Source organism: Borostomias antarcticus, assembly GCF_949987555.1.
Source record: "Borostomias antarcticus genome assembly, chromosome: 19".
Classification (NCBI taxonomy): Eukaryota; Metazoa; Chordata; class Actinopteri; order Stomiiformes; family Stomiidae; genus Borostomias; species Borostomias antarcticus.
In genome coordinates, this window is record NC_140252.1 from 6346747 (window position 1) to 6418835 (window position 72089).

The 72089-nt window shown below is 42.9% G+C and overlaps 2 protein-coding genes across 6 annotated transcripts; one reads left to right on the forward strand and one right to left on the reverse strand.

The window, feature by feature from the left end:
• Positions 1-13757: 13757 nt before the first annotated feature.
• acp1 (acid phosphatase 1) lies at positions 13758-34500 on the forward strand (the record flags this gene model as incomplete). 5 transcript variants are annotated; one of them, XM_084454182.1, is made up of 7 exons in its annotated part: positions 13770-13812; positions 14210-14312; positions 15294-15367; positions 16417-16530; positions 19814-19875; positions 21704-21809; positions 34093-34500. In XM_084454182.1, the coding sequence occupies 6 exons, from the start codon at positions 14297-14299 to the stop codon at positions 34168-34170; spliced, it is 450 nt and encodes a 149-aa protein (XP_084310308.1). In that variant the 3' UTR covers positions 34171-34500. The 5 variants fall into 5 exon arrangements, with proteins under 5 accessions (XP_084310309.1, XP_084310308.1, XP_084310306.1 ...); XM_084454180.1 differs by lacking the exon at positions 16417-16530 and adding an exon at positions 16595-16708; XM_084454181.1 differs by lacking the exon at positions 16417-16530 and adding an exon at positions 16595-16708 and having other exon boundaries at positions 13772-13812; positions 14214-14312.
• Positions 34501-41383: 6883 nt separating this feature from the next.
• On the reverse strand, positions 41384-42874 carry alkal2a (ALK and LTK ligand 2a; the record flags this gene model as incomplete). Its single annotated transcript, XM_084453942.1, has 4 exons — positions 41384-41668; positions 41838-41918; positions 42082-42170; positions 42567-42874. The coding sequence occupies 4 exons, from the start codon at positions 42872-42874 to the stop codon at positions 41604-41606; spliced, it is 543 nt and encodes a 180-aa protein (XP_084310068.1). The 3' UTR covers positions 41384-41603.
• Positions 42875-72089: the final 29215 nt, after the last annotated feature.

Here is a 72089-nt window from a genome sequence, read left to right on the forward strand (position 1 = left end):
TTTCTGCCTCTTTTTGGAGGAACTCCAAAATCCCCCCTGTTGCCTTTCTCCTCTTGGCAGGTGGTGGCAGGGTGTCAGGGGAAGGGCTTTCTGCGGGGTGGGATGTGGATGGTCCTCCTGGGCTGGGGGGTGTTCTGGGGGATGGGGAGTTCGAGGGGCTAGGGTGGCTGCCTTCTGTTTTGGAGTCAGGGAGAATGGTGGGGTTAGCCAGTGCAGAGGCAACAATTAGAACTGGGGGGGTAATGGATGGCTTAGACCCCAGTGCCTCATGCATGTCCATGAAATAGGGCCAGTTCTTTGGTGTGTCTTTCCCCTGGTCTGTTCCACTTCCTGTCACTGGCTTTTTCAGCTCCTGTGGATAATGGTGTGCAGTATGTTAGCTCTCAGCAGCAATAAAACTAGCCTTTAAACAGAGACAAAGTCATTCACCTTATATTTCTTTTGTAGGTTTTCCCACTTTTTAGATGCTTGTTTGTGGGATACACCTTGGAGCCCCATCTCTTTGATCACAAACCTATAGTTCAATATAGGAGGGGGATATTATGTTTTGTCTTTGGTGTGAGTGGGCTACTCAGCCCTCTTAAGGGAGCCTGGGATAATGTAATCCACAATTAACTTGATATTCATATTTGATATGAAAGGTTCATTTGTAAATACTGATAAATGCCATTCTTAAAATGAACAATACCTGTTTAGACTTCCTGGAGTGCACACACACTTTTTGGGTGATTAATGGGAAACATTTTTAATTATGATTTATAATAAAATATAAATTAATCTAATTAAATACAAATATATGAGAGATGATCACAAATCCAAAAGGAGATATGTGCAAATTAACTCTTTTGTGCACTGTTGACACAAATAAATCAATGAATACTAAATAACTTACTCCCATGCCTCTTTGGCAGCATTCCTTTTTTTAGTGAATAGGTTTGCGTTTGTATGTCGCAGCCTAATCAGCTCTTTTGTCTGTTCCATTGTCCCTGTAAATAGAGGAATATATGATGTCAATTTGACACAGTCCTAAGCCTATTTTGATTTATTTTTCTGTCACCTATGCATGAATACAGGCTTGTAATAGTTTGCTGTTGCCTATCTAAAATGATTGCCAGTGTAGGAAGACTGAACTTACATTTATGTGGTGTTTCCTCCGGCATCGCTTTGCCACGAGCACTTCCTGCTTCGGCTATCGGGAGCTTGCACCGATGCAGGCCCAATCCCAAACCACCCCCTACCCACTCCCACTCCGCCACCGAGTGTCCCTCCAAATGAAGTGTCACTTGCAGCTGTGGAGGGCACTCTCAATCGAGGGGGAGGGTATATAAATGGAAAGCTAAATGTGGGACGGACTCCCCACTCCACCGGAACCGACCGGGACAGGGCCGTCACCATGGCATGTTTAGTTGATTTATTGGAAAATGTTTATGACTTATAATACAAATATGAATCACTATAATTAAATCCATGTATGATGAGAGATGGTCAAAAATCCAAACACAAATATGTTTTTAACATTGTCCCGAGACAAATACATAAATAAATTAATAACTTACTCCCATGGCTCTTTGGCAGCATTCCTTCTTTTGTGAAGAGGCATTTGCATATCGCAGCCTAATCAGCTGCTTTGTCTGTTCCATTGTCCCTGTAAATAATGGAATATATGATGTACATTTGACGTAGACCTAGGCCTATTTAGATTTATTTTATGTCAGCTATGAATACAGGCTTTTAAGAGTTTGCTACAAGTCAAGTGATCTAGGGATAAAGTGATTTTGTATCTTTTGACACCATATTCTGCGATTTTGTTTGATGCAGTGAAATCGGTGTGAGAAAAACAAATGTTTGAATGCTGTAAAATAATCTAAAATAATTGACAGTGTAGGAAGACGGAACGTTTTTTATATGCGGTTTCCTGCAGCATCTCTTTGGCACGGGCACTTCCTGCTTCGGCTATCGGGAGCTGGCACCGATGCAGGCTTGCCATTTAAGGGGTTGACAGCACACTCGCACTCCAAGCGCACTCCGCGCTAATTGGTTTGGGACGGCCCTTAACATGGCGAAGCTCGGCGTGAACGCGCAAACGGAGGGGGAGTGGATAGGGCGAGGGCTTAGGGGGTGGTTTGAGATTGGGCCCAAGTGTCAGCCAAGTACGTTTATTACGGAAGTTCCTGCCCACGTGATCACGTGCGTTTTTAGCATGCGGCCTGTTATAGAATTTACATCTGGCCTCAAGACCTTTCTATTCCAAACACCTTAAACCTTTGTTCTCTCTCTCCTTTTGTAAATCACCACCTCCCTCAACCGTTCACATAGACAGGTTGTGAACGGCAGGGTGGCCTCCAGGAGGTCCACACACCTAGAAATGTCTACTCCAGAATAACCATCCTTTGTCCCTTTGTCTCCAAGAAATTGCCGCCTTTTCTGATGTCACATGTCTGTATTCTCGGCCACGCCTGCCATTTCATATGACGTACAATGGATTAGCCAATCACATCCTGGAAGCGCCGTACCTGTGTTTTACTTGAATATAAGGCAGCACAAGATCAGGAGGCTTCACTTCTTTGGATGAACCACTCATGTTGCGTTGTCCAGGAAGTCCTTGCGCTCGTATTGTTTTCTCAATAAACCAGACTTAACCTTTTGAGCGAATCTTGGTAAATCCTTTTTGACTAGATCAGTTAAAATCCATTACAGGCCGCGACTTATGAACGACGTGACGTTCTTACGTAGCGGCTACTAATCGGCAGATCTCGCGTTTCCGTAAATGGCTGCGTAATTTCCGCGCGTGGTGCAGATGAATCGTCACCTATAGCGGCCGTATGTAGAACGTTTGCGCAACCTGCGTGTGTTAGTAGGGTTAGAGCTTAAGAGAGAATGCTCTTTTTCGATAACCTGGACCTTATTTACGGCATATTATAAGACGTTTGACTCACTGTGATAACTTGTGTAATTCGGAGTCCTGTAGAAGAAATTTAAAATCCAGCGCAAGCCAAGTAATATCTATCTATTGCACTGCAGTAACTAGGCTATCTAAAAATTACTTTAGCCACAAAGATTAAATGACCACAGATAATCACAAATTATAATTGATGTGTAATGAAGGCTATATAGGCCTAATAGTTATTTGGACATGAATACTGTGGGTACTATTTACTCACTGTGGATAAAAGACCAAATGCGACGGTTGAATGGACAAAATACCGCCAGTTGTCTTGGAGACGGCAAGTCCTATCCCACAATTCTGTGCAGTCACGGACAGTGTCAAAATATAAATCCATTTATTATAAATTGTATTAAAGCCATTATTTCCCTGTGGTATCAGCTAACAGATGGAGATGAGAGCAAAGATAAAATAGGCTACCAAATATCAAAGTTCTTCCTTCATATAGGCCTATTGTTTTTCTAGAATCTTCTTTGTAGCCTACAATCTAGAATTGCATAGGCCTAATAGTCTCCTCATCCTGACAGTGGTCACATAAACAGGTTGCATGCTTTCATCCATCACCACCCCCACTGTAATATTACTGACATCAAACAGATATAAATAAGTGGAATTTATCATTGTTAATATCAAATTACTTTTTACTATGTAATTCTTTTAAGTTGTGCTTAAATTATGCTTTTAAGTTATGCTTAGTTAATACACAAATAGTTCAAGTCAATCCAAAATTATGAGTTTAATTTACTCAAAAAGGAAGAACATGTCACACAAACTCGACATTTTTAAGTTAATAGAACATTTTTAAAACATTAAGTATACACTACTTAATCTATTTAATTACTTTGAGCATTCGGGTTTACAGTGTATGATGTAGGCCTAAACCTAAAAATAACGTGTCTTTTAGCCATATCAACTGCCTTGAGCTTGGCCTAGCTGATTTGCACTTTATGCATGCTACACAATGTGTCATTTTGTTACCAGGCTATTCTATTCGATTCTATTATATTATGTTTAGCTATTCTATGTTATTATTATCATAATGTCCAGCGCACTCAAGTTGAGGCTAATTTAATTTCGTTGCACAATGACAATAGACATTCTATTCTAATACTTATGAGTATTATTATTTGATTGTTATTATTATTAGTAGTAGTATTGTTACTACTACTACTACTAATAATAATAATACAAATAATAATACATATATTATTGTTGTTATTATTATTGTTATTAAATGACTATGTTATTATAATATGCAGTAGGTCTCTATGCCTGCAATCAATAGGCTAGTCGTTCTAAATGTTATTGTAATGCCCAGATTATGGACAGCAATCGTTGTGCCCAGTGACCATTCCATGAATGAGCTTGACGGTCAATCTCACAGCGATAGGCCTACCGTTAGAGCAAGGAGGATGTGGGTACATGACACGATCCGTAGGAGATCCCGCGTTGCACTGAAAATGGTGACCCACCGAATTGTGTGACCGTAGAGATTTGTTATCGAGAACGGTCAGTAAAATCAACCAAATGTTAAGAGGTGGACATCATTGGATTCCTCTCAGCCTACAGAATCTAGCTATCTGCTTTTAGCATTTTTAAGTCGATTAGTGTTGTTATAAGCACAGAAAAAAGCACGGCATTTGTCCTTTTACGTATTAAAGCCATAAAAACTTATTTTTGTTATTTAGTACCTTTAGTGTCCCATTCTTTTAAGTTATTTGGTGTTTTATCCTTCATGTTGCGGCTCCTCAACCCTAGACTGAGACGAGCTACAGCTGGGTCGTAATACTGGCTCTGTTAAAGCAATAACAGTGGGATTTAGTGAGTCAGTCAAAAAGATGATTTGGTCCTCACGAATAGGTGGCGCCTCATATCACTGCATATCTTTTAAAACAGCATACACTATGTGGAAATAAGGTTGTAAACTTTATCAAGACTATTATAAATGATCAGCCCCTTAAAGAAAACACATCAAAACAGTGTGATGTACAAGAATAGGCACAGTAGATAAAGTATGGTTCTAGATAGAGCTCTGACAGAACAGTAGAATACTCACAATCCTTAAGTAGTACTTTAGATAGCCTACATATGGTACAGATGTGTCTTTAGACAGGCATCTCTCAGGTACAGTAGGGTTAGAGACAAGCACTTTTCGTGTACAGTAGGATTAGACAAGCACTCCTCGGGTACAGTAGGGGTGAATACAAGCACAGCAGTAGTGGAACGTAAAAAAGCTAACGCTAATGTTAGCCTAGCTACCTGGCTAAAGTATCGATATGGTTGATGTTAACATAAGCAAATGTGACATTAGCTAATGTTAGCTAAGTTATTCAACATTGTTCCACTTACCCTCTAGATCTTTTCCAACAATTTCCTAACGTAACATTTCGTGATCATTCATGGCAAGTTGGTTGCTTAAAACATGGCACTATTAACAAATAGTAAGCTGTTGTTAGCTTGTCACTGATACTCAATACATATATCACTTCCTGAATGTCGAATAAACTAGGGCTGCGTTCCGAATTGCATACTTCCCTACTATATAGTATGCCAAAACAGGATGTAGTATGTCCCAATACATAGAATGCCACATGCAGTATGGCAAAAATACCAGGATGTCCTACTACATCCGGTCGTATTTTGCAGTATGCAAGCCAGCAGGCTTTTCTGGCTATTCTGACCCACAATCCTGTGTGCAGCGGAAATGTGCGTCACATGTGCGAGTCGTGACCGCTGTAGACGAATGTCGTGTTATGGACAGCGACGGATGTGGGCAAATTGGTCACACTTTACAATAAGGGTCACAAAAAACATTAGCTAACTGTTAACTAATGCTTATTTAGGGTTAGGTTAGGTTACTAATGTTAATTAATACCTTAGTTAAGGTTAGGGTTAGGGTTAGGTGAGTTAACCTTAGTTAACATAAATAACATTAGTAAATGGTTAAACAAGACATTACTTAACTGTTACTTAATGCTTAATAATGCATTAACTAATTCTTATTAATGTACCCTTATTGTAAAGTGTTACCGGCAAATTTCAAGGCGCAATGTTGTGACAAGGTAGTATTTCCCAATTGGATGCCTACTGCTTGCAAAGTATGTGCTTTCTAAGGGCAGCTGTAGTAGGTACTGGTAGTAAGAAGTAGAAGTATGCAATTCGGAACGCAGCCCAGCTAATCAGAGGCAGAGTAGAGCGGGTCTTCCTATGGTGACGTGATTTCTGCCGAGTTCACTCGAGCCATGAACGCTCATATGAACTGAATCTGACGAGCCATGAACGAGCATAACATATTTAAAAATTGTCTCGATACAGGTATTACTGGCTTCTATCTAATTGGGTCAATAAGTTAAAACCTGATCATTTAAAGAGTGGTTTTTGACGTTGAATGATACCCAGAAAAATGTTGCCTTTCACTGCTAGCCCTATCTATTATACTCCATTTCTATGAGAAATAAGCTTTTTGGGCCTCATGCCGTCACGTGACTTGCAATACCAAGATTTTGCCACTACGTCAAATGGCTTCATGCGCCAGGGAGCAACTTTCATTGAAATTAATAGGCAGCCATTTCCAATGTCTTCTCCAGGTATATTATAGCTCCATGGGTGCAGTAGATCTGAATGCTGGAGCAGCGCATCAGCCCGGTGGTGGCGGTCGAGCAGCTTATTTGTTGGGCCACAGCACCCTCTGGTGGCTAGGCGGTGGTCGGCCCTACCCGGCCTATTCATTAAAGGAGTTCAGTAACAGTCTGAAGAGATAGATAAATAAAACGCTAAGAGAAATTAATTGAGAGAAAAATGCACAATTAAAATGCAGGGTTTATGTCAAGGAGCGAAAAGCCATGTAAAAATGTATGATATCATAAAGACATAAGACACTGCAATAAGAGGAGAATGTGTAAGTTCACTGCTTACTGAAACTTGACAGCCTCTGGCACGGGCAGGGGCCATGTCTTGTCCCCGATGGGCTGGGTGATGCGCAGCTTGGCTGGGTAGATGAGAGCTGGCCCGTACCCGTGCTTACACAGTTCGGCCATAGCACTTTTCCATTTGTCGTGTTGCTAACACATCAGAGAGCTGTAGTCATCATAGAAGTGGACTGTTGATCAGACTTGGAAGCAATGAAAGCATAAGATGACAGGTAGTGGCCTCCCTCCCGGTCCAGCAGGGTTATAGCTGAGCTATAGAGGATCTCTGTGGATCTGAGCTAAGTGAGGATCTCCGTGCCCCGGACATCAACGAGAAGTTGGGAGAAGAAAGCGGAAGGAACGAGGGCCTTCTGTTCAGATAAGCCAACGATCCGAATATTTTGCTGTGTGCTGCATCTCTCCAGGTCCGCCACTCTAGCTCCAGGGCACCATCGAAAATGAGGCCTTGGTCTCAATGGGTTCCCCTGGATCAATAAAGTTGAAATAATTTAAAAATAAATAAATAAATAAGTGACTCGTCTCCCTGCAAGGCTGTGGTTGTTGGAGTTGTTGGAGACGTTGGTCAAGTTCGGTGGTATTGGATTCCAGAGCTGATACACTGCCCATGATCTGTAACAGTGGAGTGCATGTTGTCCACTTTGGATGCCAGAGATTCGAATGATGATTTGAAATCTGCCACAAGAGCTGCTCTATGATTGTGCAGTAGCAAGCTAATCTCGGCTATAATTATGCTTAAGTTAGCAGTTGACGAAGATTCCTGGACTTTTTCAGAGTGTTTCCCTTTGCTTTGGACATTGCTTGGTAGTTACAGGTTATAAAGCTGTTGCAAGCCCTTTATACTGGAAATGGTGATGTCTAAAAGGTAAGTACGATAGTGGGAGCAAGATGAGCATGCGTCTCGTCCACACACCACATAACCGGAAGTCAAAAGAGTCAATTTTGACTTTGAGTGATACTCAAAAATGTTTTGTTTCTTTCCCCAGCTGTTTCATTCCCATGTCTATGGGAAAATATTTTTGCCCCCAAATGCTTCACGTAACTTCCTAATACTGAGCTTGGCCACTGCACTCAAAATGTTTCATAGCCCAGAGCTGTTCCTGGGGGGCTTGGGTGTATCCTATAATATGACGAAATTTACCCAGAATGCAATGCGCCATGACGTGATTGCCGGCAATGCTAAAATTGAATGCACTACATTTTGCATCATCCCATAATTGTGTTTTTTAGTGATTCATTCATGATAATTATCAACCCACCTTAAGACACCAGTCGCTCATTATAGTCATCTCACAAATTGTAAAATTGAATTGCCGCAGGCATCTCAGTTTACTGTCTAGCGTTACCAAACCCAACAATAATGAGTGATTATGCATACGGCACTAATTGGCAGATTTAAGGTGCCTACTCTATCAGCTGCAGGAGAAGCTGTTTATTTAACACGAACTTCATGATGATACTGCATCATGATGAGGGACTGTTCAAAATCTATGGGTGGGGGTCACTGGAGGACTTTTGAGTGCTCGGAAATAAAAATGCGTGACCCTCCCTCTGACAGAAATATATTTTTGACCCTCCCTGAGATATTGAAAAAAAAGATGGACCCTCCCCCACCAAATAGGCAATATTAATTTTGAAATGGGTTACTTGAAATAAGAAGAAAACAACATGTCTTCCGTTTTATAGATAGCACAGGTTAAAAGTGGCCCCTAGTTTTGCGTATTATACTGATTATGTTATAGGCTACATGTTACTGTAATGTCAGTAGCGAATGAAAGAAATGAAAAATGCAGCAATGACCATCAACAGCGACATGCACTGCACTGGCAGAAGGCTCACAACCTAAAGAGCTCAGCAATACGCCCTTCTCACAGCAGCCATTTTGACATGTCATTGCAGGGTAAACGCAGATGTGGTCAGGAGTAAAACACAACAAAAAATGGCATGGGGCATGGGGCAGAACCAGCGACTACATTAACATATTTCATCGGGAGCGAATGATACTGTAAACTCATCCAGCCCAGAAAAGGAGAAAAGTGTTGCTAGCCAACTTCATGAAGTGAGTTAACATGGAACAAAGTCCAAGCAGCCAAATCACACTTTGTGCCAGATATGCTACCGACAGTTCGACTCCTTAACAATAAAAGTGGAAAGCCGCGGTCAGTGGCCAATCAGTGGCCAAATCAGCCTCCCCACTATCTGCGTGGGATCCTTCTCGCACAAAATCCAAGAGTCTTCCCATTGGTGTCCACAAATATTAATTGTTTGTTCCCTCGCAGCGAGAGCTTCTAGAGCTTCTGGGTAATGATCAAATTAATTACAGTCCCGTTCTATTTAGTGTATCACAGCCATTCCAGTGAGTCAGAATGCACTTGAAGGGCCCTGGCCCACCTAAATCTTAAATGGAACAGGGCCATAATTAATGTTATTAATTACACTTGTGTTTACTCTGCTTTGACATGTCAAAATGGCTGCTGTGAAAAGGGCATATACCAAACCTGTCCTGTCCGCAGGCATATGCGCGCGCACAAAGCCAAAACATAACTGAGCGAAACTATTTCCCCTAGAGACACCGGGTTTTGACTGGGGGGTGCGGGGTGAACTCGGAGTGCACCGAACCCCCCCCCAGCTTCAACCCGAGGGGAGTGCCACAGAGCCACCCGAACACAGCCGCCCATTCACCTCCATTTATTTGGTCTTGGGCTCAGAAGTGAAAAATTCCCCCCATTCCTTGTCAAGATGAAGATCCTGTACTGTTGGCTGTTGGCTCCGCTGTGCTTGTGAAATAAGTATGATTTTGTTCTTATGTGAACCTGAAGAAGCCGTGAACCTGGAATTTGCAATGAGTGCCAAGCGGACCTCTAAAATACTAAAGTTACACATTGTACTTTTAGCCATTAGGACTATTTATTTGGTGGCTCTCATGGAGTAAAATCCCCTGAATTATTATGTATGAATCACAGATTACTCGTTTTCATAGCCTGTTTATAATGCGTAACATTGGCTGAGTCAACCTTGTACTGGTCAGTCTCTCCCTGAACAAAACTAACCAGCGGAAATGAGGCCCACAGAGACCTCCAACCAATCACATTGCCCAAGAGAGAGACCATTTATCTAATCCCACCTCATGACAACCAATTGGAGCGCCATTCTGTCAATTCTGAGGTCCAGAGAATACCTGTGACAGCAAATCCTGCCCAGCGCCAGTCTAGTTCCCCCATGGGGAGATCAGGGCACTCTGTGCTGCATTGCAACATCTGAAAACCTGTGCCCCGCTCCATGGCTTGGGAGATCAGTGGAAATTATTGAGAAAGGGGGAGAGAGAAGTAGAGAGAAAGACAGAGAGTGAGAAATAGAGAGAGACAGAGAGAGTGTGTCTGTGCCAGTTGTGGTGTTATGTATGTGTTGGCCTGCTCAGATTTGTCAAATAGACAGAGTGCAGAAAGAAAAGGGAGAGAGAGAGAGGTTGCACACGTCCTCCCTGAAAAATGTGATCCCTTTCATATGTGTGGATTCTGAAATTGAAACCCTTTGCTTTTCATTTGACAGCTAACAAGTGGGAAAATACAGACACTGTGGGCCAGAGCTTTTGTAAGCAAGCAATACATAAACTTCTGTACAGTAAGCAGGTTGTACAACAGGGAGAATATAATCTGTAAAATATAAACTCCTTATTCAGTATGGGCCTCTGGATTTCCTCATGACCTGCATATTGCAGTAGCGGGGCAAGTTAAAACTAGGCCCAGGGGTAGAACGCACAACCGGGCCCTTTAACCACTATATAAATGCAGTACGCATGTGGATAAGGTTCAGGAAAGTACTATACTATTTTGTTATGGTTCTAAATAACCAATTATACCTAGCTTGATGTTACATCGTTTAACAACAAACACATTAACATGGCCACATGCTTACTGTAACTGTGGCGCTTACAAGCCTCACTACGTTTTTTCTCACACAAATTCAAAGCATTTGAGGACACACGTACGCTATATAAGTTAACTAAATGCTATTTAGACCATTTGGTTCTCTTTATAGGTCTTATTTAATGTTGTTTGATGTTGTTGAATTAACACCCTTTGAATATGACTGCGTCACCGGCAAACATTTAAAAAAAAAACTTTTTTAAAAACACAACTTTTTTTTTAATCTACAAAATCTACTAAAGAAAATCCACTTAATATTCAGAATGTTGGCACTGTACTGACTGTACTAAAAGGGTTAAAACAAGGGAAATAAACACTACAATGTGTGCCTGCCTGCTCAGCACAAATTGTGCAAGAAAGGGCAGGTCCCTAGGCTACTGAAAATGATCAATCAGCTAGAATGTTTAGAAAAATTTGATCAGTTCACCAAGTACTACTAGTAGTACTAGAACCGGGCGAGATGTAATGTTTTCGGAGGCGTGTGTTTGTTTGTTTGTTCGTTTATTTATTGGTTCGTTTGTTAGCAGGCAAAAACTGCCTTACCAATTTTCATGAAACAAATGCAGCAATACCAAAATGTCCTACTCACATGCATGTGTGCACACACAGCGCCACAAAATGTATTCATGGGTGGAGGTCTATGCTCTCCGTTGCCTCTCAGCAAGAAGTTCCTGGGTTCGATACCTGCATGGGCTATCTACCGCGCCTTTCTGTGTGGAGTTTGCATGTTCTCCCTGTGCTCACTCCTCCACATAGATCCCCAATATGAAAAACATGCCCCTGTTCCTGACCAGGACTTGGAATGAGCACTTGGATCATGGGCACCACTGATGAGGCTGCCCATTTCTCCTGGCTGACCCTGGATGAAAGAAATGCAGTGGATAAATTCCACCGGCGACTGCTAATGCATGTGATTGTGTCTTGTGTGTCCTGTGTCGCCGCTCACCCACACGTGTGTGCAATTGTCGTGTGGCTAATAAACGACCTTCAAGGTCCAGTAATTACATTATAGGTAAAAAAGCTAGCTAGAGTAGCTAACGTTACTTTATCCTAGCTCTGTACACAAGCTGTCTAATTGAGCTAACTCTCGGCTAACAGAAAGCATTTAATACAATTTAAACACTTTTGTGAATGTTGAATATAACCCAACATTTGTCTGGGGCCATTCGCTTTGCATTTTTAGATCCGGTCTAAGGTGGGTCTAGGGCGAGGTTGTATCCACCGGATAGTTTTGGAGTAGGCGGAATCTAGATAGGATCTGAATCTGATAGTGAATGGAAACCAAGGGTGAGTTCAGCTCTGATAAAACACTGCAAAACATTTATTGAAACGGAAACGGTGGTGCATTGAACACCCTGTGTGTTACGCAAGCATTGCACCTACAGTATGGCAGCTGAGAAGAGAAGGCCAGTGTGGGGGATCAAATATTGACATTGCCGTTGTCTAACTCAAATATAGATTTTTTGGAATGAGTTGCGTGGTGATTTTCTTTCCTGCTTCCCTGTGAACTTTTGCGCACAACAGACATGGATCTGTCTGTGCTTTAGCAGTCTATAAAGACTTCTTGTCAGCCGAGTTTCCTTACCAGATCATGCTCCTCCGAAATGTTCTAAGGCCTACTATACAGGCAGGTGAGCATGGCACAATCAAAGCCTGTACAAACCCTGCTCATTCACAACTAATAAAGACATACTGTATTTGAGGAGCACAATGTCGCAAATCTGGGTTATCAACCCTTTAATATTGAGTGCCAACGCACACAGTCTAGATTTAAAGAGTGTTACTGCACAGAAGAATGCCAGGAGACATACTAATATAAAACAATACAACATATGTAGAAAGCAGCTCCTGAAAGCAATAGCCTCTACTACCTGCAGGATAATGTTGTTGTTTTTTGGTATTTATGGCATTTTATACAGAAGGTTATGTTGTATGAACCATTCCGCTCCGGGTGAACTTTTCAAATGATAGCCTATAAGACTAATGTTCTACAAAGCTGCAAATTTCTCAATGATGCCTGTTGCTAATCTAAAAATAAACATTTTTTGAAAAGCATGAAGTGAACGCGTTGTATCGAATATCCTATAATTACTTTAGATAGGACTGTGGGAGGGGCTCCATGGTTCGACCCTGCGGGAAGCCCCGCAAAATTGTGCAACGTCACTGGATACGGCAGTTTATTTATCAGTCTGTTGATTGGTTAACACCTCTGACACACCCACCAAATGAGAGAAAACCGACCTCAAAGCCTGTTTCACTCCGTTTCAAGGAAGGATCTCGTTCAACCTGGAAACCATAGCAAAATGTTGCACACCGTTTTCAGATTGAACTCACCCCAGGCTCTCCTTCCAGCATTATGGACCAAAAGGGGACAGTTTATCCTGTAGGCCCTAATGTTAGCTGTTAGCTACTGTATACAATGTTTGAATGGGGAGACATCTACATATAGCTAAATATATAATCACACAGCTCATTATAAAATTGTCCAAATTAACCACAAAAAAGATATTGAACACTGCTGTGTCCTCAACCCAATTCAATCCTTACTGCCATCACTATATTTGATTGTGTCGTATTGGGGTAGTTTGAACATTTTCTTTTCAAGTAATTTTTGTCAGCTTTAGGCTTCAAAGGTCAATTTATTTTACACAAGGTTTCTCACCTTTTCACTGATTCTGCGCAGTTGTTTGTAAAGCAGCAAATAATGTATCAATTAAAGGATATGAAAGCACTATTCTCTGACTAAATCATTCCTTAATTCCTAAATCACTCAGTGCAGCAACCTAAACAAACAAATCAAGGCAATGAATGAAAGAGATGATGGCCATTCTGGAACTGAAATTAATCCAGGATTGTTTTCTTGGGATTGGGATTGCGTTTATTACATCAATTAAAAAAAAAAAAAAGTTTAATTTTTAACAGGCAAAAAGTCGGTCATCCACGTTGATGTGACACAGGACCTCTCAGACCAACATGGCAGCCAGCAGTAGAAAGTCTGTTCTGTTCGTGTGCCTGGGTAAGAAATGATCATTTACACCAAACACAGCCTCTGTTGAGATATGAATTCAGATATGTGGATGTATTTTGATAAGCATGCAACCAGAAACACTGGCTGCTAGCTATAACAAGCAGAAAGCTATAGGCTTTCATTAATGAATGACTAATTAGGCGGCTGCTAGCTCACATAATAGACTATGCTAGTCTAGCTAACTGACGTTAGCTACACTTAGGTAGCAAATCTATAGAAAAGCAGTAGCCTGGTATCTAATTAAGATGATTCTGACCGCATAGCCTGCACTATATTGTGCTTTGTGAACATTTGCAACGTGGGTATTACGTTTCTTATGGCGCGTTCCAGGCAACTCGTAACTCGTGTTTTTCCAACCTTCTACATGTGAAAATGCACTGGAAAGGCAGTGAAACCCGTAACTTCCCACCCGTGAACTCGTACAGATCGATGTACTCCCAGTTGGCTTTCTGACGTCAGCCCTCTAAGCAAGATGGCAGCCCACATGGGTATGGCGACAAAGATAACTTTAGGGCAACGTAAAGTACATGTGTACGTTGTAATCAAAATAATACAAACGATTATGCACTACAATCTGCTATGTGTATGTAATGATGCCCAAGTATGTTGACGACACGAGATAGCTAGTGCTAGCTAGCTAACGATAAGGTAAACCTGAACTTGACCATGCAAATGGCGAAATGTCGATGATGTCAACAAATACAATTATGTAACGTTTAGCTTGCCAGCTCTGACTGCCAGATCTCAAGCTTTTGCCATATTGGCTTGTTTACATTTCTCCAGAATTCCACACACTCAGACAGTTTGCCTGGAACGCTATGAAGGCGTGAGTCGTGACTTGAAGTCGTAACTTAGGAGCTCAAAATCCTATCTGCGGCATTAGTCTACAGTTACATTACCAGACAGCCATGGCTAGCAAACAGCCTCGACGCAAGAGTTGCTGCAGTTTTCCAAACCATAATTTGCAGTGCTTGAGAGACCTTTGCTCAGTCAGTGCTTTGGATACATTTGCCCATAGACGAGTTAAATGCAGCAATGTAATGATTTAATATGAACCACAAGTAGTCCGTGCCAGAGAAAATCTTGGTATATCTAACTTTCATTAATGCTCTCGCATGATCCACATTTTTTTAATACTGAATACGAAATGGAACAGTAAATGGATGCAGCTGCATATTGAATTGTACTTCATGGTGTACAGTAGTACCATATTGAAATAAATGCATTCTTGTATAAACAATGGCCAATTATTCTAGAATAGCTTTCCAGCATAAACAACACATTGCCTGCGAAAAAGCCATGCAAACATTGGAATGTTGTTCATTATAACTAGTGTTTACTATTCTACCACACTGTTTGGGAATGGATCCTAACAAATTAGGTCTAAATGGTTTATATCATTTTAGATTATATGGTTTATATCATTTTAGATTAAATGGTTTGATTTCATTTGTCATTCTTATTTACAGGGAACATCTGTAGATCCCCCATTGCTGAAGCTGTCTTCAGGAAGATGGCTACAGACAGTGGTGCTGTAGATGATGTGAGAGCTTCATCAGTCATAGTGTACTTTTACACTCAGCACGACCACAATGTTTTCTACAAGAGGGAGTCATTTGTCTATTTTTATTTTAGGCCTTGTCCACACGTACACTGGTATTTTTGAAACTGGGGTTTTTCCTCCTTCATTCTTCAAGAAATCACCATCCACATGAAAACACAAAGGCATGCTGCTTGCCATAGGCTGTCGCTGGCTCATTCTGTTCGATGGCGCCATGGTAATCAGGCTGTAACAAACACACATCAAATAGGCTGCTTGCTGTCACATTCACTTTCGGACTTCTGCTCCAAACCAACTTTGATTTTTAGCCCTTTATTCGCCTGGAGAAAATACAAGAGGAGCAGCATTTTGGTAACCGAGAGCTGCAGAGTTGTGTGGTTGAGTCCACAGGGTTCTCATTACGGCATTTTATGTAAACAGGAGGTCACAGCGACGTAAAAATAAACACAAAACTCTGTTTTTCTTGTCCACACGACAATACTGAAAGTGGAGTTTTTAAGAATGTTCACCATGGACGGAGTTTTAAAAAAAGTCTAGTTTCATTGACCTAGAACGTTGTTTGTGTGTGAACAGAAAGCCAAACCACATAGAAAAAGCCCAGTTTCAAAAATACCTGTGTTCGTGGGGACAGAATCTAATGTTTATCACTTTTTTTTTTTTTTACTGACTAGAAAGTCCATAGTGTAAGATGTGTTTATTTATTGAACTTTCTTGATCACTATCTAAAAGGTGTGCCCCCTAGTGCACATCCCCATACATGCACATACCTAGACTTTGTAAGTGTTGATTTTACGTCATACTTTTACATGTCCTCTTGAACAGTAATGCTGAATCAAGGTAATTTACGAGGAAGCACTGATTCAAAAGTTCACCCAGTTTATGCATGTTCTTAAATGGAGTTCCCCCTAATGTAAAAAATAAGAAGAAGCATACTACAGTTTATTTCCTTACCACTTAAACCCTTATGGAAAGTGTATGAATACATATTTTGCTTTGTTGCTATTGTTTTTCCCCTCTACTGTTCTGCGTAGTGGAGTATAGATAGTGGTGCCACCTCCAGCTACGAGATAGGCAACCCTCCAGACCACCGTGGGCAGGCCTGCATGAAGAGGCATGGGGTGCCCATGAGGCATGTAGCCAGGCAGGTATGGACCCCGCACACCTTCTGGTAGAGCTAGCCATTAGCCCTTGTGTTCTCTGTTGTTGCAGTGGGTCATAGACAGTGGCGCCACGTCTGACTGGAACACAGGCAGCTATCCAGACGGCCGTAGTCTGGCCTGCCTAAGGAAGCATGACATTGAGACCAGCCACTTGGCCCGACAGGTATAATGGAGCAGCCTAGGGTCCTCGCTCTGTGTGTTTGTGTGTGTGCATGTGCCTGCGTGTGTTCATACAGTTAGTCCTGTTCTGTATTTTTCTGATCCTCCTTTTTCCTCCCATCCATTTGTCATGCAACAGCCTCTCAGCTGTCAGTCTCACATTCTAGAAATCCCAGCTGTCAGTCTAACATTCTAGAACTCACAGCCGTCAGTCTCACATTCTAGAACTCACAGCCGCCAGTCTCACATTCTAGAACTCCCAGCCGCCAGTCTCACATTCTAGAACTCCCAGCCGTCAGTCTCACATTCTAGAACTCCCAGCCGCCAGTCTCACATTCTAGAACTCCCAGCCGTCAGTCTCAGATTCTAGAACTCCCAGCCGTCAGTCTCACATTCTAGAACTCACAGCCGCCAGTCTCACATTCTAGAACTCACAGCCGTCAGTCTCACATTCTAGAACTCCCAGCCGCCAGTCTCACATTCTAGAACTCCCAGCCGTCAGTCCCACATTCTAGAACTCCCAGCCGTCAGTCTCAGATTCTAGAACTCCCAGCCGTCAGTCTCACATTCTAGAAGTCTGTAGTAACCTTCAAGGGGGTTCAAATTGGGTTCTTAACATGAGATAGCCACAGGAGAAGACAAATATTGTATGTGTTTGTGCGTGCGTGTGTTTTGTTTGTGTGTTTATGTTTTGATGGGAAATGCAAACCCAACTTAAAACTTTGGCAATATAAACTTTGACAATATAAAGCACGCAAGAAAAATACCTACAGTGTATATGTAATATAAGTTTATGTTTATTTGTATGCTGTTACTATTAGATTCCTTTTAGATTTAATTGCTTTGGATCTCTCTCTCTCTCTCTCTCTCTCTCTCCTCTCTCTCTCTCCCCCCCCCCTCCCTCTCATATTCTTTACTGCCCTCTTGTACTTCACCACCATATGGTTCACCATTCCCCGACCTGAAAAACCCTTTAAAATATATTACAGGGGCCCTCTCTCTTTGGAGACATGGCTGCTGAGTAAGATCAGCCTATTGCTCAACACCCTCCACATACTTGCAGATGTGCAGCTTTGATCCCTTCCAGAACCCTGCATATAGAGGGATAGCGGGATGGAGGGGGGGGGGGGGGGAGCACTGTTGCACTTACACACACATCCTCAAAGTTCAGTTCTCTAACATTTTCTCTTTTTCCCTTTCCTCTTCCTTTCTTTTCTCTCTCTTTCTCACTTTTCTTCTCTCTCTCTCTCTCTCTCACACACACACACACACACACACACACACACAAACAGTGCTTGCCTCTCTTTCTTTTCATCGCTCTCTCTTTCTCTCTGGAATTTGTCTCCGAGTTTGGAATGGGTGTAATCTCCATAAATGTCTTTGACTCATCCATCAACTGGGAGAAGTCTTCATTGCTAGAACAGTATAACTCATTTACCTATCACCAGTTATCTCAAACATTGTGTTCTATCTCTAAGAAAGATTACATTTACCTGACACAACATCACCTATAACACTTTAGCTAAACAGAAGGCACCAGTCAATGTTATCTTGATAACTAGTTGGCTTGATGTCAAGAAAGTAGAGTTGGCTATCCAATCATATGCTGTTTGCACTCCACTAGTATATTATGTTAAAAGTAGCCATAACATAAATGTTCCTTTTGGTAAATTTTGGAGCTCCCATTCACAATCAGGTGTGTAAAAGGTTCTAAAATTCTCCAGCTATTGTCCGGTTGTGTGTTTGTTCCTCATTTGTTCAAAAGCAAGTTTCTTGCTTTCAGGGTCCTATAGTGCCTGCTCGGCACGGGTCAAAATGGCTGATATGTATAGATTTAGCCTTGTTACCTTAGCGCAATTTACTATTTGTATACTTACAATACACATTAATACCAAGTTCATGCTGCCGCTAGCTAGTTTAGCTACTTATGGTGTGTTCCATTTGTATCGGAGCTTGGGATTTGGTGCCCAGGAGTGTCACATCCCAGTTGAATGTGTTCCAGAAACAAAACGCGAAAACACCACTTTGGCCCCATCTTAGTAGTTCTAGGCAAGCTAGCCTAGAACTACTTAGCCATTGTTAGCAATAGTAGTTGTCACTGATAGACAGTATTGTGTGTACGACTGATTTAATGAGACACAAATAATACAAAAGCGCTAATAAACAGTCTTATTACAGCTTTCACTTATTGTTGATATGCAGAGAAGCCATCATGATTGACGTCAGCAGCTGACATTGATGAAGTTGGGTAGATTTTTTATCCCAAGTAAAATGGTGGAAATCCTGAGTTCAGGTGACTTATTTGATGACGAGTTTGACGTCGAACCCGGGAATCCTGACGTTTCTGATACAAATGGAACGCAGCATTATCTACCATTAAGCTAGCTAAGACTCCAGTTCCATCTCCTCGTTTACGACTTTAACAGGTTTATATAACCCCAGATGGCAGAATCATCTGTAATTGGTTGCATTGTTAACTAGCTAACGTTTAATATATTGTCTGATGTATATTTCCCCAGATAGCCTGTGTAGTAGTGGGTGTCAAGTAGCTTTTGATGTATCTAATGGGCTGGACATGATTTGGTGACCTAGCTGGCAACCGCAACAGACATCGGGTTGATATAACGCTTAGCTAAATGTTTTCAGATAAACCAATATCAAACTTTAGCTAGTGAACCTATTCATGAAAATACCTATTCCTACCAAATTAATATGATATCTAGCCTATATCATGTCTGCTTTGTTACCCAGGTTTCCCCACATAGCAAATACACACTGTTTAATTGGCGCTAGCTAGCTTAACTACTTTAGCTACTAGCTTAGCTACCATTAGCTAAAGCAGCTTTCTTGAGAACCACTCTTGGTCCTAGTGCCCATGTAAGAAACATGCTGAAATGAGCAGATTTTTTCCATCTTTCTTCAGAACAGCTGATCCAAACAACTTCACATGCAACGCATGCATGTTCTTGGGTCTTGAGCAACACACCTGCCACATATCAGCTTCTTACAGTGGCCGTCCGGCCGGTTGTCCGGTTGTCATCCAGATACAGACGCACATAGAGATTTGTGGCTTTATTGTATGACAATGTTCTGTGTTTGTCCTCCGTAGGTCACTAAGGACGACTTTTCAAACTTCCACTACATTCTCTGCATGGATGAAAGCAATTTGAGGTACATACTGTATATATTTTGATGCAACATTTGATTTGTGTGTGTGTTCTCCTTGTGCGCACGTGAATGTGTTCAGTCTGCTAGTATCACTTAAGAGGGTAGAGGAGACCCATTTTGCAACATCTGCCTGGACTCTCTACAGTACTGTTCTCTGTGCCATGACATCACAAGACCCATTCTGGGCTGCCATTCAAAATGATTTACTGCTCAATTTAAGAGAATGAAGTGTGCAAATGAACGTGACTGCAGTAAATACTTATCCCTGACCCATACTGCTTATATCACACACACACACACACACACACACCATGGTCCCTCACTCAGACAGCCCAGCTTATGCACAGAGCAGAGGGTGGTCATGGGATACAGAGACAGATCACAGTGCAATAAAACTACAATAGTAATGGTGATTGTCAGATCCAAAGTCAACATTTAGCCTTTAAGAAACATTTCCATGGCTGTCATCCATTCAGAGTGTTTGATAACATGGCAAAGTGTTGGGTCTGCATGGAAAATGTTTTGAGTTCTTTGGAAGGGTACATTGGTCAGGTAATTTGTTTTTGTGGTGACTGCATTGAAATACATAGGTGTTGTCTCCACACACTACCCACCTACGCACCTCGAGCTCTACACAATACGGTGGGTAAAGTCTGCCTTTAACAAGCTAGTCCTTACAGTACATCCTTAAGATCTTTCCAGGGGCAGAGGGAGGGAGGTTTTTTGCTACTTTGAACATCATTTTGCGATCACATGCCATTACAGATCTGGGCAGTAAGCAGCTTATTGAGTTCTTGGGATGCCTCCTCTTTGCTCTCTGGGGTAACTTTTTTTCCTTCTTTCTTCAGAGGAAAAGAGAGAGTCTGTCAAAAAGATTATCAAACTGCTGTTAACAAATTATTAGAGCTCATCATCGCTAATTAGGAGGATTTGACGGGTCTGGGCTTAGTCTGTATCCTGTTCCAAGTTTCCTGTTTTGAGTCTCAAACTTTATTGGAGGCTTGGCACCTATACCCATAATGTGGGGGAGTCCCAGTGCTGCTCCTGGTCAACAGCTGGATCCCATCTATAGATCATTAAACCTACGTAACTATAATGAATGACCTGGCAACAGCCAAGGTTACTCTTGCTGTTGTCAGCAACTCCTGATTCCTATTGGCATATCACTCCTGTCACCACTGTCACCGCTGTAACGTTACCTCATGTGGTGATTGCTTTAAATGCCTGCTGCCAGGCAAACATCATCCAGGTGAGTGCTGCTACAATACCCAGGATGAGGCGTCCACTCCACCACTACACTACAGCCCTTCGCCGTCAGGGGGAATGGTTCATCTGAGACGGATGAAAGCCGCTCCAATGCAGGCGTTGGGTCGCGTTCAATGGCAGCGTCCCAACGTCAACAATCGCAGAGTTTAAATTCTCGATTACTGGCACAAAAAATATTTAAAATGTAAGGCAATCCATGTGTAAGAGAACACATCATTATCACATAATAGCGATATTCAACTTGTTCTAGAGAAAGAAATTGTGTTCTCTTTGGAAAGTTTTCTCTTTATGACGACAAAGTTCTGGCATGATTTGTTGATCTCCTTCCTATACTGTCCCACACCCTACCTGTAGCCTACTGTAGCTCTCCCCCAGATAAAGTTCTTGTTATCAGTGCTCTTGTGTCAAATGACAATAAAGTAAACTGGAACTCTAAATAACACGCTCTGTGGAGCAGGTAGAACGTAAAGACGCAACGCTGTGCATCAGGAAAAACGGGTATATAACATGGCATATTAATACAATGTATACAGTAAATATTATGTTTTTTCTCTTTTCTGCACAGTGATCTGAATAGGAAGGCAAAGTCTGTGAAGAACGGCTCAGCCAAGATTGAGCTCCTGGGGTCATACGACCCGGACAAACAGCTAATCATCCAAGACCCTTATTATGTAAGTCTCCAGCTCTCACTTTTACATTTACACACACTTGCCCCTTATAGGAAGCTAACATTACTTAAAGGTGCAGTCACCGATGTGTCCTCTGATTTCAAATCAGCTCGAAATAAAGCCATTGATACTTTAGTACTCCACTAAAGGCAAAATGAAATCAATAGAAGCTGGGCTTTCTACATGTCGTGTAGAAACAATCATGTTGAAACGTGGCATTTTTGACGCCTCCTGTTCTTAACCAGCCTAACTCACATTTGAAAAGGCCAAGGCATACATTATGCAATTAAACCATAATTTTGGTCTCTGAAGGGAAGTATGGAGCTCCTGTTTAAACGAGCCCTGAGTCTACACTTTCTGTGAGTCTCCTGCTCTCTCGACCCGTGTCGGTTTATCATCCCAGGACGTGTTTAATGGCTTACTGAGCTCCTTGTGAAAGTGCTTCCGCTGCTCTCGGAAGTCCTGCCAAATTGCTGGGAAGTGGAGCCCGGTGGGTTTGCAGAATAAATTGGATTTCTACATGGATGTGATGATTGAGGAGGACGGCTAGTAAACGCGCGGGGGTGTTACTGCGATACTGGGGCATTAGCGGCGCCAGCCAGTAGCGTAATTTGCATAGGGTGCGTGGGTTCTGCAAACCCAAGGGCCCCTAGAGGATATATTGCGGCGGGGGAAAAAGGCAGGCGGGTTGAGTTGAACGATTGAAGCACATGAAAGCAGGGGGGTATTCCAGAAAGAGGGTTTAGTGCAAATCCTGAGTTCGCTAGGCCTCAAATAAGGGAACGCCTGGGTTTTCCATTCCAGGAAGGCAGTTAAGTCAAACTCGAGAAAGCAGGGCAAGTCAAACCTGTTCCAGGAAGAGAGTTCACTGACAGCGTGGGTCAGTTACCATGGTAACTCACTCTGGGAACCAAACCAGCAGGTTTACTCTAAAAACCCAGACTGTCTCCCCGTCTCTCCCTACCAGATGAGGAAGCGCATTACTTCGTGAAGTTTTAAATGCATGCATGTTTCACCGGGAGAGGATTGTATGTCCTATCATTCCCCGAGGATTATCTAATAACGTTACAGTTTTTCCGCAAACCCCAGTATGTATCTACTAAATAACATTTTCCGGCCTGAAATCGCTATTATTAGACTACACAATTCACATCGTGGCCGTGCTCTTACATCAGAGCAAATTATGTGGGCTGCCCTGCGTTTCTGCAAACGGGAGTTTTTTTTATATATCATTGGCAAAGCAGTACACATTGGGAAAGCTACTGTGTGTAGAGCCATAACTTAGGAAAGTGTCCCTTGCTCTGGACACACCTCTGACCATGAAGGAGGAATTCCACAGAATTCGCCTTATTCACTTCAGCTGCCATATTGGTCGCATGGGAGTGAATGCAGCTGACGGCCAACTATGGCTCATTCACCTCCATGTTTTTCCAAACGCGAAAACAACGGCAGTGAAAAACAATTAGAGTCTGGTAATGATGAGTTTGTAACCCCGATAGTGTATTCAGCCTGTTATTTTGACTATTTTGGTTCTTGAAGTGGTGTTTTTACAGCAAACTTTTAACATTGAAGTCAACGGGGACTTCCGCATCCGCACTCCCAATTACGTCAGACTGACCTGAGGTGAATAAGGCGAATAGCAGGTGACTATGTTGAAAGCCTTCAGTTGAAGTTAATGAAGATATTTTACATAATACTCTGGTAATGCTGCAACCTCATTGTGCCTACTGTAAATGAGTGAACAGGAAGTCGTTCCACAGCTTTAATGTGCAGGTCATCGGTGCAGGTAGCCTACATTGACTAGGCTACTGTCTGAAAATTACAAACACTATTCATTCATATACTGTATACAATATAGCCTACCTGACAACTGATTGTAGGGCTTATAGGCTACTGTACATAGACTACACGCACCTCCACACAAAATTTCACGCACAGTGATGACGAGGACCTTCTTTATATCAGATCTATCTCACTATTCCCATAAGCGGTGCACAGGCAGAGCGCACTTTCAGTCATCTTAAATTAATTAAAACATATCTGCGGTCTTCAATGAGTGAGAATCGTCTCTCAAATCTGGCAATGCGTTTTATTGAGAGAGAAATGACTGAGAGGGTGGACTTCAGCAATGTAGGCCTTATTGAGACATTTGCGAGGATGAAGAAAAGAACACAGTTATGATAGTCTACACATTCCAACAGTAGCCTACTTTTAAATATTTTTAGTCTTTTTTCATGTGTTAAACCTTTTTTTTTGAGTATCCTACATTGGATTATTAGGCTTATAGCCTTGACCATGACATGTTGCCTCTGAGCGAATTGAGTGAAAATAACGTATAGCCTATTGAGCCTAGTGATTTGTCTCACATTAGTATGGCTGTACTATTTGTTGTGGAGTTCTGGAAGTGCTGTGTCATGTTTAGTCTGGTCTGGTCTTTATAATAAAGAACACATCTTTTGTTGTCCTCGTTCTTATGTAAATAAGTTTATATAGCTCCAGTATATCACAGCTATATGTTTCAGCTGGTACAAATTAAGATAAATTCAATAGGCTATTTTAATGAATATATTATTAGAAACATATTTTTGATTGACAGACAGGCTAGGGGTAGCCTGGTATGACCATCCCAATCTAGTGAGCTCACTGCTTTGCTCCGCAATATCGGTCTGGCCTTCGCCCCATAGAGAGCGATTATGTGGGCGGGGGTACTTGCCTTGACAGACAAACACCTTCAGCCAATCAGCGTTCAGCAAACTTTTGCCAAATCCAGTCGGAAGAAAGGCAAAAACATATTTTCCCCCAAGAAACTCCGCTAGTGCATACTCTTGTTTTTGTTTAAGTGTTGTGATTTTGTCTATTTCTGCAATAACTGCACTTATAGCTGCGTTTATTCTTCTAACGTTAACGTTGCCACTCGTTGCTTCGGGAGCCACCATGTTTGTTAAGCGAGCGGCAGGAACACGAACCAATCGGGCTGCTTTCCACTGTTGGGCGGGACAGCAGTTAAAACACAGTCCCTGATTGGCCCGGTATGGTCTGGATTTTGGCATAATCGCTCTGGAGTAGGCGAAGGCCAGACCGTTCTGCGTTAGTGAAACAGAATGTGAGCTCGCGAGAACGGGATGGTCGTACCAGGCTAGGCTAGGGGCCCCTTTGAGGTGAAAAAAAACCATGGGAATAAAAGTGAATCTACGCCCCTGGCGCCAGCTAATTGTGATTGGGGGAGCTATGGGGGACTGGTTTGTTTTCTAGCAGGTGCTAATGAGTTTTGACGCAAACAATAACAAATAATACTACATAAAAACGAGATTCAATGATCCCAGGCTAATAGGCTACATAATTGAAATGCACGTAACACAAGCACAATTAATTCCATGAATTTAGAATGAACAAATCAAGTACATACAAAAAGTTAACAATCCAAATCATAGTCACCACAGAAAGTATCTATGGATTTACAAAATTCTGTAGCTGTGAGCAAAAGTGACTGAAGCACTGGCTAGAGTTGAATATGGTAATGTGGGGCCATCTTGCATTACCACGGAAACAGGAATACACCACCCTGTTAGCTACAGTAGCAGATGCCTGCCTGCAGCAGCCAGTGTAGAGGGTGCAGCTAATGCCCTCACTCGAGAGGGACAGTCTTAATGCCCAAACACTGCGACAAGACTGATTTCTGGGCTTGTGCTAGTGACATTTAAAACTGCAACAGAAAAGTAACTGACTATCCTACAATAACATATCATAGAGAGTTTACCTTCATTTTTTCAGCTTTTTATGTGCATATTTAGTTACATAAAGACTAACGTCTAAAGACGTTTCTAAAGATCATATTACAGAGGCATGTGACAACCATAACAAGCCCTCGCTCTATGTAAACACAACTAGCGATTCATAAAGACAGATTGATGAAAACAACCGTTTTGCGGCAGAAAATAGATTTTTTAGAAGCTGCATTCTCAGTGCCCCGTCCGCCGCCATTACATGGATATACTTGGCTCGGGCTGGATTTTAAATTTCTTCTACAGGCCTCCGAATTACACCAAAGTTCTCGGTATGTCAAACGTCTTATAATATGCTGTAAATAAGGTCCAGGTTGTCAAAGACGAACATTCTCCTTTAAAACTTAAAATATTAATGCTGCTCATTCAGACGGTTTCAAAAAGAAAACATTCGCTCACAAAACAAATTGTAACTACAGTAATGTTTCAGAAGAGATTTCCTGATTGGCTAAGAGAGTTAGCTACAGGCTGCATTGTGGAGTCGCTGGACAAAAAAATTGTCTATCGTGTCGCAAATAAGTTTTCTTTCTGTAGGCTACTCTTACAAAAAATAACCCATCCCCCTCCTCCAAATCTGCTGAACTCACACACACAGGCTAAATGCTGATGGTATGATTGACCTACGAAAATATGAATAAGTGATCTAGACCTGCATATCAACAGACTCCAGTCATAGAAGAATGAGGTGCCTGTTGTGATTTGCAGAGAAGCGGTCACTCACTTCACTGACGTCCAATTCTGTTGTAAAATGGTAAATGGACTGCACTTATATAGCACTTTTCCACCTTAGCGGCACTCAAAGCACTTTACAATGGCCTCTCATTCACCCATTCACACACACATTCACACACCAATGGCGGTAGCTGCCATGCAAGGCACTAATCTGCTCATTGGGAGCAATTTGGGGTTAGGTGTCTTGCTCAAGGACACTTTGACATGTGGACAGTCAGCTGGGATTCGAACCACTGACCCTTCGATCATTGAATGACCCGCTCTACCAACTGAGCTACAGCCGCCCCACCAGGTCCTTCTGGAAGTGATCTCCAGCACACCCAGGTTGCTGTTCGAGCGTCTCCACTTGTTCCATCCTCAGTCTTTAACCGGCATAAGCAAGAAAAGCTCCTCTCACACACAGTTGGCGTGACAGGCAGTGTAATGGAGATGGACACAAGTCCTTATATGGCCTCGTTAGCACCAGCATGTCATGAGTGGTGTTGACTATATTCCCATTTTGTTTCTTTTTCTTTTTCATTTCAATATACCGCTTTGCCTGGTGAAGGTCAGCAGAGAGGCTTTACTCCTTTACCCCATACTTTTTAGCTGCTGGTGCTCCTCTCAGAATGTGACAGCTATCAGACCAAAAACATCTGTTCACTAACCACTAGATTGATTTCTAATTCGGACCAATCGGAAAAAACTGTGGTTGCAAGAGTCGTCTGGAGTTTCCAATCACTCTCTTGACCCTGTTTGGCTGTTCACCATGAACTCCTGCAGGTGGCAAGGCTGTGCTTTTCTCCTCACCTGTCATCATCATCGGGTCGTCCACAGACGGACCTCCCATCTTTGTCTCCAGTTATCCTGATCCTCCATACACCTGGCGATCTCATCGGAGGACTCCTGCATCCATCTTAATTATGTCCCCAAGTGTTTTGGTAGGACGTCCTCACGACCTGCATCCACACCATGGAGATGGCTCCCACAACACCAGCTTGCTGGCTGGAAGCTCACAGCGTCTGTAGCAGTGCCCAGCCAGCCTCATTCTCCTTGCTGCTATTTTCCCTCTCACCCTTGGCCTCTCTCCATACAGATCATGCTCATGCCGTTTAGAGCTCTCCATGTGAGCGCCTTCCTCACTTTGAGGTCCTGCTCCGTTGAGTCGACCCAAGAGCCCAGGTACTTGAAGTCCTCAACCTCCTTCAAAGCAGTACCTTCAGCTGTCATTAGGGGCAGATGTTCTGGGGTATTATAGGTGATGACCTCAGATTTCTTGGCGTTCAGTCCAAGACTTGGCACATTCTTTTTCCAGTCTGGACAGGAGCTTTTGTGCTTGCCTCACGTGGTTAGATATCAGGCAGATGTCGTCGGCGTAGTCCAGGTCTGTTAGGACTACAGCAGGATACCTTCTCCACCTCCTAGGTGTTATAGTGAAACTATAACAGGGGGTCCCCTTGTAGCTCTCCTGCCAAAAGTCAAAAGTGATATTGAGGGCTAGTGAGCAGGGTGGGGGGATACAGGGATACTGAGGGCTAGTGAGCAGGGTGGGGGGGTACAGGGATACTGAGGGCTAGTTAGCAGGGTGGGGGGGTACAGGGATACTGAGGGCTAGTGAGCAGGTTGGGGGGGGTACAGGGATACTGAGGGCTAGTTAGCAGGGTGGGGGGGTACAGGGATACTGAGGGCTAGTGAGCAGGTTGGGGGGGGTACAGGGATACTGAGGGCTAGTGAGCAGGTTGGGGGGGGGGTACAGGGATACTGAGGGCTAGTGAGCAGGTTGGGGGGGGGGGTACAGGGATACTGAGGCCTAGTGAGCAGGGTGGGGGGGTACAGGGATACTGAGGGCTAATGAGCAGGTTGGGGGGGGGTACAGGGATACTGAGGGCTAGTGAGCAGGGTGGGGGGGTACAGGGATACTGAGGGCTAGTGAGCAGGTTGGGGGGGGGGTACAGGGATACTGAGGGCTAGTGAGCAGGTTGGGGGGGTACAGGGATACTGAGGGCTAGTGAGCAGGTTGGGGGGGGGGGTACAGGGATACTGAGGCCTAGTGAGCAGGGTGGGGGGGTACAGGGATACTGAGGGCTAATGAGCAGGGTGTGGGGGGTACAGGGATACTGAGGGCTAATGAGCAGGGTGGGTGGGTACAGGGATATTGGGGGCTAATGAGCAGGGTTAGGGCGGGCAGTGGGAGGGTTTGTATGACTGAAGTTGTTAAAAGAAAAAGGGAGAGTAAATGAATCAGGGAAATGTTTCAGGAATGTGTCGGCGCAGGAAATCAGGCAATCTGCATGTTTGGTTTCTGGAGCTCTCGATGAAGACTATAAATCATATCCCCCCATATCCCCCCATCCAGTTTTCTTGTAGTTTGAAATGGAGCAAAATTAATAATTTTCTTGTGGGGTCTGAAGTTAAGATATGCATGTTGCAGATAACCTTGATTGACCTAATGTCATGCGTGTACGTAACTGTGGCGTTGTATTAAAGTTTTCTAAGTAGAATCCATGCTAGCAATAGGACAGAGAAGTATTAATGTTAATGGATGGGAAGAAGGGGTTGAGGTTGACAACAAAATCCTATTTGTCTGTCCCTCTTTTTTTATTTTGCGTTCCTCTTAGCCTTAACTCTAGCTGTGCGTGTGTGCATGCATTGCGTGTGTGTGTGTGCGCGCGCACATGTTCATACATGTGATTCTGTGTGTGTGTGTGTTTCTCGGTCAGAAGAAGCGTATCTGTGTAAATAAACATTTGGGAGTCTTAACAACATTAGGCTATGGACCGCCTCCAGTGGTCACAGCACATGCAGAGTAGAATGGCCAAGGAGCAGAGCCAGGCAGCTCATGTGTGTCACGATGAATGGAGACATGTTCCTCAGGCTATCTGTGAAGACGATGACAGGCTCACAGGAAGGACCATCTGAGTGGAGTGTGGTGGAAACAGGATCCACTGTATCACCAAATCCTTGGCACAGGCCTTATATATGTATTGTTCTGTTTTTCTGTTTCTTATATTTTTCTGGCAAGGAAGAGACCTCAGACAGACCTCTGCCCCTGAATGCATTTTGTGGCCCTATGCATGCCAAAATTCCACTGAGTTTCATGAAAAGCAGTCTGTTAGTTTTGAGTAATCCTAGTCCAAAAAAATGAATGAAGGTGAATGGCCGGCCAGGGCCGTGTTAAGGCAGCTTGTGGACCCGCCCTGTGATTCGGATCCACTCCAGACTTTAATGGTTTGTTAGTTGACCCATGCTACAGCCCTCCACCGAGTTTCATGAAAATCAGTTTGTTCGTTTTAGCGTAAACCTGGTCTAAAAAAATTATAGAGATGAATGGCCGTGTTTGGGCGACTTGTGGACCATTTGGACCACTTGTGGAACATGATTCGGATCCACTTGAAAGTTGGCCCATGCTACACCCTTCCACCGAGTTTCATGAAAAAGAGTCAGGTAGTTTTCAGGTAATCCTGCTAACAAATAAACACACAAACAAACTTAAAGCAGCCCAACATAGGATGTGGTATTTTTGTGATTTGGCGCCCCCGACAGGTTCACTTTTGCACAACCGTCGTAAAATTTTCAGTACAGCTGCACGCCTGCATTAGTGAAACCAGTCCCCAAACACCCACATGAGACAACAGAAAACAGTTGATAGCTGGAATAAAAGGGCCTAGTTAGTATATATTTCTACAACGGGGAGTTTGGATACTTGATTCTGATTGGCTACAGAGTATTTTACCACGGCTGCGACCGCATAACAATTAGTATTAATGCGCCGTCAATCTCATTGACGAGGCCATTGATAAAATCAAGCGGTAGGCTATGTTTTGTGTAGCAACCACTCGCAGCAACCTCGCCTTTTTCGTATCCTATTACAATAACGCACTCATCAATTCGACTCCAACACTTCCACACCCCTACCAGCAAAAACGAGTGCTCTGGAGAACTGTTTTAATAACTGCACCATGGCTGGAAATATTCAAATAAACGTGAACCACCCGAATTATGCCTTATGGCTTATGTGAACAAGGCCAACCCAAATAGGCGAGATGGCCTATGATGCCTGGCAACCATTTAAAGGACAATGCTCGTTTTTGACAACCTGGACCTTATTTACGACATATTATAAGACGTTTGACTCACCGAGATCACTTTGGTGTAGTTCGGAGGCATGTAGAAGAAATGTAAAATCCAGCGCGAGCCAGTATATGCATGTAATGGCGGTGGTGGGGGCACCGAGAATGCAGTTTCTAAAAATCTATTTTCTGCCGCGAAACGGTTGTTTTCATCAATCTGTCAGTCTTTATGAATCGCTAGTTGTGCTTACATAGAGTGTAGGCCTGTTGTGGTTTTTCACATGCCTCTGTAATATGATCTTTAGAAACATCTTTAGACACGAAATAGCTTCCTCACTTGCTCCAGCACGCATGCGCACAGCAACGATTGCACGCTTGTGTCCGTTGGTGTTCTGACATCAAATTCGCCACAAAGTATGAATCCTGTAGGGTTTTATTGATCATTTTATGAAATCCATTGACTTGTATTGAAGCGACCGTTGTAGATGTGTAGATCAATCCGCAGAGGGGATTCAGGGAGCGGAACTACTTACGGTAGCTATTGTTATTGTTTATGTTGCTAGGCTACCTAGTTTGCGTAAGTTTACACAGGTATGTGCTGCTACTAAATAGTTCTATGCTAAATATTTAAAAAAGCCTTTCCAGATGAACTAGAATCTTAATTTATGGCGAATTATATGTCAGAACGCCAACTAACACCTCGGTGAGTTTCTTGTCTTTGAAATTGAGTTTAACATGTTTTTTGAATGATTTTTCACAGTGCCCACCCACATCTATTGTATGACCAAAACGGTGGTAGAGCAATTATCAGACTTTCTCAAAAGTGCTAATTTTGTCAACGTTTTCATCTGAACCATTGTATATGATCATAAGTAACCTTAAAACAGAGCTAAACATGCATTTTCCCTTAACTACTCCTTTAAATCTTTATTGAAAGTTCCACAATTGCAAAAACACATGCTTAAGAACACATTTCAATCAAAATCCCACAGAAAACTTACACCGCATCAAACAAGCATGTAACAAAAAGGAAAGGAAAGTCAAGCAAAGCTTGATGGAGATGAAATCACTCTAACTTTCCTCCCTTTATATGCATTTATCATGATTTCAATTACCCCACTTTGCTCATGGGTCTCAAATGCCATTATTTCCCTTGTATAATAATCCCTTGCCTGCAAGTATCTAAAATGGTCTCCTCCCTCCAAATCAAATCGATCTTTTAGACATTGAAAACTCTGCATCACCCCTTTTTCTACCATTGTACATATTGCTGTAATGCCCCTACGCTCGCATCTCTTAAAATTGTGGTAATTCTTCCCCGGCTGAAATCTACTATCTTTAGGTTAACCATCTCAAAATTCTTATTTCCTTACTACCAGGTACCAAATACAAGTGCCTGAATGTGATAACCCTCCCCCTTAATTTCGATATCTTTCCATTTGGCCACGCAGTCAGCATTACACCAACATGCCACTGCTTAAAGTATATTTTAAAGTATATTTTATATGAAGGTTAAAGCATATTTAAGCTACTTTTGGCATTTGAGGTTGGTCTCTCAAGTCTCAAAGGTGTATATTCACGTTGAGTATCGAAAACTAAATCAAAAACTCTGAACTAAATCTTCGGCCCTAGACAGACCAAGTAATTGTTTCTCGAAGGGGAAATGGTTTCATTATTTGTTTACATTCCTGACTGCGACCATTTGGTGTTCAGTGTTTCCCACAGGATTTTGGGCAGCTATGGGGGGTGGACCTCGGACCCTCTAGGGAATTTTTAACATTGTTAATTTAAATGCATCAATTTGGCACACTTTGAGAGCAAAATCAAGAAGCCATAGCAATTTAATCATTGGACCACATTTGGTTATGAAAGGGGATGGAAAAGAAGTAGTCATACACAAATCATGGTAAACGAGACAGGACTTTAATAAATAATAATCAATATTAAATAACATCCAGTGTCGTGCCCAGTCTTTTTCAATTAAAATACAGGTAACACCCTGACAACTCAATGTGCCAAAGACCACATTTCCATCTACTGTACAAAAGGCTATTTAATGCAACATACTGCGGACATTAGCCCTTCAAAATGTCAGTTCTGAAAAAGAAAAATCTGGGAGAAAATGTGCCAGTGGAAGCTGAAATGACTGCAGTTGCTAAAAAGAGTCAGCTGACCATCATCTAATAGAGATCCCTCAGATGGCAACCATGCAGTCTGAACGAGGCTTCCCCTCTGACACTAACAGCTGTCACACACCAGGGCAGAGGGCCTGGACATCTTACTGGATATCTCCCACTCTCTCTCCCTCCTTCCTACCATCTAATGAGCCTCTGACACTAACAGAGTGTGAGTGTGTGTGTGTGAGAGAGAGAGAGAGAGAGAGAGAGAGAGAGTGTGTGTGTGTGAGAGAGAGAATGATGAGTGAGGGAGCTACCTGCCCTGCTGCCTCTACCTGCCCTCCTGCCATCTGAGAGTCAGAGTCAAGTCCCTCTCTCTGTGTCCCTTTCTGAGAGACTGCTGGCTGCTGGTTTAGGCTGCTGGCTGGAGAGGAGGCTCTCCTGCCTGAGATTCAGAGTCAGTCCCTCTCTCTCTCTGTCCCTCTCCCGCCACTGGCTCTGCTGGCTGTGGCTGCTGGCTGGAGAGGAGTCTCTCCTGTTGTAAATAAACATTTCACTGTTAGTTAATCCACTTTATTTTTTGACAAAAGTGTATGAATAATAATTATTCATAGGCAATATGTTTGGCTATTGACTTGGCATCTATTGCTACGTTATCCTAGCTAGCAAGCCAACGTTACCTCAGGCTCCGCAGCAGTTTCTTCATCTGCTTCTACTCTCACTTTCTTCTTGAAGAATGTATATATTGGTCTGGTACTCATGACCTGAAAGTCAAGAGTACAAACATATTAGCTAAGCTTAAGACAGTCCCGTTTTTCAATGACATTGGCCTGACTAACGTTACATGCAAACCTATATAGCTAACGTTAGCTAGTGCTAGCCTAACTTTAGCTAGGTAACGCTGCTGGTAGCTAATTAACAGTCTAGCTTGCTAGCTGGAAAATTTGCGTTACATAGACTGGAAAATGAACATTGCAGCATAGCCCAAATTATGTTTGGACAAGTAGACAACTACAGTGGATATTCAATATGGATTGTATTGTATATATTGCAAGTAGCTAATGTTAACTTACCTCAAACATCCATATCTCAACTCCGTGTGGAATTCCAGCGTGAATCAATGCAGCTGTGTGCAATACACACTTCCAACAAGTGTGATTGGCACGCGACCTATTTCAATCCACGCGATTTGCGGGGGAGGGGGAGTAGCCCAGCAGAGTACCATGAATACAGCGCAAAACACAACAGCGTTTGAGTTTTGTTATTTATTTATGAGAAGTAAAAACTTTTGATAACCTACATTTTGCAGCTATGGCAGGACAAATTCATCCATGGCGGGCCGCCATAGATGAATTAACGTATGGGAAACACTGGTCTTTAATGGGTTTTTATAAACTGAATCAGAGAGCAAGCTGTAGAAACACCTGTACTCTACAAGATTGGGAAACGTGGGTAGCTAACCCGTTGCGTTGCTCGAAGAAGTCCAGAAACCACAATTCATTTTGATTTAAGGAAGCTATATTTTAGATATGGAGATAGGGATTTTTGTAGTTTTAGGGTTTGTGAATGCACATAATAAATTAAATGTTTTTTTTTTATTACCAAGGGGAGTGATGAAGACTTTGAAAAGGTGTATGAACAGTGTGTGAAATGCTGCAAAGCCTTTTTGGAATCCAGATCCTAACAACGCTCAAGCTCTGACTGATGAAGATATATACTCAAGTATATATACTAAAGACTTCCACAAAATCCAACTGAATTTAGGCTAGGTAAATTATCTAAAAGCTATTGAATAAACATGAATTATGTTTCAAAGGCTGTAATAACATTATGCTTTGACTAGATGACACCAGTTGACAACAGTTGTCCATATTTGATTAGCATTTATATCAATTTACCACTGTAACATCTGCATAGCAATGTGTAATAAATGTAAAACATTTATGTAAATGTTTTTTTGAGTTTGCTGACTGTACATTTTTGTGACGAAAAACAATAAAAGATTCAACATGGAGATTCATTTTTGTAATTTTTTTGTGCAATATAGTTTGTCAAAACGCCTTTTAGCCAATAAACATTTGGCTTAAGGATGGAATTGCTTGACTGGAGATTTGGGCATTAAAGGGTTAACTTCTTTGTGATCTATCCTAATGGCACTGGCACCAGCTCCCCATTAGCTATGAAACAGAAGTATTCTTAGTACGGTAGCCTATATACACCGAGTCCACTGTATTAGGTACACCTGTCAAAGTTGCTTAGATCATGCACCTTGCCCATTTCCGTGTTTGGTCGAACAACAACTAAACCTCTTCACCATATCTGCATGCTTTATATATTAACTTGCAGCCACATGATTTGCTGTTTGGAGGACCAGGCTGTTAACGTCAACTTGTAGATGTGACTAATAAAAGTGGAAATTTAGTGTATAAACTGCATTCCTTTCTCTAACACTGTGACAGCTCGTGTTACTTAATATTGAAGGTTTTACTGACGATGACTGGAATGTGCAGTTGGTTATCTTACTCTACATTAATCTACTTATTGTAAGTCTCTTTGTATGAAAGAGTCCGCTAAATGACAAAAACGTTATGTGAAATGAAAGCTCTCTTCTGGCGTCTCAACACTAGTAATTTCTCTCTGTCAAATGTTATCTATACGATCCCCAAACCGGGGTTGGGAGAGTAGAACATATATCCTAGAAAAAGAAAAAAAAAACTGTTAAATATTATTTTTTCAATTTTTGAGTTATTGTGGCTTTAGCTCAGTCTGTGATTGGCAGAATGTGGGATATGGTTCAAAGATAAGGATAAGCTGGAGGAGCAGAAAAGACAGATATTGATGTATTTTGTTTGAGTAGAACAACCATAGGAATTTTCTTCATCATTCAACATTGGTGTGGTCCAATATGTCCTTTGTTTCAAGCCTTAGGCCTACATTGTGGTTTCCCTCTACAAGATGTCTGTGCTGCTGTAGTCAAGTATTGCAGGACAGAAAATAGTTCTGACTATGAAGGCAAATTTAAATGAAGTGGGCTTTATCTAACATTGAAACCACTGCTTGGGGTCATTTGCTTTGCCTACTAGCTACAAACACATGTTGGTGCTATATGGAATAGTAGTGGACCCTTTCCTATCCACTAGTAGTGGATATTTTTGTGGAAATGTGTGCTAAAGCCCCCAATTTGGCACAGATGTAGCCTAGGGCTCTAATGATTGTGAGGGCGCCCGAGCCGCTAACCATAGCGGCCAAATCCAATATTTCTGACATCTGAAAAAGGTGTTTGACCATAACTTTTGACTCTTATTTAATAGTCTACATTTTTGTAGACAGTAGGCTATTGTAGGCTTTATTGTATTCTATCACTTTGACATTTTGCACTATTTTGCCTCGCTTTGTTTTTGCACCAAGGGAAAGTCCTCGTAGTAGGAAGCCTACTTGACTAAATTAAAATCTGATGTTGATTGCCCACGCTGGATTCGACCTGCAATCATCTGACTTGCCAACATGCCTAACAGAACCCCACATAAACCATTATGTTATTGAAAGGTTGGCGAGTCAAGGGTGCGGATGACCGGTAATCATTCAGAGAAGTGACATCTGCGCACGACCCTGCGTAGTAGCATCTGCTTAGTTGCATGTCCTTATATGGGGCTAGCGGGGAGTTTACTTATGCTAATTAGGGTGAGTGGCCACACGTTTTCAACTTGAGAAACCATGGGATTCACCATAAAGAGAAGGCATGTGCGAACTCATCCAGCGGCTTACGAACACGTTGTGAATCAGACAGAAGCTTTCTTTAGAAATGTTCTTAGGAAAAAAATTAAGAACAGAACTTGGGAGGATATTGGTGAATGAGGCCCAATATAGCTTTTTAATTGTACCATGACCATACACATATGTTTGTCAATTTAAAATTTAATTTTGTAAGTCAAGAAAGTTGCAATTTTTCGCAAGCCTGTGAAGCAGATATTCCAGAATAAGTTTAAAATTATTAAAGGAGGTGAAAATCACTATTAGTCTGGCGATGTTGAGAGCTGCAGGAATGCAAAAGGAGAGTTAGTCAGTTCTGTAAGAGCTGGCATGTGAGATCGGCTTTATGAGGTTTTGGTGAGTGTAATGTCAGCTAGCTAATATTAGCTAACTTGCAAGTTAACAGAGATTAGTAAAATGTATGTTTTAAATCGACAAACATAATTTGTGATGGTCATGGCACAATTCAGTCAGGATCCAGAAATTATTTTTCTCACACCATTCATTACCGTTCATATTTTTTCCGATTCACGGTTCCATCTGGGTTTTCTATTCCTGCTTCCACATAGGCACTCTATACCCATGATGGACAATCACAGGTAAAGGTATCACTCTGTAAACACTGTCAGCTGCGTTAAGTTGATACAGTATACAGTAGCAACGGTATTCAATGAAGAACTATTTCGGATTGTGGATGTCAGAAAGCAACGCAGTTTAGCGAAATTGAACACTACTAACCCATCGTTTTCCCAAAAATATTTAATGACAGTGCAGTGCTGTTGTATAAAAGCAATAACATACTCGAGGTCTACTCGAGCTGCGCTCTCATGCCTACGACCGCAGCACAGCCGTGCCAATAACTACAATAAAGACTCCATCTAGTGTGTTATTGCTTAAATAAATACTGCACAACACAATCGATAATAATAATTACTGGACCTTGAGGGGACTTTTTTTGCCACAGTGTGACACACACAAATAATGTGAGTGAGCAGCAATACAGCACACGACACAGTTTAAGCGGTCGCTGGTGGTATTTGTCCTCTGCATTTTCCCATCCAAGTTGTCGTCCAGGGGCAGCCAGGAGCATCCTTGTCAGTGGCGCCCACAGACCAAGTCCAAGTGCTCAGTCCGAGTCTGGTCAGGGACAGGGCTGAAGAGCATCTGTTTTTCTGCATGTTTTTCATATTAGGTTCTTGAGAGGAAATCCTTGCAAACACATGGAGAACATGCAAGCTCCATACAGAAAGGCCTAGGCCTTCTTGCTGCGAGGTGACAGTGCTAAGTACTGCGCCACCATGCCGCCCGTGAGCAATTTTGGGTTCAGTGTCTTGCTCAAGGACACTTCGGCACACTGTCGGGAGCTGGTATTGAACCAGGGACCTTCCGATAGCCGGCGACTCTACTTCCCGAGCTACGTGCCGTCCCAACACACTTATAGAATCATACCATTAGCACAAAACAACAATCCACATAAAAGTGCTAAGCCTATATGTGGAGGTGACTAGGGTTGCAAAGGGGAAGAACATTTCTGGAAACTTAATGGAAATTTACCATGGGAAATTAAGCTCAGGAATTTTGGAAATGTTGACATTTTTTGTAGGCTATAGCAGCATTTTTTCAACTAATTTTTGTTTTATTTTATAAAATTATTTTAGGATTTTATCCCATTTTCACCCACTTTGGTAGCCAATTGACCCTGAACTAGTGTCCAGTTACCCCCTACTTACTGTTGAGGAGGATTCGTCACACAGCCCGATCGGTCGGCAATAAAAAGGGGAGAGACAACTCCTTGGGAAGCTAACCTCCCTCTGGCAGCGGTGGCGCAATAGGCAGTTCCCTCTGGGATCCCGCCATACTTGGATCTGGTGAGACTGGCAGTCCCTGGTGGGCAGCTGCACCGGAACACAATGCATTAGACCGCTACACCACCGCAGACCCCTATAACAGGGAACTTAAATGTAGCCTAGTTGGGTAAAAAATGAATAAAATGCAATTCTAGATCTTGCTGCATGATCTTGGTTAAAACAACCTGATTTATTGCAAATTCAGTTGAATTTCAACTCTGCACTGTGCATTCCTCCATCACATGTGCAGTGCACTCTTCCATCACATGCACAGCTAATTCCTAGCATTCTGCACACTAAGAATATGGAATATGTAGAGGTGGGTCGTATGCCCACCTCCCTTGTTCTCTGTAAAGCGCATTGTGTGATTGAAGAGGGCTGTAGAAACCATTAAAGTACTACACACAGATTAAGTGAAAAATGTTTTCAAATTTGTATTAGAAATGTTTGCCTGCATGTCTGCTATAACAACACAAAATGTTTATATTTATATCTGTATATGAGAAGGTAAATACAGTTGGTAAAAATAATACCAAAATTCCCAGTTTATTCCCGTTAATTCCCATAAATTCCCATAAATTCCCATGGAAAGTTTCCAACTTTGAATATTCCCAGAATTTTGAAACTCTAGAAGTGACTAGTACTTATGTTGGGGGGGGGGGGGGGTAAATCAAATGGACTGAGCACATCCATCTTAAGATGGAAGCTGTTGAGGTGACGGGTGTTTTTTAATCACACAACCAGATTAGTCAAATGTCGTCGCCTTGATCCTCATTGTTGGTACAGGCACCCTGGCATCCATATATCGAGGTGCAACGGACTACAGAGCGCAGGCTTTACAGGAATCTGCCAGATGGGTCCAGTAAGGTTCAGTCTTGGTGGTGGAGTACCAGTACCAGCCCCATGTACTGAGCTCTGGGATATTTTGCTGGATGGAGGTCCCCCCCAGTACTTATATGTGGTATGTGATTGTTGTTTTGTCCTAATGTGGGGTATTGTGGAGTATTTATCAGTATTTATTGCTGTTCTGTCATATTGTTGCTGTTGCTTTAATGCCAAGACAAATTCCTAGCAACTAATTGTTGCCTGGCAATAAGCATGTCTGATTCTGATATAATTAGCTATATTGTTAACTATAATTCTAAACACCATTGGTTAGTATACAGTACATAACATTTAAATTGTATGCTGCGTACTGATGCATGTTCTGACTGTTAGCTGTAGGAATGGGCTCTACTCTTATATTTGTATATGTTTCAATAAAAATTACATGTCAAAGATACTTAGGTTATTTGTTTTCACCACTGTGATCTTAACTCCTTCCTAGCTCTTACAACTCTACACTCAATCTGGGTGAAAAAGTATGTTACATTACATTTTTGGGATATCGGTCATATTGGTAATATGCAAATTACAATGCTCTGGACATATTCAATCATAAAACTGAGTATTCCATTGTGTTTCTAATGCTTAAAAAGCATGAAATCGACAACATGTTTGCCAAAAGAGTCAAAAGTTATGGTCAAACTTATTTTCGGGGAGCCGCCGTCTTGGGAATATGCAAATTAGAATAGACAGTTTGCATTTGTAGCTCGTCTGGTACAATAGTTATAGTCAAAACCTTTTTCGGGTGGTGGCCATATTGGATTTGGCCACTATGGTTACCAGCTCGGGCGCCCTCACTACATGTAAATCATTAGATCCCTGGGCTACATCTGGGCCAAATTTGATGCTTTTTGCTCAGGGGTCTACACCACATAAATGCTGCAGGAAAACAAACATTAAGGTTCTGGTTACTTTACCACTTTAGCTCAAACAAAAAGACATTTTGAGACAAAGATTTTCTTCTTAGTGGTTAAGAGAACATATTGACAATGTGGTCATGGGAGGAAAGCAAACACATGCAAATGATCTTACAAAGAACACCCCCTACAGTCTGTCCCTGTTCCTTTCCCCAGGACAAATATGCAGTAGGACACACGTTGGACACAAGAAAGGCAACTCACATGTTAACCAATCTTATAATTTATTTAAATATATTTAATTTCAAATATTTTGTATTTCAACACACAGTTGATATAGGTCAGACACTTTAATTTATGGTCGTTATATGGATTCCTTTTATGCATTTTTTTCTTTACAATATACATATTGCACTCTGGTTAGAATGTTTATACATAATGTACAACTGAACAAGTGACAACTTGAATATATAAATATACTATGTACTACACTCAACCAAGTCTCACAGGAGGGCTTCAACTTACTTATTTGACCACAACCAGCACTTTACATACTTTTGAATGCATGTCTTGCAATGACAAAAAAAAGGCAAGAAAATGTTCATGCAGTTAATAATTTAATCATACTCTTCAGGGAGAGCTCAGGAGGGGTGAGAATGCAGTGACTGCAGGGTCTGAGAAAAGCACCTTTTGTCAAGGAATAAGTAGTGCTGCTTACAAGAGATGATGAACCATAACATAAATACAGCCCCCATGGGACACATGTCACACCCTACTACATCCATGGTCACACCCAACCCCCCATAGAAACATAATTTTTTTTCCCTCTGCATTCAGAAACAAACAAAGCAACAAAAACAGCAATCCCTTTTCTTTTGGTGAAAAACGAGAGCGAAAAAACAACTTCTTTATTGGCAGCCAGCAGGGGTACGGCCCCAAATTGGTTGTGGCTTTTGTCTGCCACTTTTTTCCCTGCAGTTACTTTTCTCTTCACCTTCAATATCTGTGTCTGTGTCTGGTAGCGTCCTCCTGAAGGGACAGGCAGGTGGACGGTAGCGTCCTCCTGAAGGGACAGGCAGGTGGACGGTAGCGTCCTCCTGAAGGGACAGGCAGGTGGACAGCAGGCAGGTCGGGCCCCGGAGGGCCTGTATGAGTGGGACTGTAATCCATGCCTTAGTAAGACAACTCGCTGGTGAGGGACGCTGTGCGTAATGGCGGACGTGACTATTTGGAGTTTGTTTGGTTTCCCTGTTATTGTCCAAGGCACTTTTTTATTTTTCTGGATAGCTCCGGTTTGGCTTCAACCTGCAAGGGAGAGGAAGTGAAATTTAGTGCTTTCTTGTACTTGGCAGCAATCGAAAAATTCTTTCCTGTCTGAAATCACCAGGAAAAATGGTTAGAGACAGACATGATTTGTTACAGATCTTCACTTTGTGCTGTGTTCAAATAACTGTGTGGACACAGCATGCATGGTGCGGATTTTAACAATTTGACTAAGAAGGTTTGGGTCTATAGTAAACTTGATACCTGTACATTAAATCATTTGCCATATATTTAGTTGAAATACAGACACAAGCATAATGTATATTCCCATGCCCATGGTAATTCACATCAGGAACATTTTGCCCACTTAGATCTATTGACCTTAAATCCATTTGATATGCATGTTTTAGGCCTATAACATACAATGCTTTACTGGAATAAAAATATCAAGCCTTTTAGCTATGGAACAAACATTTGTATGGTTTGTAATATTAATCTGTGCCTACCTGTTTGTGCTACCCCTCTGTACATCGTGGGCTGCCTGCTAATCGTGTGAGAAGACGTGCACATCTTTTGAAGTCTGGAAAGGAAAACAGACGATATGTAGTAAAGATGAATGCTTGCAAGACACCCCTGACCCTCCCCACAGCTAGTCATCCAGAACTTCATGTGCTGCGCATGTAAACGCTTCATGCAACTAATGGAAATGTAACTCATGGATGTCAAGGGGGTTGCAAAGTAGAACTTACATGCAGGTATTGTGCAGTCTCTTGTGTTATGATAGAGCCTGTATACATGCTTCCTGCACTTCGGACTGAAGTACAGAGGACCTGGAAGAAAGAAAGTCTGAATGAATACATACAGGATTATTCTCTGTCACTAGCACCACACACAACTGCCCCTATCCCTCTCACTGTTTCTCTCTCTCTCTCTCTCTCTCTCTCTTACACACACACCCATACACAAACCACATACAAGTAGGCTGCATCTCACCTGTTAAGTGTTTTAGAAACTTCTCTTTCTTTCTGAGATCTCTGGGGAAAATTTCTGTAAGAGACAGAGTAGATTTAGTTTTACACCAACTATTAGCAAGCCTGTTCTTTTAAGATATTTTATGCTTTTTTTTTCCCTCTACCTGTTAATGTAGGCTACCGCATGTGTTGTATTTCTTTTGTATGCTAAGTATGAAATTGTGTATGCTGCCTTCTTGGCCAGGGATCACTTGTAAATGAGATGTAAATGTGTCTCAATGTGTTTTTTCTCTGGTTAAATAAAGGATTAAAAAGTGATCCCCCTCAAACCTGAGTGACGTTAACGTTCTATACACTCCATAAGCTTAACATTCTCTCACTGTTTAACATTTGGATGATAGGCTACATTAATTCTAAGCGATTACGGTTTTATAGTGTTTTTATATATATTTTTATACTACACCACTTAGATATGTTATAGGCCTACAACATCTTAAGGGGGGCTACGCTTCCGCCCAGCTGTAAACGTGGAGCTCACCAATTATTTGATCCCCGCTATCTGATTTGAGGTTGCGGAAATCCTTTGGCTCCACCGGGGATTCTTTCCTCGAAGTCAACTGGGATATTGTTTCTGCGGCGCTCTCGCTCCGTCTCTCCTCCACGTGGTTCACGATGTCCGCTATCCGCCTGAGGCTCTCGTCATTCTTCGCCACCGTGGTGGACGCCGCGGCGCTCGCGCTCTCCGCGCAGTGGCCGGTAGTAGTGCAGATCAACAGCACGAGCCCCATAATTACAGGCTTGCGCAGTCCGCTCATCGCTACCGCAGGCTGAGAAAAATCACTCCTTCTCTGTCGCTGCCGAAACTTTCACGAGACACGAGTTTTCAAGACTTTGGTCACAACCGAAATGCCCTAAAACGCACAAAACCATTGCATTATTTGCTTATCTCCTGCCCCTCTAGATCATGTATCATTACACCGGGTCAGTTAGCCTACCTGCCTACATCCTGTCAGTGTCCATAAAGTCTAAATCCGAATATCAAATCTGTCTACAAGCAGTCAATAGCCTACTAATTAGTTACAAATTAATTATAGATTAACAAACGTTCCTGGTCCAATTTGTGACTACACCAAAAAACGTATCACTTGAAAGAAGTTGTAGCCTAATAGAATGCGTTCTTAATACAGGATATCCAATAACTTTTTTGGAGGGGGGTTATTATCTATAATCGGATTCTGTTCCCTGTGCCACAACCGATTGTGGTATAGAGGAGCATGCTGGAAAGTCAGAAAATAGACTGGTTAGTTACCTGTATTGCCTCTGCTGCAAATGTATAGCCTAGACTTGTAAATCCGATGATGTAAAATATCAGTTGAACCGCGTCAGATAAGAGTCAGTCCGTCTTGCCCCATATAATTCCTTGGTTTAGGTCTATTCGACCGCAGAAAAAGATTACATTAGCTATAGGTGTGTGTGGCCTGTAATTATGGTCATCTTACTATCACTGACCCACTTGAATGGTGATGTAAAAACAATTGCAAGGTCCGTTCGGCAACTCCTGTGCGCGTCTTTGAAGTGTCAGGTCTTATGCCAGGGTGCCGCTCACTTTTTATTCTCGCTCGCAGACGTAATGACCTGTCCCTCGAGGATTATCCGGCATGTCTTCAGTTAGAAACGCGTTATGAGCACTCCTCATGAATAGAAAAAGATAATTTATAGGCCTTTTTCCGATCATTAGCTCACTGCCCTGCAACGTTATCTGCGTTCCTTCCTTTCCGCCACTCCACTTATATCTGCAATACGCGCTTACAGGAAGCTTTTTTTCTTGTTCCCTTCATCTTAAATTCCAGTTGACCGTTAATGCTCTCATAACCTCCCGTTTGTGCCTCGATTAATGTTTCTCGTGCATGTCAAATCAATAACGGAGAATAACCGAAGGATGGTCTAATAGAATTACGCACGCTAAGCCTATTGTTTGAAACGGGCGATCAGATGGCACATCATCTGTCGTATCATCGTTCTATTAATTATGTCTCAAGAACTGAAATTGAAGAGATAGGTGCTCGAGCTTTGGCGTCGGTGTAGATTAGTTCTGCTTACATACTTCCTTACAGGGTTACTTACAACTCCATTTAAAGAGCCCTATGGTATAGGCTACTTGGCTTCGTTCCACTCACCTTCCCCCATCTCCAGACTCATAGTTGTGTGCGAATTTAGTATCGGCTATAAAAGCTGTGGCATATGGGAGATAAAATGCAGTAGGCTATCTCACAATGCACGTCAAACATAACCTACCTACTGTAGGCTATTATTGGAAACGTAGAGTCCGGCTCGAAGTTTTGATAATGTTTGACTTTCATATCGCTGTTCTTCGAGTTCATTAGAAATGTTGGCCTCGTGAACACACGTTGCTAAGACTCCTTATCTTATCGGATCCTCAAATTGCAGATGATAACGATATAGCTGTTTGGGTAAACATCCTGGCGCCACAGGTGTTGTGCGCACGTTGAACACCTCACGCGACGTGTGTAATGAGTGGTGCTGAAAGGACAGCACACCTGTGCGCCCCGCGCTACCTTCTATGCTTTAACACTGATCTCACAGACAGCGTGACTGTAGCCACGGAGAGAGAGGTATCAAGCCTGCTCTTAAATATTAGTCTTGCGGGAGAAGCAGAAAGGGGCATACTGTAAGAGTAACAAATGGTTCTGGACCGGTAGTACTGCAGCCGAGTGCAGTCCCCGCACTACCGGCGAACGCTCAATTATTCTGACGCATTTCAGTTCTCCTCCTCAAATATGCTACTTTTTATGGCTGCATTGAGCTTTTCACATAACCACTGTCACGTCTCTTAACGCATTCCGCTCGATCCTGTGGCCCAGCGACAGACCCATCACTACATGTCAAACAATGACACCTGCTGCTGAGTACCTCGGCGTCTGTCTTTCTTCTACCATCACGTCCCTTCAGATGATGCTATCTATGTTTTAGTAAATATACATTTTTACTCACCAGATCATATATGCTAATTTGAACTTGGGGATATGGACCCTTGCAGAGTGGAGGCTTGAATAAATTAGTTTTATTTCACATTTATTTAAGTATCTGGTAGGCCTATGTTTATTTTGTTAAAATATATTATGTATAATATAGGCCTACTTTATGCTTTTTAAGTTATGCACAACTACTCATGACCATGTTCATCAGGCAGGAGTGTGCAGTAGCGATGATGCCACCCTGGCATAACCACTCAGCCTCTGGTTGGCAAGGTCAAAGGTCAGATCATGACTTCATCTCATGATTCTCATCTGAGCAGTCATATTCAGATGACTCTGAGTCATCATAACCTCCACATCCGCAAACTTCCCCTTTCACAACTTTCTTGTGTGTGTACTAGTAGCACCGCAATAGCCTTGTGAGACCACCCTGATCTCGCGAGCTCGCAATCTGAATGAGATGAGGCTGGTCTCACCAGGCTACAGCAGCAGTGGAGCTCTGCCAAGAACATGGGTCCAAATATAGCTTCGATATAGAACCCTGCATGTAGAAGGTGCAGTTTGGAATCAAAAGGGGTTCTGTCTGACTTTAATGGCATCCGAGTGTCCCCTTAAATTATTCTACATGCTGTAGCACATCCAGTAGGTTAACCCCAGTTCTCATGTTGCTGTAGCACATCCAGTAGGTTAACCCCAGTTCTCATGTTGCTGTAGCACATCCAGTAGGTTAACCCCAGTTCTCATGTGGTCCACACGTCTCATGTGGTCATCTTTTGAACACACCGCCCACCTGTTAAAGTGTCAGATAGCAGCTTCATGGGAGTTCTCTCCAGGTTCCCCCCCCCCTTCACTCCTCTGCCGTATTTATCTTCTGGAAGATGAGGTGATACTTGTGAGGGTCCGCATTCCCGCGCTCACGCCAGTCATTCCAGTTCCCAGTCACAGCCTCTCACTTCCTCTAACTGGGGGATATTCTGTAACTGGAGGTGTTGAACAGAGAGAGAGAGATAGAGAGAAAGAGAGGGGGGGAGAGAGAGAGAAAGAGAGAGACATGGATGGAGAGACTGGTCTGGCCCTAGACACTGCAAAAGAACCACACGTTGAAATATTTTTCCAGATGAAGAGGTTTGCGAACTAATCTCTCTATCTTTTAAAAATGTTGGTACTGGCATACATTGTCTTGTACAAGAGCCCGAGCACACTTAATCCTTTTAGTACAGTGAGTAGCCCTATAGTGCCAACATTACGAATATTATTTGGTTTTTCCTACTACAAAGCGCAGTTTTCAGGAAGTGTTGGAAGCTTTCAGAAAGTGTTGCGATGTTAGATAGATAGTTTATTTAAAAAAATATATATACATTTTTTTAATCTTTTTTTTCTAGTTTGCCTGCGATGCAGTCGTATTCAAATGATTGAAAAGGTTCGAACTGACGGGTTCTCATACAGATTAGTGGAATGTGTAAAAACTGAAACTGACAATTCATTCATACAGTATAATGTTCACGCTAAAAACACTGACACTAAACACCAAATACCAGGCCAGAAACCAAGGTGTCATGTTTGGTCTAGATCTTGATTTTGAGGCCTATATTAAGAATGTGAGGAGGTTATCTTTTTATCACTTGAGAAACACTGCCAAGGTGAAACCTTTCCTCTCCCAGGCTCACACTGAAAGACTAATGCATGCTTTTATTATTAGCAGGTTGGATTACCGTAACACGGTCATGTCTGATCTACCAAAGAAAGCTATCAACTCCAAATCATACAAAACGCTGCAGACGTCTTTAAGACTACAATGAGGTCACACATCACACCAGTCTTAACATCACTGCACTGGCTACCTGTCAGTTTTATATATTTTAAGATTAGTTTATTCGTTTATAAATCTCCCATTAGTCACACACCTGAATACATGTCACGTATGCTTCTAAGATATACACAAAGATATATACCCTGAGGTCCTCTGAGGCACTGAACCTTTAACGGTTCCTAGGCCAAGAGACATGGGAGGCAGCCTTCAGTTTTTATGCCCCCAGCCTCTGGAATTCCCTGAAACTTGGACATTCTTAAGCAAGATACTTAATACATACATTTTTAAACTCTCATGAACCTTTATTTGTATTCTATTAAAATCTTTTATTTATTTATTTTGAACTGTTTTAACCTCATACTGTCTGTTTTTACAATGTACTGTTTTTTTTAAATTCCTTTATATTTTTTCATGTATTATCTGTTTGCTTGTTTTTTTTACTGCATAGGCCTATACGTATAGGCTACTGTAGGCTATTCTTCAAGTATTTTCTTTTCATTCTGTAAATCGCTGTTTGTTGCATTCCTTTCCTCTCGTCTCATTTCTTCTCTCCTCTCCGCTTTACACCTGTAATCTTGTAACATTAGCTCCATTTCCTGGACCAAATTACTAACTGTTGTCTGCACATTGTAACAAGCTTGGCTCTGCATGTGTTTCTGCTCAGCAGATACAATACAGACTCCTGTTGCTGTGTCTGGTTCTATCCCACTCGCTGTGCTTGGACTTCTCGCGCTCTCTTTCTCTGTCTCCCTGTTCCTCTCTCTACCTCTCTTTCTCCTATTTTTATTCATTCATAATTTACACACTATTGACCCCCTTCAGGAATCCCTCTGAAGCCCAGTTGTTTATTCTTCTTCCTATTTGTTGTTCCTTACGGTCCCTACTCGTCCCTCACGGTCTATCCAGGATCTCCCACTAATCCTGCTTTCGTGCTCCCCTCTGGTCCGCTTAGGTCATCATTTTCTGTACATGGCCATCTGCTGTGCTGCGCTCTCTCCTCTCTCTCCCTCGCTCTCGCTGGAGTCCTGCTCCCGAGAATCTCTGCGTTATGCCCACCATTATTCCCTTGGCTTTTGTGTCCGTCTTAAGATAGTGTTTCCCTGACAAGGGTCTGGGACTGTTCTGGGCTCAGTTTGAGCACGAAACACATTTATTTTTTTGTGTGGACCTCAAATGTTCCAGAAAGTTTGATGAGTTTGGGAATCACTGTTAAATAAAAGAGACTTTACCACATATAAGTGCCCCGTTCATACTGCCAGCTGAGGCTCTCTTCTGGTCTGACTTTTATTGTGATTTAATTTCATAGCCTACACATCCAGTATGGAGCGCAGCGAAGCGGAGCTAATTCAGGAAACTCAACGCAGCAGCATGCGTCCGGCGTGCGTCCCGATCGCACATAATTCAACTCAGGTGTGTTACGTCAAATCTCATAGGCTGCTTCCTAATGGTGTCTATTTAAGACAACTTGCATCCGCAGACACACAGGCAAGGGTGGCGGCAGGCAGCAAAATAAATGAGTGACACTCATCCACAATTGCTATGCTGTTTGTCGTGCTGGTTATTTTGCTGCCCGCCGCCAGTCTTGCCTCCATACAGGCTGTAGGCCTACTGGATGTTTTTCTGTTGCTGTATTGCTTGCTGTGTTGCTGTATTGCTTGTCTCGCAGAGGGGATTGTTACCTATAGGCCCCCTACCGTCTATTGTTGTGTAGATTACGGCAGAGAGTAGCCTATCTCTCATAGAGCAGAGCCACTGTAAGAAAAATATATTGCTATTTCGTTAAATAAATGGTTCAATAAATTTGAGTATTCCTCACTGATTTAATGTTTCTGATGTTTCTCACTTGGCTTACCTGTGTCTAAATTTAGTTGTTTCGTCTTTAGGTCCCCAGTAGCTAATTTTACAGTTATCAAATCAAACTTTATTTATATTGCATCATTGCATGCTTTTACAAGGAAATATCCTGAATGTCGATTGTGGCGTGAGCGTGACTAATGAACTGTTGAGACATAGGCTACAGTTGAAGCCCAGAACTAAAATAGCCGTTGAACGTTTCAATCAATGTTTTTTTTTTTTTTGCGCAATGGTCTGCAGGCTTATCAACAACCAAACTTCACAACCAGTTAGCTTTACCCTTCATCTTGCATTATCTCACTAAACATTGCTGGCCTTGTCAAACATGCAGTTGTCCTATTTACAAAGGTTCTTCAGGCCCAATAAACTTTGATTGTGATGACAAGATGAAAAATGAGCATGCGTCTCCTGATTGCAGGTTTTTGGTTGCTGAGTTCACATATCATGCCAATAAAACAATTTGTTTTTCCCTCTGGGATGAGGATGGAAGGAATGCAAAAACATTCCGCATCGAAATCAAAATAAGGATGAAAATAAAAGATAGAAAATGAGATGAAAGGCCCTACTTACATATTTACATATACCCGAACCCGACAGTGCTTCAGAATGTGGTCTACAGAAAGTCTTGGACTGTTGCACCACCAGAACTTCTATGGGAAGTTCTGGTGTGTGCACTAATTCCTTCACACTAATGGAATTTCAGTGGACATGTTCTGGGTGGGGCACGGGGGGATTAATTCACTGTTGCTGGTGGTTGGGGGGCACACTAGCTAGCTAGCTCATCAGAGGATCACCTAAGTACGGGCCCATGTGACCTCCAGGGGCGCCGCTAGATTTTAGATATTGTGCCCCAATACTAGATATTGGGGCACCCCAAGCCTAGACCTTATAAAAATAGTGGTTTATAAGGGTCCCTCTCATAATTCTGGGACCCATGAGGGGTGGTCTTTATTCAGGCCACCCAGTGGTGAGTAAGCAGCGGCACAGTTGTACACACACACACACACACACACACACATACACACATCTGTTGTTAGTGGTCCACAGTGGAAATTGTTCCTTGCATTTAACCCATCCAAGCCGTCCTACCATTTTGTATCATTTGAAGTTGACTAATAGTTTTCTTTGGTAGACCAGATAGGAGAGTGTTACAGTAATCCAACCTGCTACTGATAAAAGCATGCATTAGTCTTTTAGTGTCAGCCTGGGAATGAAAAGGATTCACCATAGCAATGTTTCTCAAGTGATAAAAAGATGTCCTAGTCATATTCTTAATATGGGCCTCAAAATTAAGATCTGAATCAAACACGACTCCTAGGTTTCTGACTTGGCATTTGGTGTACAGTGTCAGTGTTTTTAAATGCCTGGAAAGTCTCTCCCTTTCAACTTTTTCACCAATGATCAACACTTCTGTTTTGTCCTGGTTTAACTGAAGGAAAGTCGGTGACATCCATGCAGTTATATCAGCAATACATTCTACCAAGTGGTCAACTGAGTTGTATCTGGTGTCACCGAAATATAGAACTGGGTGTCATCTGTGTAGCTGTGGTAACTAATATGGTGCCTCCTAATGATCTCACGTAGGGTTAGTCTTCTAATAAGAATATCATGATCTACAGAGCAGTGTCTTGCTCAAGGACTTGCTCAAGGGTTCAGTGCCTTGCTCAAGGGTTCAGTGTCTTGCTCAAGGGTTCAGTGTCTTGCTCAAGGACACTTCAGCACACTCCGAAAGCTGGAATCGAACCGGAGACCTTGCATTGTTCATTTGTGTGCATTGTCCCTGATAAATAAACCAATAAATGAAATGAAAGACAACAAAGTAGCAGACTAGAATACACAATTTTACAATAGAACAAAACATACAGAAACCCAAATGCACAAGAGTGCAAATAAACAAGTGTAGTGTAAAGCAGGTGGTAGGTTCTTGAGCATGCCTAGGTGTGAAGTTTGAAGAAAGTCAATGTACATGAACTGTCCAGGGAGTCTTAGCATCCTCCGAGCTGACTCAGGTCCATAATGACCAGCCAAGTCAGGGGATGCATTGATATATGATATATAGCGGCTGGTACGATGGATCCCCTGAAGCACAGTGGCAGGATCGGTCTGTAACTGAAGATGCTCCTACACGAGTGTTTAGTAGAGGAGAATGGGAGACATTGTCCATAATGGCCAGTGGTTTGGCTGACATTCATCTCTCTGCTACTACTTTCACTGGGTCCAGGCTGACCATTCCCTCCTGATCGAAGGACCTGCACCTCCTCAAGAAAGGAAGTGGACTCTGTCCCTTCTTGTATATGGCCTCAGTATGTCCTGCCCATTCCAGCCTGTAGTCCAGGTGCACTTCTAAATACTGTACTTGTATGATATGGGCCACATTATCAGCCCCCAGGATGGAGACAGGAGATAGCAGAGCCTTCTGAAGTCCACCACCATCTCACTGGTCTTTCCTGCATTGATCTGTAAGCAGTTCTGCAGGCACCACTCAGCAAAGTCCTCCACTGGGCCTCTGTATTCCTCCTCCTGTCCTCCTCGTACACATCCAACAATAGCAGATTTATCTGAGAACTTCTGCAGATGGCATGTCTCAGAGTTTCCACAACAACTGGGACCATATCCAGGCTCAAGCTTAGGTTGAAGATGTTCAGGAGCACTCCGCCCAGTCGGGTCAGCACATGGCTTGAGCACCCTCGGGTCGACACCATCAGGTCTCACCGCCTCGGCTGTGCCCCCTCAGTTCACTCTTCACCCGGTGTACAGTGATGATCAGTCCAGGGACGGGGGCAGGGGTGGGAGGGGTAGCCTGGGGGTAGCGGGTTTCTGGTGGCCATGCCAAAGGTGGAGGGAGTGTCGGAGCAGTCTCTGGACTGCGAGGGGGGGGGGGGGGGGGTGGGTTAGGGTTCAAATTTAATTAATTGATTGGTTTTACAAGAGTTGTATTGTCTGGTTACACCTACAGAAAACCAACACTGGATACATGTCTGAAATGTACAGTTTGTATGTTACTGTGTGGCAGACACTACTTCTCTTGGGACTGGGGTGAATATTAACTGCATACTTCGACAGAGAAGAATTCCACATATCAGAGGGTAAACTTGACATGAAACATAAACATGTTACCAAACTGCCATCTGAAAAACAATTCAAAAACACACTTTTCACCGCCCTCTGTAAAAAATAATAATAATAAAAAATATAAATCCATAAAAGTTTCCATGTTAAATACAGATGTTTGTTATTAGAAGTTGGAGGGAGGGAGAAGGAGAGAGAGAATAAGAGAGAGAGAGATTGGGAGGGTGGGGGTGCTATTGGCCTTAATATTTCATGTGCATCACCGTGTCCTCGCACAAACTCAGCCGCAAGCTTGAGGCTTGAACCCGGCAGTGGAGCCTGGTCCCAGGGATGAGGATGGCCACGGTCCCGTCCCGGTCCCTGGCCCCATACCTCCCCATAGCCACGGTAGAACCCACTCTGCTACTGTGCAGGTCAACAACCCAAAACACACAACATGCTCGCATAAAGCCACCTGCGGAGAGGCATAGCACTTGAAAATAATCATCTATTATTCTGAACGAGCCTCACTAGAGAGTTTCACTAAAAAAGCGTCAACAAACCAGTGGAGTTTATGGGACTTACTATGCAAAAAATAAAACACAACTATAATACCTATGTAGCAGAGGACATGCTGTGAACATATGCTGTAGGCTTAGATGGCTTATCATGTGCTGCATGGCATTTTCTGTACAATATGGAAGCTATTATCACCTCTCTCATCTAATCAATCAAGAGTTTCCATTTTACAAATGGTGTTGTGGCTGGGAGATGTCGGCGTAATTAAAATTTGTCTGCGTGGTAATCGCTGCGGTGACCTTTGGCAGGGGGGTTGTTAGTTCGACGTTGCGATGGTGCGACGCCCCTTATGTGTCATCTTTATCCCCCTGCTGAAGGGGGCCCCCTTACGAAGCGGAACGCAGCTTGTCTAACGCATGATGAATTCACTGAAAGATGCATTTTTTTCTCCAGTGTTTTTGACGCCCCTTTTGAAACACACACACACATCCACATACCAACCACACTTAAGCCCACTTAACAACCAATCCAAAACCAAGATATGGTTGGCAAACAAACGCACACACACACACACACACACACACACAACCTTCACACATCTGCCCCCTATGCAACCAATCAAAAAACCAAGATATGGTTGACAGATATACACACACACACACACACACACACACACACACACACACACATACACACACACCCTTCACACATCGACAACACCCCCACACAACCAATCCAAAACCAAGATAGAGTTGAGGTGAAAGGTTAAAAGGTCATACAAGTTCACTAAAAAGTAAAATAAACATGTCTGAGAGATATAAAACATAAATTAATCAAGGTTACACCTCGCTAGGCTCCCAGTCCCTCAGTGGGCTTAAAGTCCCAGTTAACCAAAATCAGAGATTTGCTTGAAAACACATTCTATGTGTTAGTGATGCATTGCTGATAACATGTAAAAATGGGATGAACCATGTGTAGTACTGAATTGTGAAGTTAGACCAGTTTTGTGTTTTTAACCAGTTTTGATTTCCGGATTTTCTGGGCGGGCTTAAAACGGGTACCGGATGACGTAGAGCGGTGTTCTTAGCATATCCCCGCCCTAACACTATATAAAGCTAGAACGGATTTGAATCTCCGGTTTTCCTGCTCAATCTTGAGTCTAGAATTAGCTAGTTTTAACCAACAGTCTAGAATTAGCTAGTTTTTCTTAGTTAGCAATGCCTATGCATAAATCTAAACGAAAATGCATCCTTCCTGGATGCCAGCAGGAATGGGATGATAAGGTCTGCTTCTTTCACTCCCGAGTAAAGCTGAAATGAGAAGCAAAATGGTTAGCATTTTTGAAGAGCCATGGTGTTACAGAGTCTGTCACCGCTAGCGCCCGCCTCTGCAGCAAACATTTCACTCCCGAAAGCTTCTGCAATTATAATATGAGGCTTTTGGGTTTCACGGACTCACGACTGGTCCTGGTGAATTCGGCGGAGCCAACCATCTCCCTCCCCGGCCTCCATTCTCCTGTCGCATCAACCTTTGGTGCCGACACCGCTGCCTTGTGTGCTTATAGCTTATTAACGTTATAACGTTAGCTAGGTAACGTAAGCAATAGGAAAATACACTGCTATTAATATACAAAATATGTCTTGACATGTATGTGGTAATGTCAGCTATGATGAATTATGTAATCTTAGGAGGAATTATAGCTAACATTAGCTATGTAGCTTGTTGCAGATGGGAGTGTGTATATAGCCTTAGTCTAGCTAACAGCTAGCAGCACCGACCAGGCGACCACCCACCAAATAACGTTACGGATGATATATTATGACTATAAGCGTTAACTATACAGAAACTGCCTGCCATATTTGTGTCACCTGATGTGCGTATGGGTTCACCGGTAATGGTTACAGTATATTTGTCCAGCGGGAGACCGGGAGGTGGGAGCGAGGGGGATGGTTAGGGAGACCAGCTGGAGAAAGACGCACCCTCTCCCAGTGAAGCGGTGCTCGGCGGCTACTGGCTGAACATTCCAGTTCTGTTGGATATGTTGCGGGAAAGTTGAAGCCGAGTGCTCGTTATTCTCACACATAACATTGCCAACGAGAGTGGATGAGTCTGTCCCGATTATCAACTCCGGTAGTACGCTTCTTCGCGCTATCAGCGCTGTTCAAGCCAGTGACTAAAAGGTACATTTTAAACAACTTTTTCCATTGATCCCAAGGGACGACAGGATCGCCTGGGAGGGATAGGAATGGGTCCGGAGGTGGCAGGGAGAAAATAGGGACAGACTCATACATTCCTCGTTGCCTGTTTTTGTATTTTGCATCTAAGGGCAGTAACACTGGCGCGTTGGTATAGAGTAGCTACAGTTTTACCTGTGTTTGTCAGGAGGTAGGTTAGGAGGAAGCATCTGTGCGTTTGATTCATTAGACAAGTGTAATTTCAACTCCTCTCTCCTGTTTTCACAAAGCTGTGCCTTCCTACCACAAAAGAGACGGCGTGCCAGTGTGACTATGCAGACCAGAGAACGGTACTATTTGACAGGTTCTTCCCTCCTCACCCCCTCCCCACGCAATTGGGTGTGGCTTCGGTGCCTTCAGCAGACACGCCCCCACAGTCTCAGACCAGAGAATGCTGCTGATTTTTAACCGATTTTGAAGCCTTATTTTATATACTTAGCGACATTTTTAATCACTCAGATTTGGCTGGGTGGTTAATGACATGTTTTCCTGTGGTGTGTGAAGCTCATAACAAAAAATTGAACTGGGTTAACCTGGACTTTAAGTTTACTGTATTTTCTGTGAGACAAAATCCGAGTCCACCTCCTGTTCTGTTTTAGTTGGCTTCGAGCGAGAGATGGGACTCCGGTTAATATCCCTTGGAGATAATTGCTTCCAGACAATAGACTTCACTGCGAGCCCAGGAGTACCACTGAGCTAGTGGTAGATTTGATATACATGCAGTCCCCAGCTCTCTCTCCTATTAAGAGTAATTGAGTATGGATCATTTTGACACACTCCTCAATCTCAGTCTAATGCCGGAGAAGGATGCGGACCATGTTCCTCAGTATTAGCAAGATCGTTATTTTCACTGGAGTATGGAGGTGGGGTGGGGGGCGTCCTTACCAACATACAACATTAATGTCATGGATAGAAAATGTGACATGACAAAAGGTGAAAGAAAAGAGGTAGTGAGAACTGGTTTTAGAGTCGTCTCATATGATCTTTATTGTTAAGAGACAGATGAGAGGGGCTTGAACATTTGTCTAAATGTCTGTGTGTGTGTGTTTGTGTGTGAGTGATCTCTCTGTTGGTGGTCTGGCGTGTGTGATGTGCGTGTATGTGTGCATGTGTGTGTGTGTGTGTGTGTTCCCTGTTTCACAAACAGATCCCCAATCTGTTTCTAATGATGACAGAGAGCATGTGGGGGGAAACTCCCTAAATTATAGCAGGGGGAATCAAAAAGCCATAAAACGCTTGTGTGTGTGTGTGTATGTGTGTGTGTGTGTGTGAGAGAGAGAGAGAGAAAGAAAGAGAGAGAGAGTTTGTGTGTGTGACCCACAGAAGTCTGATTGGGCCCAGGAGACTATAACAAACAATAACTATCCAAAATATTAACTGTAATTATATCACTTCTCATCACAAGGAAATTATTTAGTTTAAACATACTTAATGATTTCTTCAATTTCTATTTTATGTTTCTGGGTGTTATGTCATGATGGATTTGGGCTAGTCATTCTGCTATTCACCCTACATGTACTGTACAAACTCCACCATCAGACAGCTCTGACAATTGACTCACTAGTGTATTGGAGTAAGACGCCACTTGTATGAAGACAAAACTCAATTAGTGGTTCAGACATTAGGCCTTGTTTCCTTCCTGAAGGGGTGGAGTCACAAGTGAGCTGAGCCTGTGACGTGGGAGGATGGAGATGGGGATGTTGGCACAGAGGCAACTAACTTTGTCCAACTGTCCCTACTAACACAATCAGGTGGCAGCAATGTTGCAGCAACGTGCAATTTAGACTTTTGTATGGTCCACTCAACGTCAAGTTAAACGTGCATGCAACGCAAACGCGGTATCTGCACACAAGTTACTGCAACGTGCAGGTCCACGCAATGTGCACACAACGTTGTGATTTCCGTGATGATTTCGATGTATATTTCGCACGTTTTGTTGCCTTGCTGCAACGTTGTATACACGTTTATATATTACTTACGTTGCTGCAACGTGGTCTACACTTCTCTCTCTAACTCTCTCTCTCTAACTTATCCAATCCCTCTCTCACACACGCACACACACACACACACACAAACACACACACACACTTCCATACAGTACAAGTGGGCCGCCATGCATACCCGGGGGGAAATTGCGGTGTTACAGCATCAAAAGACTTGCTTCAGTGTCTGTCTGCTTTAGTTTCTGTCTTATATGCACTTATGTGCATCTGTTTTATGTCACTGTCTACTAATTTGTCTTTATATGTTTTATTGTCTCTCAGTCTCAAGCTTTTAATTCTTAACATATACATCTATTTTCTTTTCTTTTTTAAAATTGTAAGTTGCCTTTTAAACATCTGGCCAGCGACAGCAGATGAAAGCTAGCCTTTAGGCTAACTCTGGCTCATATGCTGACTGTTGATTTGTGTGCATTGTCCCTGATGAATAAACCAATAAATGAAATGAAGTGAAAATGGAAGACAACAAAGTAGCAGACTAGAATACACAATTTTACAATAGAACAAAACATACAGAAATCCAAATGCACAAGAGTGCAAATAAACAAGTGCACTGTAAAGCAGAAGGTAGGTTATTGAGCATGCCTAGGTATGCATGAGTTTGAAGAAAGTCAATGTACATGTCCTGTCCAGGGAGCCTTCCATACAGTACAAGTGGGCACATGCATACATCTCTGCTCCGCTGTCAAACCACGCCCCCCCCCAATTTATCATATAAAATAAGAAATGAGCTTTATGCAGTTTTTTAAATGCAGGAAATGATATTCTTTTATAATAATGCGTTGGCACGAACCACAAACGAACGGTTCACAATTTTTTTTTATTTTTTTTTCAGAAAAATGAAGAATCACAAATATTCACCTGTTATCAGTACTTTGTGGTTCCTCCTTTGGAATTACTTTACATTACATTACAGTCAATCAGCAGCTTTTAACCAAAGCGACTTAATAATTGCATTTAACGTACAGTAGGTGGTCAGTGTACTACTACTCGCCAGAACTCACAAGTGTATCTCCTTTCTAAACAAGTGACTAAGAGCATAATCTAGTACTAAAGCCAAAGTGCATGAGTAGCAAAATATAAATGCAATAGATGCTTAAGAGTGAGGATTGGCCAATATAACCTCAAGTAGTCTCCTCCTGTAGTGTCATATGAGGTTATGGAACTTCTTGGAGGGGATCCTCAATCATTTGTCAATGCAGAATTGTTCTAGTTCCTTCAAATTCTTGGGTTGCGTCTGTGAACTACGTTCAAACCACAAATATTCAATTGGATTCAGGTCTTGAGAGTTGGATGGCCGCTATACATCTTCTTAGTTGCTTTGCATGTTTTTAATTTCACTGCATGTTTTTAAGTTCCTCTACCTGTCAGGTTAGCCACTGTCCCAGTGGCCTTAAAGGACAATGCTCGTTTTTGACAACCTGGACCTTATTTACGGCATATTATAAGACGTTTCACTCGGCAGAAAAAAAAGATTTTTTAGAAGCTGCATTCTCAGTGCCCTGTCCGCCGCCATTACATGGATATACTGGCTCGCGCTGGATTTTACATTTCTTCTACAGGCCTCCGAATTACACCAAAATTATCTCGGTGAGTGAAACGTCTTATAATATGCCGTAAATAAGGTCCAGGTTGTCAAAAACTAGCATTGTCCTTTAAATGTCCTAAAAATTGACAGCAGTGGAACACATCTTTAACTTTTATGGATGTTTTTATAACCGTCTCCTGATCTGTAGAGGTCAGTAACTCTTTGTCTGATGTTTTCAGGGAGTTCTCTGTCTTTTACCATGATGATGCTGACCACAGTATTTAAAACGTGTCCTCCCCCCTTTTTATATCCTACGGAAACAGGAAACCACTGTAGGCCACTATATAATTAGTTCCCTAACCTCCCAATGAACTTCAAATAAGTTGTATATTCATGAAGATTTGTATTTAAAAGAATAGTTAGGGGTGTTAATTGTAATCCAGGTGTTTTCTAAAATAAATATTTTACTAATAAAACAAAATATGTTTTCTTCTGAACAATTGTATTAATATAGGTTTGGAATTTTCTGCATTTCATCCACATCACCCCGTGTGATCAGTAATCTTAATTTTCCATCCTGTTGCCTCCTGTCTCTTTTGATCCTACAGTAAGTCATCAGAACATTGGTGTTGGACTGATTGCCCTCCTCAAGAGCATTGCTACCACATCAAGGTGAGCATCAGGTGTCAGAAACATCCTTGAGCAGTTCAAACGTGATCCAGTTGGCAGTGATCCTTTTGTGTGTTTGCGTGCTCTTCATATCTGTTGACTTAAGCGCTGCCTACATCTGTGTAGAACATGGAGGCTGTGGGGGGCTGGAAGGAGGGGATGGAAGGTTGGTTCGATTGAAGAATCGTTTGACGAATGAGACAACACTGATGAAGTCATAGGTCTTCAATGACACACTCTGTTGTAATAACCATCGCCACACATTTAACTGTTTCCTTGCCTCAAAAGTAGAAAAAGGGAAAGAGTGACCCAAGCTTTGTTTTTATTTATGTTACCAACGCCCCCTACTGCGGTTCCCTCCAGATGAGTGATTTCTGAAAATTGGGTGAACCTTTAACCCTCCTCCTTTCAGTGTTTCTGTGTTCCTCCCTATACAGTTCCGAGAGACATCTCTCTTTCCTGAACGTCTGTCTGGAAGCCCCTTGACGTGTGTTATGAGCAGCCTGATCATGTACATCCTGATGTCACCAAGCAGACAGGTGGTCTGACCAATGGATTCTTTTGGTCCAGGAATGCAATTCTACCTAGTAAAATCTGTGCACGTGCCTGAGGACACAGTCTGGTGCAGAGCATTTTTTATGAGGGTCAACTAGCCAGCTGTGTGAGGTTGTGCACTCCAATTCCATTTGTGTTCTTAAAGGCTATTTCTCAGTCTCCTCTCCTGTCTTGAGTGGCTGAAGATGCACAGCGGGTGGAGGTTCAGAAACCCCTGAATCTTCCCCAGTCACACATACATTCATCCACATCTGTACCCCCTGCCCCTCCTAACACAGCATAGACACAGGATCTATAAAGGGAGTGTTTGTGTAGAGAGAGAGAGCAGGAGAGAGAGAGAGCAGGAGAGAAAGAGAGCAGGAGAGAGAGGAGGAGAGAAAGATCAGGAGAAAGAGAGCAGCAGAGAGAGAGCAGGAGAGAGAGAGCAGGAGAGAAAGAGAGCAGCAGAGAGAGCAGGAGAGAGAGAGCAGGAGAGAGAGGAGGAGAGAAAGAGAGCAGGAGAGAGAGAGAGAGCAGGAGAGAAAGCAGGAGAGAGAGAGAGCAGGAGAGAGAGCGAGAGAGAGCAGGAGAGAGAAGTGCCAGAAGTGAAATAGCCTCTTCATTCCATTCCACAAAGATGCATTTAAAACTCCAAAATCATTCCTCTGACCACTTGCCCCCAGAAAGATTTACTGAAGAATGCTGAAGTCATAAACAAGACTGTCCTTCATACCACTGCTACAACATGCTATTTAGTAATATAGTCAATTGTTGATTTCATGGATTTCTAATGATGACATGGTGGGGAACTACAATAATTGGAATTAATGCTGTATGCTGGAGCATGTTATCATTCATTGCCTGTGAAAGATTATTTAGCATTCGACATGCATGATGCTGTGGCAAAATCCGATACATGAAGCTAATCCTAGATTTTACACTCTGGCGAGTTTGAGGTCAAACTTGGTCCTGGAATGAACTGAGGTATTACTAAGCAAATAAACATACAGTCCCACTACTCTGTCCCTGGATCTGGGCCATGAGTCTGTAAGAGCTGTAAGTAGAGTTTGTATTGGATAATCCCAGCTAAACCATCATTCTCTTTCCGTGTTTCTGGGTTTGGCTAAGTGGGACTTGGTTGTCCTCTTATTTAGTAGAGTTAAGAGATCACAGTGAGACCAATATATGTGTCGTTGTCGATTAAGGTTTACTTGAAATGCATTAAATAGTGTGTTGTGTCTTCTCTTGGTTGGTGTCAAATATGATATGTATTGTATGGTATGTTGTAGGTTATTGTGGCCATAGGCCACATAAGTATACAGTAAGCTATGGGCTTTCCATTGGAATGGAATTTTGCTAAACAAAAAAAGTATGTTAATCACTTTGCAAACTGTTAGGAAGCAGCTTTTTGGTCGCCTAGGGGCTTTTCTGCTTTTGCTTAGGTAGCCATCTTGCTATTGCTTAATACAGAAACAAGCTCACTTGGTGGGAGAGATGGAATTGGATTTGATACATTTCAGTTTCCCTTGGAAGCCGATTATTGAGGTTTGGTGGTTGTTACATTAGCAGCACTAGCCATATGGCTCATGATAACTAAGGCCTAGCGAGGATAGTAACCTGAGAATGGTATACTTTCCTTAAGTGAATGCAGGATGTGGAATTGGATCCTACCGTAACCTCAGTGAATGTACTGTATTCTCTAAACCTATGGCTCTGGGTGCATGGCAAGAGTTTCCTCACTGTGAGGATCTCACTGGGCAGCCCAACTTGTATCCGTCTGGACACGTGATTCCATTCCAGGGCTCTCTTTCGTCGTGGTCCGTTCAGGTTAAAATCAAAGGTGTACAGACACAGCAATCCCCAAGAGTGTGTGTGTGTGTGTGTGTGTGTGTGTGTGTCAAAGGCTCTACATCCAGAGTCCATTCTTGTCTTAGTTCTAAAACTCCTTGGTCCATGGCATCTCAAATTCAGCGCGGTCCTCGCCACACAGCTCCATAGCGTGGTCACAGCATGTCCCAGCCTTGCACGTCCTCAGCTGAATCCACCCTTCATTCATAAACTCAAGGCCACGCCCCCGCTGTACTCACTGTACACCCATGACTGCTCAGCCAACCACAGGAGCAATCATCAGGTTTGGACGACACCACTGTGAGAAGATCTGTTCTCCCCCAGTGACTCCTCTGAATCAGCCTTCCACCAGGAGGTGTCAGACGTAGTAACAGTAAGACAACAACCTGATCCTGAACATTAGCAAGACAAAGGAGATGATTGTGGACTTCAGGAAAGGAAGAAAAAGCCACTCACCACCCCCAGCATCATCAACAGAGAGGAAGTGGAGAGAGCAAGCCACTTCCAATTCCTAGAGATGCAGATCTCTAATGACCTGACCTGGACACAACACAGAGGCCATCTTAAACTACACACAACTTTGCCTCTACTTTCTGAGGTGCTTGCAGAGATGGGGCATGAGCACACAAACACTTGTGAACTTCTACTACAGCATCATTGAAAGTGTCCTGTGTCCAATGTGTCCTAACCCACAACAGAAAACCCATCCAGAGGGTGGTGAAAACAGCGCAGAAGATCATTGGTTTGGAGCTCCCATCTCTACAACCAACGCTGCTGCAGGAAGGCCATCTCCATCGCAAAATACACCAACCACCCCAGCTATCACCTGTTCGTATCAACTCGCCGGAGAGACGGAAGATGGATGAGCATCATGACCGCGAAGGAGAGGTTCCACAACAGCTTCTTTCCTGACACGGTACGCAAGCTCAACAGCCAACAGCAGCAGTAGACTGACCCTGAAGACACACCTTTGTTAGCTTTGCAGAGGCATAGCTGGCTTAAGCAATGTTTATGAGAGGTGGTCAGGTGTGTTTGTAAGTCGAAGGAACCAAGATGGAGTCCAGCGTGGAGCAAGTGAGGGTGGAAGCAATACTGTCAAGTGACGCTGTGACATGTTACACATTTCCCAGTTCTTAGAAGCTAATTAGGTGTCACTAGTAGTGTAATGTTTGGTTTATCCATATCATGAACACAGGTCAAAATGGACTGAAAAGTTTGCTCCCTGCAAGAGCACTTGTTGCGACTAGCGTTCACTTTTACTTACTCAAAACATTACTTTCCTTAGCTCTATCCATTCGGTTTTCATGCATGCATGTTTAAACCTAAACTAATCATTCATTGTTCATGTTTAAACGTAACCTAATCAGTATGCCAGTCTAAACACAAAGCATTGCTTCAGCCTTTCCTTTAGCCTTCTATACTGGCTAAGGCTGTGTGAGCCACTAGCTCTAAACAGTATCAGTATCAGTCATTTTGGAACCTCTGGAAAAATGAACTGATTTTACATAATCGCCCCAGTAAAGTCAGTGGTTAATACAGGATTTATCCAGATATACATTCTGCTTACATAAATTCCTCTTAAAGGCCTCACGTCACGCTAAGTATGAGTGCACATATGCATGAAAGCTGCCGCGATGCAGTGTTTGTTTGGTCTGTCCTTTTTGCACGTCTCTAGGCCTTGAGTGTAGGAAGGCGAAACCTGAGGATCCTGGGTGGCAAGTCATCGAGGCCTCTGGACCCCAACAGAGGCATGACAGGCTTGTGATGAGTGAACATGGTGAAGTGTAAGCCCAGGAGGTATGCTGTCAACCTTTGACAGGCCCACATGAAGTGCTTCTTTTTCAATTTGCACATAGTGCTTGTCCGTGTCACTCAGCCCTCTTGAAATGTATATTACAGTCGTCCTACTGTTTTTTTGTGTGAGCACGGTGCCAACAACATAGGAAGATGCATCTGCTTCAACTCTTGTCTCACTCTTGTGAGTATTGAGCCAGTACTTCTAGTTTAGTTTAGTAAGTACATAATAAAAACAGTGCTAGGACGGAAACAAAGCCCAGAGGGCTTGAATAAAGTTTCACTCGGGCTTGAACAAAGTTCCATTCCTGTCAAGAGTAATAATAAATATAGCTGCAACCAGCAGTAATGGGGGCCAAGGAGGCAAAAAATGCATAAAAGGCAACTGGCAAAACATGCTGTACACACATTTGAGCTATTATATTGTGTGGTCATTGAAAATGTCAATGAAAATACATTGAAAGCACGATGGGGATGACTTGACTCAAAAACGCTAATATCAACATCGAAATTTAATCTTGCGATTTGGTGTCCAATAAGTAAGTTGTAGAGCATGCCATGCCTCTTCTTCGTGTGGGTTTGATGTTGTGTCCTCAGCCCCCCAGGCTTGGGACCGAGGGACTATCCTTTTACCAGCCCGAGCCTGGGTGAGGGGTCACCCAGGCTATATATCCGGGCACACCTCCAGGAGCCATGTCACCGTATTGTCATCCACAGCCGTCAGGCCATGCATTCCGTTGGGTGTCTGAGACAGTATATCGGACAGTCCTGGATGACATGGTCTGTGGTTTGTTCCTCGGCACCACACTTGCACACCTTACAGGATACCACGCCCCATCTGTGCATCAATGAGCGGAAGCGTCCGACGCCCATCGAAGTTTTCCCGGGAGGGGAAGGACCGGCAGCCAGGATGAAATCACAGAGTCTGGAGGTGTTTGCCTCCCACTCTGCACGCCAGGTGTAGTCCGCCCATCCTGCCTTGCTGATGTTAAGATCTCTGCATTGCTGGAGGAGATCCTGTGCGTCAGGCACAAAAGGGGTTCCTGGGAAGGTTGTCCACAGGAGTGGGACGCAGGCATCCTGTCAAGATGTGAAAGGCTTCACAGCGCTGCGACACCAAACTGGTGCGCAGTATTCACTGGTCGAGTAGACCAGGGCTAGGGCTGCAGTACGCTGTGTTTTTGCGCCGGCGCCCCAGCCTGATCGGACCAGTTGCCTCATCAATGCCACACAAGCTGTTAACTTCTTGTGCAGTGACTCGAGGTGTCGGCGGAATGTGAGCGACCTGTCCAATGTCACACTGAGATAGGTTGGTTCGGCGCTGCATGGCAGGAGTGTTCCATCGATGTGCACTCGGAGCTCACATTTGTCTTCCTTGTTGTCAAGGTGGAAGGCTGCCGACACCGTCTTTTGCTTCAATCTCCATTTCCGGAGGTATGCCGCTAGTGTCTGTATGTCCTGGCTCAGTGTCTCCTCCACGGCCTGCCAGTCTCCAGCGGAGTACACCAGCGCAAGGTCGTCTGCGTAGGCATACTTCCTGGAGACTGTGATCGGCAGGTTGTAGGTGTAGATTTCATAAAGGAGGGGGGCCAGGACAGGTTCCAGGAGGACACCGTTCTTAAGGCGTGGCTGTCCGCTACCGGTGGTGAGGGTGAAGCTGCGGTTTCGGACAAGCTCCATGATCATGCTGACCATGTGCCTGTCCGGCAGCAGGCAGAGCAGCTTGCAGGTGAGGCCGCGGTGCCATACGGTGTCGTAGGCAGCCCTCAGGTCTATAAAGACCTTCTTTTTTGGCGAAAAGCTGTCCTCAATGTCTTGAGTCATCAAAGTGACTTGATCTACGGTCGATCTCCCTCGTTGAAACTTGGCCTGCTCCTGTGGGAGCAGCGGGCCGATGATTGGTTCGTCGTGGGCGTAGATGAGACGCTCAAGGATCTTGAAGGGGATACATAACAGAGAGTTGTGGCGGTAACTCTTGGGGTCCCCTTCAGCCTTGTTCGGCTTAGGGATCAAGACAACTAGGGCTCTTCTCCAGATTTTGGGGATCTTGAGTTCTATGTTTTTGGGGATATTATAAAAAATGAATCCCGTCTTCTGTGCTTTACTGTTGTCACAGCTTACAGCACAGCAGATAGAAGGCATGTTAACAAAGTTAATGCCGCAAAGGTCCTAAAGATGGCGCCGCGAGTACTGTGTGACGTTGTGTGATACGCATGAATACACAGCTATGTGAAAAGCCACGCCCTCTGCAACATTAATTGGCTCATAGCGGCTCTTTTATCTAACTTTTCAAACTTTTGCTGGGATGGAACTTAAGATATTGGTCCCTACATTGTGTGTACTGAGCTTCATGCAGATTGGCGAAACTTCCTAGGAGATTAGATTTTAACTGTTTTTCAAAACATTCAAAATGGGGGAAAATGTACATAACCGGAAGTTATGGGCTCTTGAGGCAAATGTGTCCCTTGTAAGGGGAAGCATATGTGTGCAATAAGATATGCCTGTTCAAAGTTTGCCATTTCAAATGGTTGCCTTTGGCCAATCAATGTGAGACTTGTTCCATGGGTTCATGGCACAAGCCTCTACCATTGTGCCAAGTTTCGTAAAAAGCGACTAATCTGCTATAGGTGCTGCCATGGACTTCCATTGTGGAATAATAATAATAATAATAATACCAATTAAAGCCGCAAGCGGCTATATGGGGTCAAGATTCAAGCGACCACGCTGCAATGACCACACTGCAATGAGCAAACATAGCAACGAGCGCACGCAGCAATAAATGAGAGCCGCAATGAGCACGCGCAGCAAAGAATGAGCACAGCAACGAGCGAGCACAGCAACAAGCCTATCAACAGGCCATACTATTACAGCACATTTTAGTTATAACATCAATGAAAATACAATGAAAGTGTGATGGGCATGGCTTTGCACATAGTGCATAATGTACTCCCGTCCCGCCTGCACCCCCACCAATAGCGCGAACTGCAAATGCTTCAACATGGTGAAACATGGTAGTGCCCTCTTCGTGTCCAGGGAGTTTAATGTCCCTAGATTATTGTTGTGCAAAATTATTTATTTATTTATCCATTAACACCCTATAGGGAGATATGCACCATTAGCGGCTAGTGACTCAAAAAACTGAGGACAGGAGTAGGTATGGGTAGGATTTTATCGATACAGGTATCAATACCGATACTGCTTATCGGTACTGATACTTAAAGGACAATGCTCGTTTTTGACAACCTGGACCTTATTTACGACATATTATAAGACGTTTGACTCACCGAGATCACTTTGGTGTAGTTCGGAGGCATGTAGAAGAAATTTAAAATCCAGCACGAGCCAGTATATCCATGTAATGGTCGGGGCACTTAGAATGCAGTTTCTAAAAATCTATTTTCTGCCGCGAAACGGTTGTTTTCATCAATCTGTCTTGATGAATCGCTAGTTGTGCTTACATAGAGAGCATAGGCCTGTTGTGGTATTTCACATGCCTCTGTAATATGATCTTTAGAAACGTCTTTAGACACGAAATAGCTTCCTCACTTGCTCCAGCATGCATGTGCACAGCGTGCTGGAGCAACGATTGCGCGCTGTGCGCATTAGTGATTAGCGATTCATCAAGACAGATTGATGAAAACAACCGTTTCGCGGCAGAAAATAGATTTTAAGAAACTGCATTCTAAGTGCCCCGACCACCGCCATTACATGGATATACTGGCTCGCTCTGGATTTTAAATTTCTTCTACATGCCTCCGAACTACACCAAAGTGATCTCGGTGAGTCAAACGTCTTATAATATGTCGTAAATAAGGTCCAGGTTGTCAAAAACGAGCATTGTCCTTATGTAGTATCAGTACCGATAAGCAGTATCGGTATTGATACCTGTATCGATAAAATCCTACCCATACCTACTCCTGTCCTGTACATAGTGGACTGTCACTGTAATATAGTGATCCTGTGTGATACTTGTCCAGTCATTGCTGGTTATGGCTACTTTTTACACATTGGCAAGCTCACCTATGATATTTCTCTCTTCAACTGCATGCTAAGCAGGTATGAGGGTCTGATAATGTGCCTCTGGTAACTGGGGTTAAGGGCTGTGGTCATCTCCCTACAGTAACAGTTAACAGAAGCTGTTAACAGTAACAGTTACGAATATCAGAAGACATAAGCTGTTTTCGAAACCACATACTACTATACTGCATACTGGATACTGCATACTGTATGTACTGCATACTGTACATATTTTTCATAGCAGTATGCAGTATGCAACGGCTAAATTTATTCATTTCTGCAGTATGCTAGCCCAGTAGCCTCCTATTCTGATAGACATTCCCTACCTGACAGATTGCCTTACCCGTGAATTAAACATAATATAATGGATGGTCGGTCATTCTGAGGAGGTATGCCAACTTTTCAGAACACCGGCCGTACATCCGAGCAGAAGCGGGAGGTGTCGGGGGCTATAGCGGGAGGTATCTGACTCAGAAAAATCAGATCCACAAAAATGCATTGGCTGGATAAACTGACCACATTTTATGATTAAGCATAGAACATGACAAGTCAAAAAATATATAATGTAATACAGTAAGATATTGACCGTCGTAGAGCTTAACTTACAATCGTGTCAACGTTCTTTGGCTGAGGTAGGCTACCATTGTATGCAGTGTGCGAATTGCTGGGGGGGGTGGTTTTGATATCCCCTCCTCTCAGTCCCGTCTCCAAGGGCGGGCATTTGGGGGCCAGGCCCGCCCACTGAATCACCTGGGCCCGCCCTGAACGAAACGCCAAAGACGTACTAATGGCGCGTTCCAGGCAACCCGTAACTCGTGTTTTTCCGACCTCCTACACGTGAAAATGCTCTGGAATGGCAGTCAAACCCGTAACTTCCCACCCGTGAACTCGTACAGATCGAAGTACTCCCAGTTGCCGGGTGGGAAGTTACGGGTTTGACTGCCATTCCAGAGCATTTTCACGTGTAGGAGGTCGGAAAAACACGAGTTACGGGTTGCCTGGAACGCACCACTAATCTCTGTGATGACGGAATGACCCCGGGCTATTCTGCATCTGATTGGCTTACCCTGATATACTTTAACCAATCGAACTGACCACTAAAACCTGACCGAACTGACCACTAAAACCATATTAGCCAATCCCAGGCAGAGTAGGGTAGATAATTCATTCCGTGCCGCGCTGCCATTTTTGGTAATGTTAACGACATACTAGTGCAAAAACGTGCATACATGGGATGAATTATTAATGGATGTCAGAAGATTCAGAAGTAGTGGCGATTGCTCCTTGGCTTACCCATACAAATCCAAATAAAACTTGATTTGTGCGCTTTCTTTCAGTGAAAGAAGGCACGGAAATCGACTTTCAGACTGTTTTTGACTTAAATGCGTCTTGTATTCTGCCATATCGCTTCATTTTCATCCGTGTTTAGCGTTTTGGTAGTGCTCCGTTGCCCCCTACAGTCCTCATGAAAATACAGTCCACGTTACGGTCCGTTGACCGGTCTTACTAGCTCGTTATTCACTTAACATTGTAGGCCAGGTAAAATGATGCAACAACTTGGCATCATTCACATCACCTATTGGTCAATCACGTTACCCACTTTAGCTATATCTACTGGCAGCATCAATGAACATTGAAAACGGAGATCTTGAGTAGGCTATTTGTTGAAAGTTGATTACAAAATGAAGTGGATTAAACGAGTTTGGGTTACGATATAAGGTAAGTCTTTTGTGATTAATTACCAGTTGTTATGGCTGTGCGTTTTGCTTTGCCTAGATTTAATCGGCACTCGAGAGCGTTAACTTTGCTTCCTGGAGCGGTGGGCTAAGGCCTAGTAGGCTAGTAGTAGCCTAAACACTGATTAGTGAGGGAGTAGGCTATTGAGTGCTGTGCCCTAAGGGGGTGTATTTTATCGTTCTGTCATTCCTCTTCGTGGTGCTTGGCCATTGTTGTCATATAATGGCTCTGTAGTTTATTTAGTGTGTCCCTAAAAGCTTGGTTGTTTCTGTATGTTTTTTACATATAAAAATGCCACTGCTCAGCGCCCTTCTGGTGCTGTGAAACCTCCCATCGGGGCATGCTTTGAAAGCGCATCCCTCCCAAAATTGTGCACGCTGCGCACATACTTCGCTGGTCCTGACTTACCCGGTTCTAGGACCCACCAGACGCCAGGGCTTAGTTGTCTTGATAAAAAACATTTTAGTAATTACAATTGTTTTTAACGTGTTTTAACTTTACCAAGACAATTATCCACCCAGGGTTTAGGTTCTCAGGTCACCCCACCTATCTGGAGAGGAGAGTTGGCTGGTTAAGTGACTCGTCAAATAAGGCTGAAGATGCTAGTTTCATAAGCTGCAATTTTCTTTTGGGGAAAACGTTTATTTGTTTGCACAACAGGGATGCCCTTTTGCATGTACAGTACTTTGAATCACTTATGATGGACTTGATACGTTGAGTGTTATTTTTATTTAAAAAGGTTTTACAAAAATGTTTTTGCATATTCTCCATATAACAACAATCAACTTATTTTGACAGTTTTAATGAATTCAGAGCAGTGAGGAGACATTCCAAAGATATGGTAATGGTAAGGTAGACAGACAGACAGACAGACAGACAGACAGACAGACAGACAGACAGATAGATAGATATAGACTTATGTCAAAAACACACAGAGGTAGGTGTCGGTGAGAACTTAAAACGGGCTTAAAAGCACCCAAACAATTTGTGTGTGCCCCCCTAACATATTGAATGCCCCCCCTGGCATTTCATTCTGGAAACGGGTCTGCCTCCTCTGATCATTCATTTTTATCGCCGGTGGAGATACGTTTTTATCCCTGCTTCTGGTCAGACTGAATATAGCTACAATTCCTGTGCCCGAAAATAGATGGCGCAATTTAGAAAAACTACACTAGCTATTTCAAAAATATGATTTACAACAGCTAGTTCTAACCACGCGTTTGATTGTCATGGCAACTGTCAACCAAGCGCCTACTCTAACTAGCAAGAATTAGCAATAAAGCATTTCGTCATATTTTGCTCCGAGGATTTTGGAGGATGCCCAAAACGCCAGAGGTCCGTCACCAAAGCAGACTCTTCTGCTAGTGCTAAACATCGGTAAGTGACAGGATGAATATTTTATTATAATACAATTATTGTTGTGGGTGATAAGGGGCCAATCGTCAGCATGTATTGCTTTTGTTTGGCTATTCTCATCCTCGATATTAGGCGATAGCCAAGTCAGCGCAGCACATTGTCGCGGCTACCAATTTAGCCTCTTTTCACGAGACCAATACCAATTTATATTTTATCTTGTGTTCCAGATTTTCTTTTCAGCCTCGCGGCCTGGTCTACCGGTGAAAGTGCGCATGATTGTGGACCAAGATGGATCCATGCTGAATGTTAGCCTACAGATTTGTCGGGATAGATGGCTGGTGTTCAAATTTGCTTTCAAGGCACAGGCCTACTGTAACAGTGATTTGATGTAGCCTATAATGCACATAGTGCCTACCTTTAACTAGCCTACGCATATCACTTCTTTTTTTTTTTTAATGAGGTCTAAAGGTCTATGATGAGGACTGGATAGCTCTACATTCATAGCAGTGTGATCAATAACCCAACATCGTATGGTTTGTCCTTTCTTTTAGCACTTTGTTGGGTATATATATAAGAATACAATAAGAGCATACAGTCATTTCCTTTGTTCTGATGTTTACATTTGTTCAATTTCTGGACATTAAATTTTATTTGAAAATGTCCCCCCCCCCTCTGGGTTTTTTACAAATCGCACCCTGATTGTACGGTACCACATCCATCCAGAACAGAAGTAGGCTAGCTGTTGAATAACTGGCTGGCTGAGTATGGTTATGATAATAATAATAAGCTAATAATGAGATTGTCAAATGACTTGAATGATCTTAAATCAGAATGAATATGTTATAGATATAGGTCTGTTAGGATTGATCAAGGGCGAATGGAAAATAGCACCACAAACTGAGCTATTAGCCCTGTGCTTGTACCCGCAACAGGAGCTCTTTGGGCCGGCCACAATGTGAGGCAGCTCGGCTTGGCATAGGGGGTTCTGGAGCTCTGTAGCCTGGCTGTACGATCGCGAAGTTGTGAACAGAATAAATACCACATACGAGCAAATATAACCTGCTCCACTATCAGTGTTGCCAGATTGGGCGGGTTCACGCCCAATTGGGCTTCTTTTGATCACGTTTGGCCGGAAAAAATAGCATTGGGCGGGTGGGCTGGAAAAAATAGCATTGGGCGGGCGTTTAAAAAAAAAAAAAAAAAAAAATTTAAACTGGCGGGACAGACGTTTCAATTTTATCCAATGATGTTAGTAATAGGGTGGGAGATGTGCACCTGTCCAATAGGGGTGAGGGAGATCTCCCTGTTCAATGCATTTGATTCACACGGTCAAGGAGAAGGTCGAGGTCGGAGTCAAATCTAGCTAGCTACCCCTGAAGAAACCTAAAGATGCCAATTTGGGGATGTGGGATCAGCAGGTTTCTGTCATGATCACCGCATCGATGCCTTTCGGCTGGAGGTAGAGGCATTTAAAGATGCCGGAGGAAATCTGTGCTTTCAGGATGTGGCACTTGGCGCAATCATATTGCTCACTCTGCCCATATCAAATTCTCATCTGCCCATATCAAATGCTCATGTGGAGAGAGAATTTTCCCAAGTGACGCTAAAGATAATGCCAGAAATCGCATGGGATTACTGCTGCTTTCTGCTCGCATGGACGCGCTCGGTCTAACGGAGCAGTTTGACGGCTGCAACGTTGTCGGGGAGCTTTGACTCAACCATCTATTAATACTTGCTAATTAGCAAGTTCACCACATGTAGGCCTACATAGTTTTACATTTACGAGTTATGTTAGAAGTTGGAATGGACTCCTGGCCTGTTCGGCGTGAAGGTAAGACATTTTTACTTAATACTATACAGCAGGTGTTTCTGGATGTCGCATCATTGAGTGATTCATTACTTGTGTCTCTGCCTGCTTGCCTGCCTGAGCGTCACACTCCTGACTCGGTTATTGTAGGCGAGCAGGCAGGGTATTCATGGGTGGTTATACAGGTGGTTATATAGGCCTACCATTGGAAGTTGTGTAGCCTAGTCCACTTGTCACATTCTCTAGCGGTTTCTTGTCACCACTAAAGCTTGTTATCTA